Source organism: Watersipora subatra, chromosome 6 (genome assembly GCF_963576615.1).
Source record: "Watersipora subatra chromosome 6, tzWatSuba1.1, whole genome shotgun sequence".
NCBI lineage: Eukaryota > Metazoa > Bryozoa > Gymnolaemata > Cheilostomatida > Watersiporidae > Watersipora > Watersipora subatra.
In genome coordinates this window covers 19979959-20052047 of record NC_088713.1, presented here as the reverse complement: position 1 = coordinate 20052047, position 72089 = coordinate 19979959, and the positions used below count along the sequence as shown (strand labels likewise).

Below are 72089 nucleotides of genomic sequence, written 5' to 3'. Positions count from 1 at the left end.
AAAATTAATTAGCCATAGCAGGACAGCTGATGCATTCATAATTGGATTGGAAAGAGTTGACATTCTGTAAAAATATCAATGGGTTATTGGCCCTTATTGGAGTTATTGGTTATTGCAAAAATGAGTGATAAATAAGTATTTTCCAGGTTCCTAAGGAAAACTTATTTATGTAGAATTTTGAAACTAAGCACTATTTAACAGCTAAAGGAATATTTGGTCATGTTGATGAATCAGAGACAGCTCTTTCAGAAACAGCCTCCAATAAAAACAAGAAAACATTCAAAAGTGATGGCGCCAAAGCACACAGCCTCATTGTACTCTTGGTGAGTGTTGAACTTGCATATCTGATTACGGAGTATGAGACTGCAAAAGACACATGAGAGAAACTGCGATATTATCTCAAAAAAGACAACAGCAAATCAATTTTAAGAAAAACTGTTTTTGAACTGTAATGAATGACGAGGAGCCCGTTGAGAATCATCTAAAACCAGGAGATAAAACATTGTTGCTGAAGGAGATTACCAACAAACTAGAAATGAGTACCAAAGACAAAGAGTACCAAGTTGTGACTCATTTTGGCAGTCTCTTGGAGAGCTACAATACATTTTTCATGGCATTAAAGACTCAAAATGGTAACTTGACTCTTGAGTATGTTTCAAATTATTTACTTAATGTGGAACAGAAACCAAGAACACAGTTGTATGCTAGCGTTTTGAGCAGCAGCAGCCATTGAGCTAATCCTTGTGCCACTCTATTAGTTGAAGTCAAAACTGCTGATAATTTACAGGCTCGCAAATGTTAGTCATGTAGTAGTTTGGCACATTATCAATGGTCTTGTCCTTAGAACGTAACTGATGGTCGAAACTAAGGTAGAGGGTATGAAGGTTAAGGCGGTTAGACTCAACACAATGCATCAGCTGCCTCTAGTTTGGCAGACTGGTGATCAGAAATATGGTTCCAGTAAGCAAATCTACTGACGACAAGGGTACCACATCAAATTTTCTACTGTGAGCTACAAGCAGTTGGGCAATTAGTCACATGTGCATGAGTATGGCATTATTCACAGACTACACAAAGCACAAGAATTTAGAATACTTTACTGTTGTGGATGGAACAAAAACTCGGTCGTTGAATCAGAACAAGCAATAAATTGTAATTCTCAATAATGCACTTTTTTACCTGCTCTAAATGACAACTTTCTCTCAGCCTGAGATGCCACCTAGAGAAGTATATTATTAAGTTTAGTTGCTACAGGTGTTTGCTGAACATCAAAGAAGCTCGGTTGTTGCAAAAAGGTGACCTCATGAATAAACTTTATTTCTTAGACCTGGCTGATGTTAACCATACTGCAAATGTAGTCTCAGGTATAGATATATGGCATAAGAGACTCACTCATGCAGGTAGTAGTACCATGAAGGGTGTTTATAATAAAAGTCTAGCAAATGGCATAGACCTGTCTAATGTGAACTTTGATCTGTGTGATTCATGTGAAAAGAAAGAATATCTAGGTTTCCTTTTTAAGTCTAGTCGTATCAAGCCTTGAAGTTTTAGGGTTAGTACACACAGATGTATGTGGTCCAATCCAGATCAATTCATTGAATGAAAGTAGATAACTTCTCGGTTTCATAAAGGTGTTTTCGAGGCATGCTCAAGTTTGTTTGGTTTTAAACAAAAGAGCTGTGTTTTTAAAGCTAGAACAGAAAACTACACTGGCAAAAAGATAAGGACACTGTGTAATGATCCAAGCGGCGAATACTTCTCAAACCAATTTAGTGACTTTCTTAGAGTGAGCGGTATTGATCACAAAGTAATTCCTCGATTCTCCTCACAACAGAATGGTTGCGTTGAGCGATTCAATTGTATGGCATGAGAGTCAGCCCGAGCCATGATTATACACAAAGGTGTTGGAAAGTCATTATGGACTAAATCACTTATTCCCTGCAACTACGAAACAATATATCACACCCTATGAGCTCCAGTGTGAAATCAACCCATATTTCAGTACAATACGTGTGTTTGGCTTTTAACATATGCACACATCTATAATCAACATCATTGAAATCTGAATGTCAGGGCTGATGCAATGACGTCTGTAGGTTACAGCGACCAGTCTAAAACTTATAAATTGCTTGATTCGTTGAACAAGCCAGTGGCGGTCAGGCGAGACATAATATTTGATAAATACAAACTTGATGTTCTACAGATCGGCAAATTAGAAGCAGTTCCTGACACCTTCGCATTGCAATTATTTGCTCACAGTGATCAAAACTCTGACACATTTGATAAAGAGGCACTGTACTTGCTGTTTCCTAGGTATCCGTGTTGCAGTTAACCATGAAGCCATGAAGATGTATCAGTGTAACTACATCTTCCGCACTCTGAAGAAGCTTGGCATTTGCAACTGTAACCCTATCAGCCCACCCATACCTGCGGACGTGAAACTATGTACCAAAGACGGTAGTAAGACAGCTGAAAAATCTATATCTATATTTCTATACACATATATTTCTTAAAGTTTGTGTGTCATTCCAGCTATAGCTATTAAAGTCTTAGAATAAAGAATCTGTATGGCAGTAAACTTGATCGGGAATCTTTCTGCTTGCCAGTCTGATGCCTTATCAATTCAGCCACACAAGCTGGATGCTATCAGGCATGATATATGTCCCTATATGAGAGAAAATACGCTAGCGCTTTTGGTCACAACACAAAATGATGGCGTAAAGCCATGGGAAGCTGGTAGCTCTTATTAGTAAGCTCACTCAAATTATCCATTAGCAAATGTTTTAGGCTTATAGCAACTGGCAAGCGACTTTTATTATCTCCCATCGCTTATAAGCTGATTTTTAATACTCGGGCTACGCCAGGTAGCACAGCTAGTCTCTTTATATAAGTGGCTCATCAGAAGTTCACTCTGTCTATCTACCAAAACACATCCTGATATTGTGTACTTTGTAGGCGTTTTCAGTCAATTTACAGCTGCTCTGACAGAGAATAACATGACAGCAGCCAAGAGATTTCTCTGCTACTTCAAGGGTAGCGCTGAATTAGGTATATTCTACTCAAAAACAAGCTAGTCACCTGTCAGCTGCTCAAATCCTAGCTGGCGGATGATGACAGCCGCCACATTCTATCAGGTGCTGTATTTATATACGCTGATGGATCTGTGTTGTATGAAGGTAAACGAAAAAATATGGTTGCTCTGTCGTTATCTGAGGCAGTACGTAGCAGTTTTTAATGCCGCAAAAAATATGTTTGACTCAGGTAACTATATGACATTATAAAGAAGCAGTGTAGACCGCAAACATTCTCACAATACCTTTACCACACTCTCGATATAACGAACTCTGCTTATTGTTAGATGTAGCATAGATTGTCAGTTTGGGACTTGGCTACATGTAGCTCAAGACTTTGATTCATTGTTTGTTTTGTCTATAAAACTCTGAAGTTAAAAGGATGTGCTAGAAATGTTCTGTTTAACCTGTCATAGCTTTGGTTTTATGGAAGTTGTCTACTGTTGTATTATTGATTGTATACCCAGCATGCACTGGTGTTGTTTCTTTGCCAATTAGCAGTAATACAGCAATAATTAAAAGTGCACTCACTAAGAAAGCTCAGAAAAAGCATCAACAATGTTCTGTATGGTATTATTTCGCTTTGTAAGATCTATAATATTCATACTTATACTATTTATATAAAGTACATCAACTACTCCAAATCGGAGTTATGAGTAGGGGTTAATTATTTAAGTCATAAATAAGATTTAATTAAAAATTGTTAATGTCATGTTTCTAGTTTTTGATAGAAATAAACAGGTCAGTAGCCATTCCTTACTAAAACACATACATTCGAGTTGTTTTTTTGTAAATCGCTCTAAATCTTTCAAGGCACAGACTGTGCATAGCAACGTAAAGAGATATTCAACACCTCTTAATATGATTTCAAGTTTAAAGGTCCTATGTTCAAAAATTCATTTGTAAAACGCCATATGTGCAGGTAACTCAGTTGCATACCAAACTAACGGCAAAGAACTTCTAGTGCAACTGCAAGTTAACTGCAAGTGCCTTGAACGGGTCTGTCAATTAAACTGGTTTTTAATCCTTTTTGAGTTGCAAAAGTAAAAAAAGAACTTTTGTATCATTTGCGGTTGTTGTTAATGTTTGAGGTGATCTGACTGCTAGGATGTGCTAAGATTAAATTGAAAAGACTTCATCACTGTTAACCTATCAGAGGAAATGTCTATGCCGAAATGGCGAAACAAGTTGCTTTAGCTAGTATTGGCTGTTGCATTTGAATTGAATCATTGATTTTTATTCTGCCAGTCTCTTGCAACTATAGATATTTCAATCTAGGCCCGTATTCCTTGGGATGGCTGGCTGGCTGAGCCGCCCCTAACGTTTTAGGAATTTCTGGTGGCTAAGTACTAAGAATTGCAGTCTAAGCTGATTCACTTGGAATTTTCAACAATTACAGTATATTACGGCAACAAGCTTTCTAGATTTTCTCCGTGATGATTTCGTCAAATGAGTGATCTTGTGAGACTTTGTTAAGACTTAGAAACTGAACTTTATTGCTTATAGTAGAGATGTGAAGAAGCCCCCAAACTTGTATTTTTTTTATCATAACATAATCAATTCAAAACATCGATGAGGAGCACTATCGGGCAGGCTCGTATTAATAATCTTCTAATATTACACAAATATGAAGATGTTGAAATAGATACAGAAAAAGTTGTGAAAAAATCTCTGTCATGGACACATTGACAGAACAAGAGCTATTGCAATAAAAAAAAGTAATTGCTTTTGTTCTGTCAATTCCTTTATTAAATCTTTAGTGTCATGAGTTGCATATCGTAATTTTATTATCGTTTGTTGAATAAAGAGAAACTTTTGCATTCCATTAACCCTAAACAATATATTTATGTAGATTTGCTTACAATTGATTGCATTTATGCATACTTTGAGAGTTTTTGATGCTCAAAAGGTCCCGCTGCCCAAAATCCTGTTGGGGACTTACAACCCCCCCCCCCCCCCAGACACCCAGGTGCTCATAACTAGTTGCCAAACATTTGCCACCCCTGCTTGCAACCGGGAAATACAGGTCTGTTGTGATCACACTTTTATTTGATCTGATTATTATCTGTGTGTTTAACTGGAATCAAATTTTGTTGGTTTTAACTTTAAAATATATTAGCTGTCAGATCACCCCAAACATTAAAAAATAGCAAATGATAAAAATATCGAAAACTTTTGAGAAAAACTGTGTTAATTTCTTTTTTAATCATCTAATATCTGTTTTTTTATCATTTTCGGCATATTCTCTAAAAACTATTAAAATAAAAATTGCTATCACACTTCAACGAAGGTTTACAGTTTAGCAAAATACCTGATAATACTAGTTGTTTACTGTATCCATCATTACTGCAGCCTTCAGCTGTTTCTTCTGTACCCAAAAATCTGCACTGGACACTGAATGCTGTTGGTATGATATCAGGCTCCATATAAACAATTATCTCTACCGAGACTTGTTTTGTCAAGAGATTGTTATAAGAGACTTTTGCGGTAACCAAATAAGGAGCTCGAGTGTCTACAGAAAGTTAAATTCTGTAAAGCTATACTAGCTTCTGCAAGATTATTAATAATAATGATAGTAATAATATGTATTTATATTATTCTTTTTAAAATAATAGTATTTGATTTAATAATTATTGTTAATAAATTGAACATTCTTATTTAATTTCATGATAATAATAATAACTTTGATATTATTATTAATTTAATAATAATAATGTTAATAAATATTATCATCATTATTATGATTTTTGCAGAAACTACGAAACCGATTTTATTAAAAAGATTGATTTTGTTACAAAGGAATTGAATTCTGTAGAGCTATAATAGCTTCTGCAAGATTATTGTAAATAACAATCATATTAAAAATAATTGATTATAATTTAATTATTGATAAATAAATGATTATTACCACTGTAATAATAATTATTTTTTATTACAATGGAAATTTTTACTAAAGGCTCATCATAAGAAATTTTTAAATTATGAAACTCTTATAAAAAAAATTGTATTTTGTTACAAAACTGATAGGCAAAATATATATAAAATATATATAACAACACATATTTTACATATATATTGTTGTATATATTTCAATATATATAAATATACAAAATATAAAAAGGCAAACATGTAAAAATATGTGATGCTAGTTACAGCTTCCAGAGCTCAGCAAATCTAAAAATGTACTAGTAGTAAAAATCTATATGTACTAAAAATTCTATAATTTTGCATCATCCTATGGGGATCACCAAAACTTCGACTTTTTCATAGAGCAATTCAGTAATAGAGCAATTTAGTAATAGAGCAATTTAGTAAAGCATAAAATGTTCATACAGTATTTTACCAGTTATTTTCAGCATTTACTGCAGCTCTATGTATTTATTCCCTCCTATTTACTTTATATGTTAAATGTGTTGTAATTTAATTGTAAAATGTTCTTGTTTTCGGTTCTGATGCGTTTCTGTAATTTATTAAAAAGGAATTTTATGGTTTTGGAACAGATTAGGCACTTATAGTAAAAAAAAGATTTTCCTCGCAAGATCTTTACGCTACAAAACAGTTTATACAACAGACAAATTTTGTGAACCGAGGTTCCACTGCGCTGTATAAATGTCATTGTTTGCCTTTTTTATGGTTACTACTGTGTCCAGGTATAGCGAGTAATATCTAGCAATAAAAAATCTGCTTTGCAGGAGATTTGATCTCAGTACCTCAAGGTCTGAAGACCAGCAGTCTAAACCTTTACCCTCTGAATGGTCAACAGCCGTGATGATGAATGATTGTGATTTTATTAATTGTATTGGTCAAAATGCTCAAACTTTTGGCGTGATATAGTCAATATACAACCAAATATATAGCTCTCTATTATGACTCTTGACAAAAAAATTTAACATGAAAATTAAGTTCTAGAATGTTTGATTTTTTCAATTTATAAAACAAATCTAGCAGCGCAGTTTCAAAGCAATTGTGTAGTAATTTAATGTTATTATTTGTTGACAACATAACCGATGATCTTAAGATTTTAAAGATATAAACCATGCTGTCTGAAAAGTTCTTTATATAATTAGCTTGAAATCATGAAGAAATTTCAATTTTGTTTGGGAAGTTACAATTTGAAAACGAAATTCTTTCTTTCTGGCGTTCGAACTATTTATTGTTATTATGGTTTTCGCAAGTATCTCTAGAGTTAGAAACGGAGAATAACTTATGTTGAAGACATTATAGCCAATTCAAATGTAGATTTGTGTGATTACACAGATAATGAAAGTAGCAGCACTAACTCTGATAGTGGTGAAAGTAATAGTTTTGTCAGAGTAAGGAATATTGTAGAGGACGGTTTTAGCTTTGTAGCGATCATATCTTCACATAACTTTATCAATGCACTAAGTCTAGACACATTGGATTTTTTGCATAGTGTTGTTTGTTGAAATGTTGGCAAAATAAAATATGTAACAAAAATGTTCTAAATATTGTTTGAAGTTAAACAAATTTGTATACATATACATGAAGCAGCATTGGCTTTTTTTGGTAAAATGGCTGGCAGTATGCCAATAGCTAAATCTTTACACAAATGGTAGTGAAAGCGCAAAAGAAATTTAGCAGCAAGAGATATTAAAATTGAATATATATTTTGGACAGTTTGGCTGTATATAGTCAAAAACGCATAGATAACATTGAATTGCTTGGCTTCAGCATGTTTTTACTTGGCTTATTCAGTTAAAACTGTGCTACATTGATTTGTAAAAACAAGCAAAGCAAGACAATTGTTTTCCTTATTGCCGGTTTGCTATAAAATGTGTTTTGAAGGGTTTAAAGATTTAAGCATTCTAAATTTTACTACTCACGCCGAAATGATTCATATCTGAGAAATCTATTATGTGCACAAGTAAAGAGAATTGACAAATCTTTCATCGGACGCCAAGTAGAAATCACAACCTGTAAAAAACAATTCAACTTTTAACATACAGAATAAATTATCTCATCTAACAACTGTTAAATTTAGAATTAATGTGAAAATTGTCATAACAATGAACTTTTAAAAAAACAGATCATTCTATACTTCTCTGAAACAATTATGTACAACATAAGCAATTTTTTAATTTTGATTTCAGTATTTTGTGACCAATGCATAAGAAAGTCAGAGTTCAAACCAAAATTACAAATTTCAACTATTTTTGGTCTCAAGTGCTCAAAAACTCTTTGTTTGCCAATGAAGCACAAAAGCTTAAAAGGCCTTATTTGAACATTGAAATTCTGCTTTAATTTTTAGTTGTGGATCAAGGCAAGAATTAAGTTAAGAGTTTTCATGTTCTAATTAGTATCAAAATGACACAATTTAAAAACTTTATATTTATGTTGTAATATAATTTCGTTTTTTATTTTATTTCAGACATTTAATAATGGTTTTTAAATTAATCCTACAGCATCTTAGAGCGAGTTAAGATCAATTGTTGAAAGTTTATTCTTTGATATGAAATCTAAGAAATTTTACTGTTTTTAAATTTATTGCAGGATATTCTATACTTCATGTAGACTTGTAACAATACGGTTGTAAACACGGTTCACTGCCTATTTGTATAAATAAATGTCAGTGTTCGGTTGTCATATGTCATTTGTGTGGTCAGTGATACCGGATAAAATCTAAAAGTGAAAAATCTACTTCTCTGTTGATTCGAACTTGGAACCACCAGTTCTGCAGACACGTAAGCTATCCACTACACTGTCTTTTCTATACAATAAAACCATATTGCACATACTTATTTACCGCTTGCAAAAACATTATTGGTCACTATTAACATGCTTGAAGATCATGTTTGTGTAAGAGATCATGACATATGATGTACGGCTTGTATGGATTATAAGCACAAATGGAATGTATCTTAATATAGTAAAGATTAGTAAAAGATGATACATGCAGCTGAAGCGGCGCAAAATAATTAAATAAAGAAATTTAGCTAATGTCAACTACATTGCCTGCCATCAGTTATAAGCTGTTTTTATCTCCGTACAACACCAATCATTCAGCTAGTTTTGCATAAAGACTCTAAATAGCTGTGTTTAAATACCATGAATGATAATTCTAAGTTGATGGTTGCAAAAAACGTCAAAAATCTCTACATGCCTGATATAGTAATACAGATGGCAGAACGGAACTTTGCTCTCTCAGCCAAAGTCAAAATGGCAAAGCTAGGTGAACCCCGTCACTACTTAGACTAAGCTGTAGAGAGAGTAGACAGCTCTTTCTTAATTACTTCTTAGCCAGAAGCCATTCAACACCAACAAGTAAGGAGATTTAATATGGAAAAAAAACAATCCTGTATCACCTCTTGCAGTGTGTGATGTCAAATTAAATAACAACAACAAACCTCAATCAATCCATCATAGAAAGCCTCTTGTACATGTATACGACAGTATCTATTCATATTGATATTACAAAAATAGTTTGTTTTGCCAAAGTTCAACTTGTGCCCATCCCAGACTTGCTTGACGGCTATGAAGAGGGCCTTTCAGGATTGTAGATTGAGGACTAGGCAAACCTTTATATATAACTAACCTAATATAACCAGCAAACCTAATATATACATGCATATATACATATATATATCCATGTATGTATATATATATACATGTATATATATACATGTATATATATACATGTATGTATACATATATATATATATATATATATATATTTACAAAAAATGGTTTCCTCACCCCGGATACTCCGCATGGGTGGTAAATTCTGCTCTAACTTGGGTCTTCTACCAGAGACCTGGGAATTTGAGCACTCGCCTCAAGATCTTAGCTGTTCCCAATAGCGCACTTTTCTGCAACTCACCTGAGTTGATTGTTGTTGGTATTTGGGTAAGCCATTATATATATTAATATATAATTATATATTAATAATAATATATATATTATTATTAATATATATATTAGTAATAATATATATATTAATAATAATATATATGCATTATTCTAGAAAAGTCCTAACAGGGAATTTTTGAATGATGGAAAATGATATTTTTTGTTTGACCCATCTCACGTTGAGTAGGTCCACTAGTGTTTTATGATTTTACAAATAAATTTTATGACATATTATGTGATTTTAATTTGCAATGTTTTTTCAAAATTGAATATTACTAGAATTTTTTTTATGAAAAACTTTACACCAGGAAAATGTGAATATGAACTTTCAAGCTTGAAATTTTGTCTCAAATTTTTGAATTTTTTCTCTAAATTGTATGCTATTTCTTTTTGGTGGTGTGGTAGAGTGTGTATGGTTGTGCCAATTAAATAGTAATTAGCTGGCACTACCACTCATATCAACAACCAATTTATTCTCTTAATAACAAACATTGGCAAAACAATTAGCCATACCAAAACACAGATTCAACCTACCACACACTATACATGAGAAACAATTGAGAGAGCTGACTCTGTTCCACAATTATTGTGTAGTTCTGAAAATAAAATAGCTGACATTCTCAGTAAACCGCTGTACTGAATGTAGTGGATTTCTCTAACAGACATGCTAGGGAATGTGAAATGCTGAAATGTTAGATCACATTTCCCTTTGCCGCTGCTACACAACTGATGCCGTGAGCAGACACTTTTGTCTTTGGTCTGACCTTCTGACCTTTGACCTTTGTCCAGCCTCTTCAAAGATAGTGCTAGTCACTACTATAATTTTCTCACACCTTTTACATTCTTTTTGATAGAACACTGATTCACTTTTTTGCAGCTAGCTACCAGCTGCTTTACCTTACCACAGAGTACAGTAGCTTTGCATTGTCGCTATGCATTATTTTGTTTAGTGCTTTTTACCTCCTCACTTCTTGCAATATTTGCAGGATTAGGTATATTGCAGAGTGATCCCTTTGGCATCCACAGAGCAAGCAGAATATGTTTCCATTTTTATGAACCCTTCTAAGAGTAAATTGATATAACAAAGGGCTGTGATATTTGCCTATGCAGGCTATTTGCCTGAACATTATGGCTGAACTGTTATGGCTGAACCGGAAGACAAGAAAGCGTTTTAGGTGTTTTGAAATCGCATACTTCTTGCAATTTTTTCCTCTTACAAAGTTCAGCTGTTAGATGATTTAAAAGCTATAAAAAAAACATTCAAACATGTAAAAGTACTGTTGGAGAAGAGAGTTCCAGAAATGTATCGATGATAGGATGTTTCTGCTCACAAAGTGTTCAAAAAACCACCTTTTAGTTACAAACAATATCTTCAGACAGAATGACAGTCACAAAACAATTTAGCAACATCTAAGATTCTTACACTTGCATCTTATAAACTAAGTCACCACCAGACAAAATGACTTGTTTGAGATTCACAAGACGACAACCGCTAACAAATTCTAACCGCTGAGAAACGCTCTCTTAGATGGTTAGCATTTATTAGCAGCAGAAAAGAAAAAAATAATTGTATCTCGCTAAGGTGATCTATGTTTATAAAGATGTAAGAAAAAATATCACATGGAAAGTAAAACTTATGTGTAAACACTTTGTAGTCTGACACAACTGAGAATTGAAATAAATCCATCTAATTCCAAATATTCTGATTACACTTGATTCAGGGAAAGATTGATGTTCATGACATTTAAAAATGGCAAATCTGAGTCTAACTGACAACAGATATAATGAGTTACAACTAACATGCAAACCTGTTCAGAAGCTTTACTATAAATATTGAATTTTTTTCAAGTTTTTAATAGGTTTAGTGTTGCTTATGTAAATATTGATTAAATGTAGCTACCATTGTTGGAGCATATTTAATTTAATTACAATAAAGTTTTAGTTTTGTTGTTAGTTTAATACACACATAAACCAAGCAATTTTATCGTTTTAACCACCTTAAAAGATGATTAATAAGTATATTATTACGATAAAAATTTATTTTAATTTGTTTGATTTAAAATAGAACTTAAAATTTTAAGACTTTGGTTACCTTGTAACATTTTACTTTTATGCTTATCTTGTGTAAAAGAGTGTTACATTTGCAATTTTAATAATCATAATAAATAACATAACTGTATTTTAAATTTTTGCTGTCACGCATTATTAATTAGCTGATTTTGCTAATGATTAAGCACTCTTACCAAATGTTGGCATGTTAATTGGCTAACAATGAAATGTTAAGCATCTGACAGTAGTGTGTTAGTTTTTTAAAGATGTCCCTAGTTATCTGATAGTGGTGTGTTAGTTGTTTAAAAATAGTGTGCTAAAATCATTCTTACACTGAGTTTCTATTATTGTCTAAACTAAAAAAGCTTTAAATGTATTTTGACTATGACTACGACAATTAAAAAAATTGAACAACAACTTTCACAATGTTTTTTAAAGATTTCATCTGAAAGTTTTGATATTTTTCAATCAAAATAATTTTCAAATTTTTCAGAAATTATTTTAGCCATTGGTTTGGATGTTTAAAAAGATAAAAATTTAGAAATATTTAAAACTGATAAAACTTGCTTGTGAACGAAGCACTTGGAAAAAGAACATGTCCGGAATAACCTCACTAGCCAATATTGTTGCAACAGTTGATATCCGCTATTACATTTAAGTAGGAGCGTTATGCCTCTCTATTCTGTCTTTTTGCAATCATACGCATTATACTCGCACTCTCACTCGATCTGAACGCTTTGATAGCAATCTAGTTTTATTGACTTTAATCTTAAACCATCCTGTCAATTTGATCACTTTTAACAACAAAAGCAACCGCAGCTGATATAAAGTTACTGATGATGTACTTTCTGATAAGATCTACAAATGTTTTGTGTAAGGTCATCTTTGAACACTGTTAAATGACTATTTTCTACATAATATATATACATATATAAATATAAAAATAATATACATAATTATGTAAATATATATACATATAAATATAAATATATTTATATATATATAAATATACATATACATATATATAAACTATAATAGATATAAAAAGTGTGAAAGTTTTATAAAACTGTATTACTCAAAGTTTCATGAAAAGACAATCTTCAGATACAGTATTAACATAGCAGTTAAAATATACTGTTTCACTCACCTAAAATACATGTAGATATAAAAATTGTGAAAGTTTGATAAAACTGTATGACTTAGAGTTTTGTGCTGGTCGTAAAATAACATGCACTCGTCAGACACTGATGATAATTAATGCCTGTTGTTTCCTATATACATGTATTATTATAACCAGATAATCCAAGGTAAGCTAAACAGTTAAAATCATTAAAGATAATTTTTATATCTATTTTAGATCAGCTCAGGAAACTAAGAGTACTTTTATAAACAATGTGACCATAAATACAATTATTTTGTATATATAAACTATATATGTAAACTAGAAATTTCACTGTCATACAGCCCACGACCAAAGTGATATTGAAAAAAAGAAAGGGGACTGATGGTTTAGAAATGCAATTTAGCAGTCAAATGGCACTGCTGTGCAATAGGAGAACTGCAATGGTAGCTGTAATGTACTGGGTGTGGGTGTTATTATATACAACAAACAGCAATAATGAAAGGAAAAGATTATATGTTTATATCTCTCCCCTGCAATAGGAGAAATGCAATATTGGCCAATATTAGAAGTAAAATGGACTGATATTATTAGAATAATCAATATTATTAATATAGTAATAATATAACACCAATGCACAATTTTGTTTACATTTAAAAACGTCATAGTTAGAGATATCAAGAAGTTGTGATATTTATATAGATTTTTAGAAAATCTGTACTACGTAATCATTGTTCTGTAGTCATCCAAACTTATAATTAAATATCGTAATAATCTCATAAGAATCGTTAGAAAAAATATCGCCATTTCCTTTACTTACACTGCGTTGGACATCAGTTAGAATACCAAAGTACTCAAGTGTCTAAAATGTCACGTAGAAATCGGCAAAAATGAAACGATTTCAGTACTCCTACATTAATTACAGAAACCGTCGACAATGCCATAGACTGGTGAAATGTGCATGTTATTTCTTCGCAAAATGCGCACGATTTAATTGTTCTATTTTCTGTCACCCGGCGTTTCAATATTTGGTCTTAACTTTTATTAAACCAAGCTTTTCAAGCGTTTTGTGATGATTTTCGTCCAAATAAATCTGTCTATTTGTGTATAATCTGATCAGATGGGTAAGTTTTAAGATAATAACGACGGTTCACAAAGACTTGGTAACATATTTAAATAGGTTTGTATGTGTTTTGTATCGTTATTATACTTTGACGACTCTACAAAACGATGGCTTAATTTGTTGATGAAATTTTGATACAAGGGTTCATCTCATTGTTGATGAATAATTTTTGTAAGTTGTGTGCACATGCATTTATCATAAAAACTCCCAAACTTCGCAGCCGCTCGTTTGGTCGTGAGACTATATATATTTATAATATATAATTATGTTTCTTATATATATATATATATATGTATATATATAGATATATATATGTATATATATATATGTATGTATATATATGTATATATGTATATGTATATATATATATATATGTATATATATATGCTGTTTTATATGTTGTTTTAGTAAAGATTTGGACTACTAGCTTACAAGGTGAGTTACTCAAATTTATTAGCCACAATATTGTTTTACTCGTTCATCACTGGGTATTCAGCTAGTATTACTGTAAAAAATCTCCAGAATAAACCAATAGTTCATACCTTCCACTGATAAGAACTTGATTGACGTTCTTCAGGGACTGTGAAGAAATCTAAAAACAGTGAATTCCAACAATCTGTCCCACCTGCTCCTCTTCTTATAGTACCATTCTTGTACGGTAACTCCCCCATTGAGCAATAACGATAGCTACAATTCGTTAGTGGTCTATTATGTAGGTAATAGGCTCTGTTTGGAAAATATTCATCAACCCTACAAATATAAAAAAAAACGTTTACATAAATTTTAGATTATCTTCACTAGAATCTCCAGAATTTTTGAAAGCTCAAACGACTCATGCTTATAGCATTTTTGTAGTGCTTTACAGGCTATCATTTCTAAGTTGAATATCAACTAATACATTTTTATAAAATATTATTATATACCAAAATATTAATTATAAAGAAGAAGTGTCAATATATCTGCTCGGAGCTGCGTTTGAAGGCTGTACAAAAGATTGCATCATGTAGATTTTGAACTCTAAAAACTTGTATTATCTGGGCTTCTTTCAGAGTTAATGTAATCTTTATTTACCGGAAAAATAATTATGAAGTTTCTATATATACTATTCTATACAATAGTTTTGCTTTTTAACGCTACACTAAAACAAATCAAAATTATATAGTAACTTTCGAGTACCAAATACTTTTCCACAGACTATAATAAACAGACTTTATTTAGCTACTACTTGCTAATTGTTTCAGATTTACATTTAAACAGCTTTACAGTTATGTTTTTTTTAATTCATTTCAATCAAACACTTTTTTCATGTTGAAAAGTTTAAAAGTTACAGTTGTTTGCAAAAAGTTAGGAGACTTTGACAGTTGCTTTATTTTTTATCCTAATAGACGAGAAAATACTTTTCTCCTGATATGAAGTTTGAAAGTGAGACTGTAACTGCTGTTAAATGTTGAAAAAACAATAAATTTTATGTGCAAAAATGTTTTTGATCACCGGGCAACGCCGAGTATTCAGCTAGTCTTGCTATAACAAAAGCTGCGTGTTTTTGTCCAAAGCTTAGAAGTTTGAAATAAAGGTTGCTGACAACAAGATTTGAACTAGTGACTTTCAGGTTATCATTGTTAGGATGTTTATTAGCTTACATCTTTGCTTAAATCTTAAACCTATAATTAGAGTCGAGTATGTCTATCCACTGATGTGAAGACACACTTATGTCAGGATGAAATAGTGCATCACACAAAGGTTGAGCCCAGATATTCCAGTTGCAAGCATCTGGAACTACCACTTGGCAAATGTATTTGCAATTGCCAGAGCACTTGTTCACATACTTATTACGTATGACAACCTTCCAAGGCGCAAGAAACTGCCAGCGGCTCAATCTATATATATAAGTCTCAATGTTTCTCATTCGGTCTGTTCAGTTATAGCATTTAAATTTAGGAATGAATTATCTGCTTTATGCCGGATTTGATCTCAGAACCCGTTTCCCAAGGTGATTATCTTGCAATTAAGCTACGCCATTCATTAGACCAATGATATACAGCCCAAAAGGATAGCCGACGGCTATCATATGGCGGGGTTTAATGATGGAGCTTTATTAGGATTGTGCTAGCCTGGGTTTCAAAGCAAACACAACTCTCGCGGGGCGGTCGTGTTGCCTTGTTAGGTTTTAGAAAACACGAATCGCTGTTATCGTTTCATTAGCTTATTCAGCCAGTAGACCCCGCGGGTCACAATAGCAAACATTGAATTTCTGCAATGTAGGGGTAATACCTAACCAAAATAATGTATCTATTCAAAATAAAACATTTCAAATTACCTACTTTTAGTAATTTTAAAATTAGTAACGGTCGTAGTATATGCCTAAAGTTGAATATAATTACCCGAACAACGGCATTTTTTTTCTAGTTTTTGATTAATATTTTGCCACTCCTAATATAAAATGACAAAGTCTTTCATCGGTTTCACATTGTTTTACCTTGCCAATAAGATGGGACAGCAGGCAAAGCTGTGCAGTGTAGTTTTCATACTCAAAATCTAAATGCAAAACCGAATTTGAGCTATTTTACAATTGTGACTATTAATATCACGAATGCTTGTGAATGGCAACTGACTGATCATAACGGTGACAATATTGGGATACTATATTTATTTGACAACAAAATGAATTCAACAGATAAGTAAAATAACCACTATAGTTCATAATATTCGTAAATTTACAAGGTGCTTTATTCAGCATATTTGTTTGTTCGGGTGCCGTGTTCGGGTTAATCCCAACAGAGCTTCATCATTAAACCCCGCCCATATGAGCGCAGTCGGCTATCCTTTGGGGCTGTATATCATTGATTAGACCTTATGAGTCATTATGTCGGTTAAAACACTCATAGCAGTAAAGCTTGCTCTCACAGTTTTTATTACTAAGTTTAGCAATACAGACAATAGCTTACTCAAATTGGTCATTGGCAATGTGCCAAGCTAATGACAAAAAGCAGGCAGCAACATTACCTGCCACTGTTTACAAGTTGATTTTAATACACATTTGAAGCCAGGCTTTTTGCTAGTCTCTACTTTTATAAGCGTTGAGTCCATCCTCTGACCAAAGTCTGGCCATATATTCAGATGCACCCATGTTGAGCCAAACACTCTACCACTAAACCATGCAGCTACTTTACCACAGCTTAGAAACATTGTGCTTTTATTTGTTACCTGTCATAAACTCTCACACGATAATAATAATAATATTATTATTAATAAAAATAATAATAATTATTATAATAATGATGATGATCTGCAAGTTTGCTAGTAGTACCCAATAATAAAAGATTGGCAATTGTAATAAATATGTTCAAAGCTATTCTATAGTACACTATATCAGTATATAATATGACATAACTGTGAACTTACTTATCCTACTTGCCAATCTTCATTATTGTTTAGTTAGAATACGAATGGCTCATGCTTCACGTAGTGCGCATGAAATGCTAGAAGAAAGTATTGCTAAGGCTTCTCCAAAATGCTATGAATACGTGTGCAGCATATAACAAACTTAATTGGAAACAGCGCATACAAAAATTAATCAATATACCTTCATTTACCATAAATATACAATAAATGATGTATATATATTCATTAAAAATTAATTTTCTGTCCAAAAACTTTATACAAACGGTGCAGCGCCATTCCTTCCCCTAGTTTTACTATAATAAAAACTGTGTATCTTGGAAGAAAGGAGTGTTCAAGACCAGAGACTCTTACCTAAAGTCAGTGGTAAGGATTGAACCACTAACCTGTCCCTTGGTGCCAATCTGCCAACTGGTACACCTAAGCAATGATTATGTCATGCTAGGCATAACTTTATGTGGCGGTTATATTTGCCATTGTTGAAAAAAATGTTTGATGCATGCTACAATCTGCAACTACTCTGTGCAATAACAATACTCACCAATCAGTGAATTTTTAAGATATCAATTTCTTTCAACTTTGGTTAATTCTAATCTAGCTTTTATATATAAATGCATTCTCCTTATATAACTTTATGTATATACAATATATTTATGTGTTATGCTTATATAACTTTACATGTAACAATATCTCTATATGTGTTATCTGTTATATAAATTTGTCATCTCTTTCTTTGGTATGTGGTGATAAATAGATGTAACTACAGATGCCCTGCACAATTTATATGAACAGTACCTATTAATCAGTTACCTTATGTGATTAAACTCATGCATGTACATATAATATAGTATAATACCACGATATAGGCCAGTATTATAGTAGTACAGTATGTATATGTATATATATATATATATATATATATATATATATATATATATATATATATATATATATATATATATATATATATATAACCAGTTATGCTACCTGGTGTTGCCAGCGTGTTAAAAATCAGCTTATAAAAAATGAAAGGTAATGAGAGTTGCCTGCCACTTGCTATTAGCCTGACACAATGCCAATTGATAATTAGAGTAAGCTTACTAATAAGAGTTACTCCCAGACATTAGGCCATGACTGAAAGTGCTAGCCTATTTGCTCCCATATAGCGAAATATATCGCTTAGCAACTATGTCAAGCTCTGTGGCTTAGTTAGTAAAGCAGTCAAATTGGCGAATTGGAAGTTCTGGGATCAAATTCTCTGTGATACAAGTTCTTCATTTCAAGACTTCATTAGCTATAGTTAGACATAAACAAAGACGGCCAACTTTGAGGAATATATATATAAATATATAGTTACGTATAGTATAATATAATACAGCAAACTTTAGTGTAATATAGCATAAAGTGATATAAAATGGCATCATATAATATGCTATAGTGAGACATTGTATAATTACTTGAAAGAAAGAGGTATCAAAACAAGCTCAGACTACAATACAAAGATGTAGCAAAAAGCTGGTTGACACTATATTGCCATATCTCAGCGTTGAGGTTTTGATATCAAACCCTCTGCGATGCAGATTTTTCATTGCTAGATTTTAATTGCTATAAACGAACACAGGGTTCCACAAAATGATGAGCTTTTATAGTTATATACATGAATAAACAACAGCTTTCGAGGCTGGTTCACACTACATCACCGTGTTTCGGCGTTGATGACACAATACTTTGGTGAATGTCGGCGATAACAATGTTCACACTATTACAAGCCAATCCACATTTGCATCAGCAAATATTCCGTAACGTAATGTTCTCATTTTTCTTTTGAATTTTTCGCGTAGAAACCTCTGTTTTTGCATGCTTGAAAAAATACTAGTTCCGTAGTGGCTATCATAGACGGAAAGTATCAGCAACTGCAAATTACTGTCGCCAAAATTGCTTTCATTGTACAGGAGGTCGTTGACGCCCGGCGTAATATCAGAAAAGTTTAATAGAAGCAAACTTTTGCGACACATTCACATTAATGTTATCGGTCTACGATTCACATAATCGATGATGAACTCCAAAATAAAAGTGCTGACATACAGCGATATAGTGTGAACCAGCCTTGATGGTTTGTTCAACTAACCTTTGAAGGTTTTTTTCTTTTCATCTATTAATAATAATATACTTGTATATAAATCTCAATGTTCATCTTTTCGTAAAACCCTGTGTCGAGTTCTAGCGATTAAAGTCTAGCAATGAAAAATCCGTATTGCAGAGGTTTTGATCTCGGAACCTCAACGCCCTTATATGGAAATATAGTGTGAATCAGCCTTCAGTATAACATTAACTAGAGTACCCTGAACTCAAGCAGATGTCAATGGAAGACGCAAAACAGAGCTGCATGGAAATAAACATCAAAGCGTAAACCATAATCATTGCCAAAACAACAGACCGCAAGAGATATAGAGAGCGGAATGAGAAATAGTGCAAAATAATTGAATGTAATTTATTTACTTACAAAGAGCCAATAGATATTGAACTTGAACAGTTGGAAAAGTAGAATTGCAATATGAGTAAAGCTTGAAACAGCCTCATGGCTTTGCTTGAAAGTTGCCCTGAAGCACGTTCTCAGCAGGATTTCTACAGCAGTAATCATTCCATGCACAAGCTCACTAGTGTAGATTTTAATAAGGCCATATAATCATTCAATTCATATTTGATCGATTAATTAATAAGTCAATTCGTAATTATTTTGTTTCAGAGACAGTGTGAGAACTGATCCAATTTGGTATTTAAGAGCAAAACACACCAATTCAATTCTTTAGATATTTTAGTTTCAATCAATTGGTTCAATTCAATTCAATTTTTCCTGATAGACAAAATCAATTCTCTAACAATTTTTACAAATAAACTGAAATGTGGCAAGTTATCAAGATAACAAATAACTACAATAACTAACTTAACTACTCGTCCATACCTCAGCCTCTCCACTGGTTGAATAGCAAATATTAACTCATTCCATACAAATTGTATTGCTTGTTCCGACGGAACTCATACCTTAAATCTTTTGCTGATGTAAACTTAGTATTTTCATTGCAAAAGTTGAGGCTTTTTATGCAGCTATGATTTTAAGTTTTTTTAGAATCAGCAAAGTATTCTGCACAAGAATCAATTTACTTAAAAAATTTAATACTTAATATTCTTTTAATTTAGTGAAATAGTTGCAAAAGAAAACCACTATCATTTTTGCAGTTTACTAAAACACGGACAGATATTTTCTAATATAAAAATTTAGTTATCAGAAATATCTACATAAACACCTACAGTGTTGAAAGATTTTATTAGCATAAATACGTTTAGGTTTTTGTTTAAAATTTCTTTTTCATCCTTCCTAAACCATATTAAAAAAATTGAAAACTGCGACATTATGCTGTGAATTGTGAACAAAAAACTAATTCATTGTTAGCAAAATGTTAACCCAATATCCTGAACTTTTTGTGGCAGACTTTGGAGTGGGTCTGTTAACTTTGTGACCCGTGATCTATTTTTTGTATAGGTATTATGGCAAACTGTTGTGAAGGCTTTCCATAGCAAAACAGTTGAACACCCACTAACGTTTAATATCTAGAAAACGTTAAAGCTCGAAATTTTGTTTACTTTGGTTTGCGTTCAGTTCATAAATGTAAAATTTTCCCGTTAGCTTTTGTCCCTGACCATCAGAGCATTAAATCATAGTTACTCACAGATTAGTACAAGTAACTTACTGAAGCAGCCCTGTTACTAATAATAGATCATTTGATTCAATTGTCAAATGCAGCCCTGCTGCCGTCAGATCACTGAAAACTTTGAGTTTCTTTTACTTGGAAAACTTCTGTTTGAAGTTTTACTTTTCATAAGAATGCGAGCTATGCAGGTATTTCAGAGATGCTCTGAAAAATCGTATGTCATTAAACCCTGTTGCATAGCATAGTTATATAATGAATTGGGTTTAAACTTTAAGTTATTTAAATTCGATAATTTACAAGTCAAATAGTTTGAATTTAATTATTTTAGGTTAGAATTTAAAATAATTTAGTTTGAATAATTTAACTAGCAATAGATTTGCGAAATTTAAAAAAGATGGTGTCACTTCAAGATTGATCAGTTATGTCATTCCACAAATCCAAATTCCTAGTCAAGAGTTAACCTCTGTTGACCTTAGTTGACCTCTTTTGACCTCTGTGGACTTCTGTTGACCTCTGTGCTTTCTTATGATACGCTTTTTTATAATTTTAATCATTTAATTAGGTATAATTTCTAAACAAAAAGGGTTTTTTAGCTTATTTCTTAAAAATAATAAAAAGTACCAAAGTTATTCAATCAAATTAAATAAATAGATAATAGATGGGGGATTATTAAAAGAAAAGGTGTGCTGGAAGCTAGCCAGATTAGCCAGGCTGAACCCATCAACAATTAACCAGCTGGCTGAGCTACACCCGGGCAGCTGGATGCACGATCAGCCAAGTTTGAGAAGGCAAAGCCTACCACAGAGCCTAAGATAAAAAGGAGCGCACATTAGTCATTGATTTTTAAGTATTAATGCTTGTAACATAAACATGTGCTATGTTATCACATATTTAGTTACAAATATATGTATCGTATTACTGCTACTACTCTTGATTATTGCAAGTACTTTTAGGTTAAAGTTGACGGCAGTTGGGGAAGTACTTAGACTTTCAATCAGATCAAGTTATAAACTAGCCAAGAAGTATGTTCCTTTACATGCAACGATATTTTCAAAATAGTTGTTACAGGTTTTTAAGAAATTGGGTAGCGGTGCATCCTAAGTCGGTACAACGCGCATACAACTCATGCCCAACGCACATACAAGGCACCTGCAATGCACAAACATTCTGGATACAACGCGCATACACTACCATCACACACATACAACAGTCAATAGAAAATGAAAAGAATACTTTGTGCAATGTTTTTGACATGTTTTATTAACAGACTATAAATATAAAGAGAATAGTGAATAATAATATAATATTATTACTATTATTATTATTACACAATAATACTAATAATTTAAAACGCATACAATGCGCATGCGTTGTATGCGCATTGTACCAACCTAAGAAGTACGGCTACCGAATTTTTTTTGTATCAGGTAAATTGAAAGAAGTTGAAAACCTGTAAATGTCATGCAAAGATTTAAAGGACTTAAACTATGAAACATCTTGGAGCCTTTGGATGTGCTAACTAAGTGCATTTATTGTTTGAGAATCAATAATTTACCAGCTTTTTCTTTAGCTTTTGAAAGTTTTACCTTGTACTCTCGAGTGATTAGGCTTTCAAACTGAGATAGTTAGGGCAAAACACCAACAGTTTTAGAGACATTTTTTTAAGACTCCTTAAATGTTTGGCAAAAACTCATTAGTGTTACTTTGTGTATTTGCGCCAAGCAACAACATTGAAGATTTGAGTAAATCTCTTGTTGCACACACACCTAGTCTTATGTAGGCCTTTCTTTATAGAAGTGCATGGTAAAGCAATTCTAGACTCTTTTGATTGTCTTCCAGTCATCCAAGCCAGAACAAAATAATTTTTAATTTGTGATCTGCTTACTATGATAATCATATAATTATCTTTTCACACATCCAGTCATAACTCTTTTAGCTTAAATATTTTTATAAGGCTCTGATCACTGAACCAAATTATTATGTAAGATTTGGCAAAACTTTAGCAATCATCGTATATTGCTGATTTTTTTCCAAATGTTTGTAGTCATGCATTTATACTGGTTTTGTTGCTGACATAATACACCCATTATAAACTGGCATGTTGTTTGTCTGACAATGACATGTTAATCATCTGACAATAGTGTGGTAGTAATCTCACAGTGTAACAACTGATGATGCTAATGCTGCCGCTAAAGTTGATTACAAAAAGAAGTCAAGCAAAGCCCTTTCCCACATGATGCTTTCTGTCAGTGATAGTCTTACTTATCTCACCAGTGAATGTGAAAACCCAGCAGTTGTGTGGAACAAGCTGAGAGCTCACTTGAAATTTGTTACATTGGCGAGTTAATTATTTTTCAAAAAATGGTACTTTAGGATAGTTATGAATGAACTTTCATCAATTGAAGACCACCTATGTCACATATAAGCTATAACGATAAACTTGCAACTATTAATGCTAAGGTTAACAAAAAAGATCAGGTTGTGTCGCCACTTGGAAGCCTCTTGAAAAGCTTCTTGACGGTAGTAAAATACCACTACATTCGGGAGGTGATTGAAGCTGGTGAAGTCTGCATCGAGTTTTGTTTGACAACTGATAATATCGCTGCCACGTGATTAATTTTTTAAACTTAAAGACATGTTGGGTTTAAGCTAGTTAATTGCCTGACCAGTCAAGATTAGTTTTAGTATACACAAAACTATAATTATCATTTTTTTGTTTCTCGTTGATTACGATCATTATAATTTTATGCAACTCAAATTGGTCGTTGGTTCAACCATGTAACTGAGTGGGAGTATTGAAATTATAACAGGTTCATGGTCTTGGTACTGCTTTCTCGTTGTGCTTTCTGGTAGCTTGTTGCTTATCGGTACCCGTAGTTTTTTCATATAAAGCTTTCTCTTTGTCCCCAAATGTCAAGATGAACGCAGCTAATAAAGTTGCTGTCAATAAACTGAATGTTCAAACTTTATAAAAAAAGACACTAAAAACATGATAAATACCATTCCAGAGCAACAGTAGATAAAATGGGAACAGCTTCTGCCCTAAAAAAATATTTGTTTCTGTTTGCGTGGCACTTTTTCAAGATTTCCTTAAATTTGTAAATTATAGGTTATTATTATGTTAATGGTTTTATTTTTTTTCATGTATCAGGAAAAACTATTATTAAGCAATTTCAGTTCTTAATGCAGCAAAAAGAATTAGTGGGCAAATATTTTGTAGCATATCAAAAAATCTAAAGTCAGTGTAACACACCAAAATAATATAGCTTTTGTCAGTTTGCAAGACTACTTCAATATAATAAATGCAACAGTTGTTTCATTGCATAGTTTGGTGATATGCTGCACAACTCTGCACTACCCTGCACAACAATTCACTACCCTGCACAACTATGCACTACCCTGTACAACTCTGCACTACCCTGCACAACTCTCCCCTACCCTGAACAACTTTTCACTACACTGCACAACTTTTTACTACCCTGCACAGATATGCACTACACTGCAAAACTCTTTACTACCCTGCGTAGTTTTGCGATACCCTACACAGCTTTACACTACCTTGCATAATGCTGCACTACTCTGAACAGCTTTGCGCTACCCTGCGCAAATCTGCATTATCATGCGCAATTCTGCACTACTCTGCACAGCTCTGCATTATTCTGCACAACTCTGCACTGCCCTGCTGCAGCACTGCTCTGTACCACCATGAACAACTCTGAACTACTCTGCACAGCTCTGCATTATTCTGCACAGCTCTGCACTACCCTGCACAGCTCTGTACTACCCTGCACAACTCTGAACTAATCTGCACAGCGCTGCATTAATCTGCACAACTCTGCACTACCCTGCACTGCTCTGCATTATTCTGCACAAATCTGCACTACCCTGCACTGCTCTGTACTACCCTGCACAACTCTGAACTACTCTGCACTGCTCTGTACCACCCTGCACAACTCTGAACTACTCTGCACAGCTCTGTATTATTATGCACAACTCTGCACTACCCTGCACTGCTCTGTACTACCATGAACAGCTCTGCACTACCCTGCACAGCTTTGCACTACCCTGCAAAGCTCTGCACTACCCTGAAAAACTCTGAACAACCCTGTACAACACTGCATTACTCTACGCAAGTCTGCCCAACTCTGCACAATTTTGCATTTTTGTGCAACGATCTTGCACAACCTACATATATGTCAATTCTGCCCTGCTAGCACAACTCTGTGCCCTTTTTGCACAGCTTCTGCACTACCCTGCTCAACTTTGCACAATCCTGTATAACTCTGCACTACCCTGCACAACTCTGCACTACCCTGCACAATTCTGCACTACCCTGCTCAAATTTGCACAATCCTGTATAACTCTGCAATACTTTGTGCAACAATGGTTTAAAGTTGTATGATGTTACACAGCTATGCACTTTATTTAGCAGTTTTGCATCATATTTTGCAAGCTATTACAACATTCCTCACTCTACACAACTCTACACTTTGCACAAATGGCTTGCACAAGCCTTTGTACATTGACCTTACTTGATAACCACCAAACCCTTACAGCTGACATGGTGTCAGCTGTAAGGGTTCGATGATAAAAACTAATAGGTGGGAAAGCCACCAATTGCAAATACATGTAATTGTTTCGCTCGCTAATTTGCAAAGAATTTTTTGTAGAAATACAATGTATGAGCAGGCTGCTTGACTGAATTATAGTACAGGTGCGAGTAGTTGTGTTGAAGCAGTTACAGTGCAATGTCATGCTATCAGATTGTGTTACAACATTTAGCCAAAGCCATTGTTCAAATCTATGATGTAAAATTGTAGGTAAAATTCTCAACGAATAACTTTTGTGCGAGCAATAGTGCAAAATAAATAGACATTCTTATGATAGAAAGCTAGAATGAGAAGTCATAGTGCAGGATTGTAAAGCTGGTCTAACATGCTTTTGAAGGTTTGGTTCATACTGCAAATGTGCCGGGTAGTTGTACAAGAGGTTATTTTCATGTAATGCATATGGATATCAAGTAAGAACAACATACAGGGACTTGTGCAGGTTGTTTGTGCAAAGTGTAGAGCTGTGTTATAAAATGGCAGATGTCTCAACCTCACATTTACATATTTAGAATGAAACAAAAATGGCACTAAGTTTACTGAAAAGCAGGGATGTATAGAATATATAAAAAAAGTTATTGGAAGGTCGTTCTAAGAAGAGTCTAATGTTTTTACATGGCAGCAACATGTAAAAAAAGACTCACTTCATGATCTTTGATGTTTTTCCTGCCTCTTTTCCGCTACTTTGGTGGGTAAGTGAAATGAGCAAATGTTCTTTTAGATAAATGGCATTACAATATGTATTTTATGCAAAAGTGAAAGGAAATGCAAATGAGTTGTTACAAATAGAACAAGAGCTTTTGATGCTATAATGCAGGGGCGTCCTTAGGGCATCCTTGTCCCTGTTTTATAGACAAGCGAAAACAATATTAACTCTAGTATTTCTGGCCTAGTAGTATTTGTCCTGAAATGCCCAAGCAGTATTACAACTAATTTTAGAGATGAAATTTCCAAACTTTTGAAAACCATGGAAATTTTGTAACTTTGTAAAACTAGTCAAAGTTGCTCTGCAGTTTCATTGTTAAGCATCGCTTTTGTAAAAGCTTGTTTAGATATCTAAATCACTACACGGCGAAGGTTAATATCAACCATTTGACAATATGACATAAATAGCTCTACTGGCTCAGAAAACTTTTGTTGATTTTATTAGAAAATATTGGTATTTTTTATCATTGTTTTTGATGTTTGAGTTGATCTGACGGTCAGGATGCTTCAAGACTAAAATCGACCAAACTTGATTACAGTTAAAACAATCAAATCAAACGAAAGTGTGATTATGACGTATATAATCATGCAAAGAGATTGACAAAATAGAAACTCGTAGCGCTGTAGCTTTACTGCAATAACCTATATAAATAATGCAATGATAACAACTAATAAAATAAATTTCCATGTTTTTTTAGCATTTTCAATGCGATCAAGTTTTGCTGATTTCAATCATAAAAACATTTTGGTAGTCACACCAACTCAAACATGCAAACATAAAAAAATGCAAATGGTAGGAAAATAACGATACTTCATGATAAAATTCACTAAACTTTGTGCCAGTTGATCTGTTGGATTTAAATAGCATTTTTCTCAACATAGTTATATAACAGTAGTGAAAGCTGACAAGCGAGACTTTTCAAACCATTGTCTCAAAACAACATAGCGGTATTACAAATTATGTAAGAACAGTTTCGTCAGCATGTTGAAGTTTTATCAAAACTCCCATAACAAAATATTTAACGAAATTTTTGCTAATGGCTTCCAGCTTTTTCTTGTCAACTGTAATCATAATTTTATAAGATTGAAGATTGCGATGTGATTCTCTGAGCATCTCACTTTTCAGATAAGAATTAAAACTATGCACTGTCTGCGTGAGAAGGTAAAATGACAATATATTAGTTCCTCGATTGTCTCAAATGGTCAGAACTGTGCAAATCTATCACAATGGCAAGAAACAAAAGGAGCACAACTAGCAAAATATTGTTCACAGCTGGCTGACTACCACAGATTTCTAAAGGGAATGTCACCATTAGCTATAAAGCTAAAATTCTGGAATAAAAATAAATAAACATTTTGGAATGAAATAAGATTAAGAAAAATAATCACGTTGACATGTAAGCAGCAACTAATCATTTATTTTGTAATCAATACTGTGTAAACAGGAAGTGTTTGTAAAGGTTCGGGTGTATTACTTTGGCAGGACGTTGCAGGTGAAGTTGCCGATGTAATTTCCAGCCGGCTTGTAATTGGCTACGACATATACCCTTCCTTTGGTATCTGCTGCTTTGCCGATACCCAGTTCTTTGCTGTCCTTCCAGACAACTTGAGTAAAGTGGCCTGAAGTGGAAAAAGAGAAAAAATCAGAAATACGTATGGAAGCGAGGTAAATTTGCTGGTTATTTTTAACTTTGTAAAATTTAGTAATAATAGCTGATTTGTTCAAATTTTTTGGCAAGCAAATGCCGTTCAGCTTTAAAAGGGGAATAAACTGTTTATGATCTACTACAAAGTAAGATAACTCCAATATTTTTAGGATTAAAGCCTTATGGCCTATAACTATGGTTTTGAACCTAAAATTGGATTTGTGCAAAATTTTAGCAGATTTCATCAAAACTTACTAGTATTTTTCTATCATTTGCGATTGTTTTTGATGTTTGATGTGATCTGACTGCCAGGATGTTTAAAGATTAAAATTAACAATATTTTATTAAAAAGCTTAGATCAAGTGAATGTGGGATTATGATCTTTAGCAGGAAGGAGACTGACAGAATAGAGACGTACAGGGCTGCAACTTGAACACAATTGCGAAGCAAAGTTTCAGTCATGAAAACTACATGTAAAAGTAAGTTATTTTAAAATTTATATTAACAGCACTGATTTTTGCTGTCAAATTTCAATTAGTATTTGTTTGCAACTACAGTTGATGCCGCTAAAACGCAAATAGTCTGTTACGACAGCGTTCATGTTATAATGTAGCTATTTTATGTTACAGAAACGGTAAAATACATGTAAATTGCCTAATCAGTAACAAGATTTTCGCAAACGCAGCCCTTTGGCTCTTCAGAATTTAATGAAAGTCTAGTAACTGCAAGATTATTGGATTGTATTGACAACTTCCTTTATTCATATCTATTATCACTTGGCTTAAGGTGCATGATTATGGTAATTATACCTTAAGAGAAATGCAAACCTTCAATGTCAGTTTAAATCAATTGTGTTTCAATACAGCCAAGTTATGGCGGAAAGAAAAACAATATGTATTTTGTTGTGTGACAGTCACTACTTACGAAAGTCAGCATATGTGACAATCAGTACTTGCGACAGTCAGTACTTGTGACAGCCAGTACTTGTGACAGTCAGTACTTGTGACAGTCAGTACTTGCGACAGTCAGTACTTGTGACAGCCAGCACTTGTGACAGTCAGCACCTGTGACATTCAGTACTTGTGACAGCCAGCACTTGTGACAGTCAGCACTTGTGACAGTCAGCACCTGTGACAGCCAGCACTTGTGACAGTCAGTACTTGTGACAGTCAGTACTTGCGACAGTCAGTACTTGTGACAGCCAGCACTTGTGACAGTCAGCACTTGTGACAGTCAGCACCTGTGACAGCCAGCACTTGTGACAGTCAGCACCTGTGACAGCCAGCACTTGTGACAGTTAGTACTTGTGACAGCCAGTACTTGTGACGGTCAGTACTTGTGACAGCCAGTACTTGCGACAGCCAGCACTTGTGACAGTCAGCACCTGTGACATTCAGTACTTGTGACAGCCAGCACTTGTGACAGTCAGTACTTGTGACAGTCAGCACTTGTGACAGTCAGCACCTGTGATAGCCAGCACTTGTGACAGTCAGCACTTGTGACAGTCAGCACCTGTGACATTCAGTACTTGTGACAGCCAGCACTTGTGACAGTCAGTACTTGTGACAGTCAGCACTTGTGACAGTCAGCACCTGTGACAGCCAGCACTTGTGACAGTCAGCACCTGTGACAGCCAGCACTTGTGACAATCAGTACTTGTGACAGCCAGCACTTGTGACAGTCAGCACTTGTGACAGTCAGCACCTGTGACAGCCAGCACTTGTGACAGTCAGTACTTGTGACAGTCAGTACTTGCGACAGTCAGTACTTGTGACAGCCAGCACTTGTGACAGTCAGCACTTGTGACAGTCAGCACCTGTGACAGCCAGCACTTGTGACAGTCAGCACCTGTGACAGCCAGCACTTGTGACAGTCAGTACTTGTGACAGCCAGCACATGTGACAGTCAGTACTTGTGACAGTCAGCATTTGTGACAGTCCGCACCTGTGACAGCCAGCACTTGTGACAGTCAGCACCTGTGACAGCCAGCACTTGTGACAGTCAGTACTTGTGACAGCCAGTACTTGTGACGGTCAGTACTTGCGACAGTCAGTACTTGCGACAGCCAGCTCTTGTGACAGTCAGCACCTGTGACATTCAGTACTTGTGACAGCCAGCACTTGTGACAGTCAGTACTTGTGACAGTCAGCACTTGTGACAGTCAGCACCTGTGACATTCAGTACTTGTGACAGCCAGCACTTGTGACAGTCAGTACTTGTGACAGTCAGCACTTGTGACAGTCAGCACCTGTGACAGCCAGCACTTGTGACAGTCAGCACCTGTGACAGCCAGCACTTGTGACAGTCAGTACTTGTGACAGCCAGCACTTGTGACAGTCAGTACTTGTGACAGCCAGCACTTGTGACAGTCAGCACCTGTGACAGCCAGCACTTGTGACAGTCAGTACTTGTGACAGCCAGCACATGTGACAGTCAGAATCATTGACAATTTATGTATATACATGTACGTAATATATATCATTATTTCTATGCATCTAGAATTATGCTCTCCTGATTTTAACTAAATCATTGAGTTGCGCTTTCATGCTCTGTTTTGAGATGAACTTTACTACAGCAAACATGTTTACTAGTTTGAGCAGCTTATGCTTAAAAGTTCCAAGAAACCCGTTTGTTGCGAGTAGTCAGAAAATACAAAGCGCAGAATATACAATCTATATACGATATATATACTATATATATATTTCTATATATATACTATATATATATATAAGTATGCCCGTATGTATGCATTCTGGCTATAGATCTTAAATTTTTGGAATAAAGAATTTGCACCGAAGAAGATTTGATCCTTGACACTCCCGTTCACAAATCCAGCCCCATACCCATACCTTTTAGGCCACAAAGATTGATTTCTTTGCTAACTGATATATGTCGGTATATGGGAGCAAATACCCAACGGCTTTGTGTAGGACACAGAGTAATGGCATAACGTCACGCGAAGATGTTTGCTCTCATTATTTCCACTGGCAATCTGCTAGGCTAATAGCAAGTGGCACACAACTCTCATTACTTTTCATTGTTTATAAATTGATTTTTATTACCCGGGCAACACCGGCTAGCACAGCTTGTGCTAAATACAAAAGAAATTACCAGTTTTTCCAGCATGGTTTTTCCCTCCATAATCATAAGCAGACTCCTCACTGTACCATTGTTGGGTAACTTCTTCTCCTGTAAAGAGTATCACAACAGAGAATGGCAGGAAGTGACCCAAAAACACACCAAAGATGAAATATTTTTACAAACAGATTTTAATAAAAAAGAAAAAGGAATTAGACCAATACTAAAAACTTGATTTTCATAACTAAAATAAATTAGCGTTAGGGAGAGTTTCATTTTTTTAAACTTGAAACAAATAATTGTTTATAATGTGGTTATTTCAACGGTTTGAGATACTGAGTCTTTCCAGTGTTTGAAAAACAGTAGTAGTTTATTCGTAACTTGAGATCAGACTGATGAGTACAGAATATGATTTTATTTATATAGCAATTGGTTAGCTTTATAGCTAGAAAAAGCATAAGTGTCAAAAAGCTTTAATGAATGATACAAATATAACCATTAGCTTTTCAATAATAGAATAGTTGATATTTTTGTATCAAAATATCTCAACACAAAGGTAGTATTATAACTTTGTTTTTATTTTTTATTTAACGTATTCAGTTTCATTCACATTTATTTGAGCTCTTTTAAAGCAACAAAATAGTGTTGAAATCATGCAGCCAATAGAGTGCAAACAATAAATGTAGTCATAGAGGTACTACTCCGACGTTTAAGCTCAATGCATTCTATGACTGAGCTCGTATGTTAAATTTCTTGTATCTCAAAGCAACATTTCTTATTTAAAACAACTACAAACATGTTAATTGGTTCCCATTTTCTAAAAAGCCACCTAAAACAGAAGATTATGACAGGAAAATGTGTTTTTAGTTGCTGCGATTCACTGCCTACACTCACAAAGTATATATTCCTTGGTCATGATCTGAAATAAATTATCATTATTATGCACAGTCCTGCTTGAAGTTCTTACCTTTGAAACAGTTGTAGTGGCAAACAGTGGCGTTAGAGAGACTTGTTGACAACACGTTTGATACACTATATTATTGTGATGCTATGTAATATAACATAAATTGTAATTTAACTTAAATGAATTTAGCTTACTAAATACAAAATTAATGATAATTTTTAATTGTGCATTAATTTTAATTTTAACTTTGTCTTCATTTTCACCTTTTTTATCTTTTTTCTGGCTTGGCTGGCGCTTTTTGCATTGTCTTTTCTATTACATTTTGTCAGCTTTATCAAAACTTTTTTTTAAACTGATCCAACGAGAAAAACCAAGTGATGATGTTCTCAATAGCGGCCTTCTGCATGCTTAACCACCTAATGGCCGCATCGAAAACTGTTTCGTCTGTTCGCATCTTAAATTAATCTTTTATCCCAAGTCGAAAACTGCTTAAATTACAAGCGCATCTCAAAATTCTCATTTTTTGACATACTCGTATGTTGAGGTTTGACTGTAACTAGATTGTTAAAAGCAGTCTGTACATACCAGTGGTTCCTTTAGAGTCAACTACGCTGATATGTACAGCAAAAACTGTAAGACAGAGACCTCATAACTTGAGGGTTCCCTGTATTTCAAATTTATTGTTTGTTCGCGCGTGCGAACATTGAGGTTTTACTGTAACTAGATTGTTAAAAGCAGTCTGTACATACCAGTGTAGTCAGCTCCTCTAGAGCCCCAGCGAGATGCGATGTTCTCTCCGAGTTGTGTGCCCATGTGCGAGCCGTTACTGTGCTGCAGAGAGCCAATGGTAGCGAGGTGGTCAGCCCATTTTTGAGCTACATCACAGAGCTGATAGTTGAGCTCGAGGTTTGGAACGTGGTGGAGAGCTCTAAAAGTGTGACACGTTTCAGCTGTTATCAACTTCCTATTTAATTTATTCAAAGAACTTATTGGATGTGGTTAAACTAAGCATGTTTCTATCAGACTTGATCATACAAATTTATCTTAACTTTGAAAACTTTACAATTTAAAAGAAAAACTGTTGTTAAATTTTTGCTAGACAGAATAATAAATTATAATAAATAAAGTTAAACTTTTGTGATAACCTAAATACTAACTTTGGGTTTTAGCTGAATAATATTTACTGATAAGCAAATGAAATTTGTTTATAAGGTTTTCAAATGTCCAAGTTTTGAAGAATTTAAATGTATTAAAAGTGGATTTATTTTAGCTGAAGTGTCTGACTACTGCCTTTAGCCTAAGCTATTGCCATGGTTTCAGAATAAAAAAACAAAAATGGCAAACGGGTGTTATGAACAATTATAACCCATATTTATTTGGTGTCTTTTTTAAAGTTGTTGGTTTATATTTTATATTTTATATTTATCAACCAATGAAAACTCACCTAAGGTTATTGTGCGCTCGGAGAGCATCTTTCTTGAACTCCTCTCCTGACTGCTTGAAAGTACACTTGATCTCAGGCTAAAGTTATAAGTATTGAAAGTGCATATGATCTCAGGCTAAAGTGCTAATTATTAAAAGTACATAGGATCTCAGGCTAAAGAGATAAGTATTGAGAGAGCATATGATCTCAGGCTAAAGTGGTAAATATTAAAAGTACATGTGATATCAGACTAAAATGATAAATATCCAATATAGATAAAAATGAGAATAAAACAGAAAATAACATGAAAATGAAAATCTAGAATAAAGTTACTATTAGAATTTTTTAGTAGTATATGCATCTAAACAAAGAATCTTTTATAGAGAAAAAATATTTTGACTTGATATAAAATGTATATGACAGTGTGTTAGTTATAATAGAATAAAACCTGTTATGAAATAGTAATAATATAACATGATTATAATATAACAGTAGTAGTAATATAATACAATCTTCACCATAATAACAACAGTGTCATCTATCTGTCTATAGTTATGCTAAGAGCATTAGGCAAAAAAAACTGCTTCATTCAAGAATCAAACTCAGGGTGTCAGGAAAAAAAGGCAAGCACACTACCACTACACCTTTGAGGCAACACACTGATGAACTGGATAATTCTCCATATACTGGATACGCATGATGATCTCTCACAGCGCACTGAGCTGGTGAACATGTTAGTTTGATGATTATGAGCTAGATCGTTATATAGCATAATATACCTTAATAAAACAAAGTTTAGTTTTTACTATAATAAAGGCTACATGTACATGTATGTTTAGTCATTCAACGCCATGCTAAGAGTGTTAGAAAGAGAATTGCATAGTTTGAGAATCAAGCCCTGATATTCAGCTCCCCACCAGGCACACTACCATCTGCACCACTAAACAACCTTTCCACATCTAAGAATAATTGTGCATATACTTATTACACCTGATGATCCCTTACGAGGCATGGAACTGTCAGCATATTAATATGATATAATATAGTAGAGTTTAATGCAATATGATATCAGACAAAATAATACAGTGCAATGATATATTATATAGAGTAATGTAATATAATATAGTATATAAGGTAATATAATTTAATTTAATATAGTATTATATCATATCTTTGGATATTACATATTTAGTGCATTATTAAACAATATAGTTTACTATTGTATAACAACACAGTAAAATATGGTTAAATAATTTTAAAGCTGAAATAACTTTGAATAAGAGTCCACGTTTAATTTCATTTTCATTGATCAAAGTAAATGTTTTCATATTTTTATTTGCTTGCGAATAAAGTTTCTTTAAAAAAGCTAGTTTTTTACCAAAGGTGTGGATTTTTACTTTGGAAAAAATGCAAACATTTCTTACAATTGCTCCAATAAATTTAAGCCAATAAATTAAAAATAATATTAGTAATTATAAGAACCTGGTTTGGATCAGAAAGCAAGTTCTTGGGAGATACATTCTCTTCAATTCGTTCTTCTGTAATCGTCTCCACAGTTCCATCGGGATGAGTAATTGTCTTTGTCACCGTAACCTTTGAAGCACAGGGATAAATGTTTAAACATTTATTTAGTGTTTCTGTAGAAATGGCTTCGTAGCTTATAAGCTCACTAGCAATCAGATAGCATAACCACTAAGCAGAGCTGTGATACAGCAGTACACATGCCCCTAAAATAGATCATATTAAAATGTTTGAAACATTCCCGAACCTTCCTTGTTGATTTTTAACAATTGTGCTCCCAAAAAGTTGTTAATTTTAGTAGTAAGTAAGTCAATACAATTTATTTATAAAAATACTTTATTTGGTTTTACTTGACAGACTTTCTAAAAGTGATACAAATCATTTTGAGGTTCAAGTCTTATTGAAGTTTTTGTTAACGTAATCTAAAAGCAAAAATTTATTTGATCATTTCAGATAAGATTTTAAAAAATATGCTTCAGAAGTTATTGTTTAGTTAGCAAGTAGTATGCAAAAGCTGAAGCAGTTTTTACTATCATTTCATTTGTTGTGACATTTTTTTCATTTTCGCGACTAGACAATATACATATTAAATAATTCTTCAAAAGATTTTCTATTCTTTATAAACATTTATCTGAAGCAAACGCTGTCCCAGCAGTCTCTGGAGACATGTAAACCTGACAAATATTTGTGTAAAGTTTAGAGTCAATCTCTGAGGCTCCAATTTCTCAGTGAAAATGATTTTATTGTTAGAGGTTTTGACGTCATTAGAGAGATTTGCTTCTCAGCTTTCCAATGTTGTAAAACATGCATAGCTTAAATAGTTTATGCAGTAAGTAAATTATATTCAAAGTTAGTTTAAGTTTTTGCTAAATGTAATAGGCAACAAAGGCAAAGGTTTTTTTTTAATTTTTGCCTAATTATACACGGCAAGCTTGCTCAGAACTCACTATTTCACCGAGAGTTATGACCTCAACGCATTACTACTTTTACTGATTCAGCAATTGAAGTTTTTTTTCCAAAAGGGAGTTAACTTTAATTTTATGCTGGTTTTATTGTTTAATGTTTTACATAGTGTTCCAATGTTACACATAAATTGAAAAAACAGTCAAATTACTTTTGTTCCTAAATTTAAAAAAATCATTAAGTTGTGAATAGATCACATTTTTTGCATTTTGTCCCAAAAAAAGGAAATGTGTAAGTTTTTTTTATTCTAAGTTTTTTGTTTCTTTCCAAGAGTTAAAAAGTAAAAAAACTATTTAGATAGAGTACATAAAATGTATATGATGGACTCAGATTTTAACAAAGTTTACCAAACTTTTCCGCGTTCTATGAACAGAGCACAATCTTATTTTGTCGGGGTTAGCGTAAAAGAGCCAAATCAATTTCTTATCATTAGCTTAGACTTGAAATAAAGAGGTAAAACTTATGTCTCTTTGTCTTTATTCAATTTTATGAATTTTAATTAACACATTAACACATGCTAACATATTACCATATTAATATGTTAGCATCTTATAATGTTAACATTATAACATACTAATATGTGAATAAATCACCATATTATAATGTTAACATTCTAACATATATCCATGTTAATATGTTAGCATGTTAATGTGTTAACATGTAAATATGTTAACATGTTAATATGTTAACATGTTAATATGTTAACATGTTAATATGTTAACATGTTAATATGTTAACATTTTAATATAGTAACATGTTTATATGTTAACATGTTAATATGTTAACAATATAGAGTAGCTTATAGTGTAATTGTACCTTGCTTGTGCCAAACTTTGCTCTGTCTATACTTGCAGCTTTCGCCACGGCATCGGGTTGAGGACGGGATTGGGCTATAAAAACAATTATTAATACAATCAGCATTTGTATACAAAGGTTAGAATCAGTAGGCTGACTTGATCAAATTGGTTTCGAGGAGACATATACATGTAAGAAAACAAAGTAATTTTTTTAATTAGTAGTATTAGTCAATCAATTAATAACAGTAATTAATTTACTTTTGTAATTTAGTTGGGCACCTGCAAAGTAGTTAAATAAATTCTTTAACCAAAATTTTATTTAAATGTTGAGATTTAAAGTACTAGTGATGTATCAGAAACAGCATTAGATTTACTTGTGTACATAACATAGACATATAATAAATAAGATAATAATAAATTAATAATAATATAGAAACTATGTATAGTAGTATATATTTTCTAATAATATAACAATAATATAATAATAAAATAACAGCAAAATAAAATATTTAACAATATTAATAATAATAAAACAGATAAAATTACTTGCTAGCACTAATATTGATTTAATATCGCAACTAATTGTTTTGAAATTTTAAAAGAATTAGTTGTGAACCCAGTTTGAAGGTGTAGCTAACATTCATTAAATAGAAATTCAAAATGCTTCTCATTAATTAATTAAGAGTGCTACACAAGTTTGCATGTATAACTTTTTATTAAAATTGATAATCAATATTGATAATCAATATTGATAATCAATATTGATAATCAATATTGATAATCATCAGCAAAATAGTGTTTTTATTACAAAAAAAATGTAAAGACACAAATCAAGAATTATTGAGTGAGTTGAAAAGAGGTGATTCAAAAGTTGGTAATTTATTAGTATTGCAAAGGAGTTGGGATAGTGAATCGAAAGTTGCAGTAACAAAAAATTCATAAACTGAAATATACGATGGTGGATGTACTATGTTGGGGTCACAAAATAAAAACGATGTTTGTCAGGTGAGAAAAACAAATACAAATATTCTGGCCATAGTTCACCCAGAATTTTTAAACCTGTGACACAAATCTAGGAATGAGCATGTTTGGGTTAAAGCAAAATGTTTAAAGACTGTGATAGTTGAATAGTCAATTTGGAGTTATCCTCTTAATTAGCTTTTTCTATTCTCTATTACAACTGTGTTGAAAAATACTTTTAATTACACCTAAAACAGTATATTGCTGTTAGCCAGTTTATAAAATTTATACCTATTTAAATTTGAATAAACTTGATAATATACCTAAAGCCTTTTTATTGCTGCAACTGGATTTGCGTAAACCTGCATATTTTCTTATATAAAAACAACACTTGTTTGTTCAGACTTATGCAGACTGGACCATGTCCAGACATTGAACATTGAGTACGGTAACGGTACACTAAACTGCTTATATTGTCTCAAACACATACTCCTAGGCTACATCATGGTAAACTAAGGCAAGTATACATGAAAGGGTAAAATATGGTTATACTTACAATAGGGTACAGTATTGCATTAATAACATTGACAATAACAAAAGGACATTACAGTACAACGCTCTGACAGGAAACATCACTTGCGTGGTCTGTAGGAAGAGCAAACTATTAGTATTATAGCATAATTATAATATAGTACAATATGCATATACATTACACATGAGAAAGTAATATATGGTAATACCTGCAAAATGTTTCAGTATACGTAATATTAATACCAATAATAATAGCAAACGGAAATTACAGGACACTTTCGAAAAACTAGCAAGCACGCGTTGCTTGTGTCATCTGTTACAAGATTCACCTATCGGTCAGAGTTGTTATTCTTCCAATGAACACAGCTGCATCGGACATCTTTCTGGACTTTGAACGTTATCCGGACAATCAAAAGTTTGTGAAAATGAGGATTCACAATTCGGGGGTTGACTGCATTTTGAAACATTGCCAACCTTTGTTTTGCTGTACCATAATAGTTAGTGTCATAACAAGAGAAAACAAGATAGACTATGTGCAGTAGGCAGCATCATGCTTATTATTATTCAGATCTTCTTTTGTTATATAGAGGCTAATTTTTTGCTCTGACATTCCTATATATAAGTAAAAATAATCAATAATCACCATTGAATCACCATAATAATGATTCCAGCTGAAAAAATCAAAACTATTTCCAATCTTTAAATATTCTTAAATTCAATTCTTTACATATTTTTGGAATTGTGTGCTCATGCTCACCATGAATGTCAATGCTGCATAGTTTTAACTTTATTAATTATCAAGGTGGCTAACAACGATGTGACGAGACTTATTTTCTTATTTATTATCATTTTAGTTTATTAGAGACTGACAGCTTTCTATTAATCTTTTACTAAAAGCCTAATATTTATTAATTGTATCTAATTAATGAGTATTATGCTGATCAACATCTTTTCCATTGCAGTTTAAATACTTCATGTTCTCTGAGTCAAATACATGTATGAAATTGTCTTATAAAGAGTTGTCTTCACCTGAGTTTAGCTTGACAAAATTTTAGCTTAAACCAACATAAACTCAGGTTTACTTTTTGAATTACTAAACAATTATGTTGAAATTAAGATAAAAAATATTATTGGTTTCTACCTTTTGATTGGTTATCAAAATTAAACTCTCAAATTAAATCAAAACTAAATCCAAACACAATAACACAACTATATTAATCATGACTTTTACCAAAAGAAAGATTAAACTTGTTTTATTTGACACGCAATTGTGTAGAACAGGCTAAAAATAAGCAACATTTTTTTATCCAGAATATTATTAGCAAACCAAGGAAAAGAAATATTTACTTCAACTTGTTTTTCACGCATGGTAGCACAACTCCAATGCAGCTATAGTTGTTTTTTATGTAAAAAAAGTCAATGTGATTAGCTACATTGACTACATTGACTACATTGACATACTTAATAATTGAATAGTTAATAGTTCTATAGATTAGCTATCATAGTTTACTTGTAATTTCTTACTTGAAAAACCTATTCTACCTGCTTTAGTTTGCTGAAAATTCATGGCTTGGTTTTGTTGAGATTTCCACTGCGGGAAGCTGAATTTCTGTCATGGCAGAAAACCAATCTCTTATCATTTGAAAAAAATGTTTTGACCTGTTTCCTACCTCCACCTTCCTCATCGCTAGAGGATGAAGAGCTGTTCTCTTTACGTCCGCCAACGACTACAGACTTGACAGTCGACTTCATTGGAAACACATTTTCTTTGTACTTTCCTACGTAGTTCCCGGCTGGATGGTAGTTGGCGACGACTATGCACTTTCCTCCCTTTGAGACCATGGCAACTCCAAGCTCCTTTGAGTCTTTCCAAACCACTTGGCTAAAATGACCTGCAAAATATGACTTGCAAGTGACTTTTGATTAGTTGTTCAATTTTTTTCAGGCTATGTGGTTTTTTAAAGTCATTTTCCCAAACAGACTCTGTAACAGTTTTATCTCTTCTAAAAACTGTAAACAGTTAGAAAACATTTTATTTTTTAATAAATCAATTAAACGTGTATTTTAAATTTAATAAACAATTTAATATAATAAAGTTCAACGTAATAAATTCGATAATTTTTCATATAAGAAATTTTGAAATTTAATATAATTCAACTGTTTTAAGGTTCTTTATGCCAACTCTAAAGCAGGGGTTTTTAGCTGGGGTTTAGATTGAACCCTATGGGTTCAGTGAGTCGGTGTCAGGGGTTGGGTGAATGTCAAGCTACATAAGTGATGGGCTGAGTGAAGATTTCATGTATCTTTGCAAGACATGGAATAGACTTGGCTTTGAAAAAAGACATGAGTGTGGCACTTGCCAAGTGAGGCCAAGCGTTTCTGAACTGATCTTTCAGAGGCGCCAGCAGAAGTGAGACTGATTTGCAAGGTCATGTTTTTATGTAAATAGATGTATTTTGTGGGAATTTCATGAAATATATTGGTTTTGTTCTTTGAACATAGTGATGCTAATGCACAGTTTATTTTCTGAACCTTAAAACATATAATTGTTGTGAGTGTAAAAATTCACAACTTACTTTTCAAATATATAAAGGTTGGTGAAAGCGCATATGAAATTGGTAGGACTCAGGACGTCTAATAAGGTTGAGAACCAATGATTTAGAAATATCTGGTACAAAAATGCTCACAGGGCAAAGAGGATACAACAGGAATACCTGTACTAATAAACTTGGAGTTATTTTCTAAATGCTATTACCGTAGGGGACAAATTTAATCACAATATTTTAGCTTTTCAAACAGTGCACAACACACTAATGAGAGAAAAAAGCAAAGCTAAATTTGGAGTTGCTACCTCTTAAATTGTCAGTTTAGAAAAACAGCATTGAATAAGCCACTACCAATCCTTTTTCACTTTTAGCTAATTTTTTCAATTTCTATGAATTAACAATGTTGAAATTGTTGCTTTTTTAAATTATTTGACTGTCAGTCTAAATATTTCAAAGTTTCCCTTGAAACCTTTATGTAAACGAGGATCATTATTTTGGAAAGATCCCTACTTACCGGTTTTTATTCCGGTGGAGTGGCCGGAAAAGTCATAATCTTTGATCTCGCTGTACCACTGGTCAACCGCCTCGTGAGCTATAATTATAAATTATAGCATAATAAATTATAATAAATAATTATATATTGATTCAAACTATACTCATAGTAGCGACATAACATGTGTGAATAATGATAAAATATGTGTGAATAATGTCTAGCTCCCTTGCACTAAAATTTATAGCAATATGTTTTGGGGAATTTCTAAATATTTGATAATCAATCAACTGGTATAATTTTAGTGGTGCAGCTCACTTGGTTTATTGTTTTATTCTTAGACCTAATTTTACAGTAATTTTTAAAGAAATGAAAGTAAATACTATAATTTTTGGTTAATGGTTATAATTGAATCTCATATTCAACTAACTGTAATTTTGATATACTCTATAAATTTGTTCTAGTCCAATAAATCACTAAACCAACTGGTATGAGTTTTAATAGCTATAGAGTTGACCTATATTTGATTCTTCTGTGAAAAGTTTCTTTATTTTGAACTCTGGTTTGTCACACATAGTTTTTATTACAGATCTGTATTATTTTCATTATTATTGACCATTTTTCATCTTTCTGTATGTATAACTTTTTATACGTATTTGTACTCATCAACAAAATGAGGGTTTTCATTACTTACCAAAACACATGAACAAACAGAAATAAAAAAACATCAAGTGAGTTGTTTGCTACTTTTGTTACAAAGCAATTTTGATTCTTTGATGATACAATTATTCTGAAACTGAATAATTTGGCTTATTAGCCGAACTGGTTGAAGTGTCAGTGTAATAAGCTCAAATTCGTGGGTTTGAGCCCCATACAGGCCAACATTTTAGTCATGTCTTCAATAGCATGGCCAGGATTTTGTCAATATTGAAACACGAATATTGAGGTTGACTAAAAGTTGGCATATTTAAAACAACTGCAATTGCAAAACAAAAATAAAAGGCTTTGACATTTACACCAAAAATCTTCGACTTTGACATCAAAGATTCATTTAAAAGTCACATTGTATTAGCGACAAAACAGTGAGTCCTTGAATCTCAAATGAAACTGATTTCAGATTGGAGTTGCAATGAAAATTTTTAAGCTGTCCAATCAGGACCACTCATTTAAACTAAATATACATAAATTATTTCTCATTCGTTCATTACAAAAACATCAGATTGGATGTTACAACACTATAACGTTAACGTTTTATTTCAACGAACATTGTGAGTTAATTTCAAATAGTCCGTTACAGTGGTTATCTGTGTAAAGAAGACCAATCATTCACAAATCAAATATACATGAACTATTTATCATTTTATAATTATGAAAGCTTATGAACCTAGAGACTAGTAGCTATTATTCAACTTGTAACATCAGCAAATGTGGTGCCAACAATTAAATGTGGAAAAGTGAGGATTTCTTGCAAAAACAAGAAAATACTTCAAGATTTTTCTTTAGCTACCAGCTGAGTACAAAGATTTCACAAAAAGTTTAAATTTCTTTTGAAATCCATCAAATATAACATATTTGTGAGAGATATTGCAAAACATTAAAACATTAAAATATCAGTTATTTTGTAAGATGTGTCCTAGCAACAGTGTAATTTGTCAAAATAGGTGAAAGCTCCAACCGTTCCGCTCCAGGCAACATCAGCTCCCAGTCACTTACAGTACTACACACCAGGTTTGTGTGTTCTGTTTATGCTTGTTTGCTAACCTTAATATTCACTGACTAATAAAATATTTGAATTATGAATACTAGTATGTTTGGCAGCCCCATGCACCATGAGAGATCGTCATGAGTAATCAGTAAGTGCATAAATATTATGTGAAGCTCGAGTAGTGCAGTGGTTAGCACGCAGGTGTATAAAATGGAGTGCCCAAGTTTAATTCCCATGAAACACAATTTTTTTGACTAAAATTTTTGCTGTGGCTTTAGACGGACAGACAGACAGACATACAAACAAGCACGGCTTTTATTATAGTAAAAATTTGAACAGGCAAGAACAAACTTTTTACCAAAGTAACTAATAATCACATTTTCAACTATACTGATCAAAGTTTTACAGAAGCTTTAAGTTGGTAGAGGTAGACACATGCTGTCAGTACCATATTTAATATAATATAAAATTTTGCCTCATGTACTCAGGCAAGCATGTACTCTACATACCAGTATACTCGCAGTGAGTTCCCGTTGAAGTCTTAGCCGCAATATTCTCACCAAGTGGACTGCCATTATGTTCAGCATTGCTATGCTTTAGGTTTCCAGAGCTACAAGTAAATTATGTTATACTTGTTTAATTATATAACTTTTTACAATGTATATTATAATATACCTTCTCATAATATGTTATATTGTGGTATATTATAATGTCTTGCACTATGTTCTGTAGCTTAAGCTTTTATAGCCTATAGCTCTCCAGTTTTAACTGTATGTGCAATACTATGAGATTTTAAACTAAAAAACTTTTGAAGCTGTCAATAAAACAGTGAAAACATTTTTTGAGTGCATCAAAATAATTTTCAATTAAAATGTATATATGTTTGTAAGTTTTTTTGTTGGTCAATCATCCCTGTGTTTATTTATAGTCATTAACTTCTAGTAAGGAATGATCCATTTTGCAGAGGGTTTTATTTCAGAACCTCCAGGTCTAAAGACCAGCGATCTACCCCACCACACTATAAATTCCTATTGCCTACCACTACATTATGGACTCATCCCGACTATAGCATTAAATTATTGTAATGAAGTTCTTTACATTGGTTAAAATACTTATGCTTAAAGTTTTTAAGGTTTTTAACTAGGACAGTTGATCGCTACGCGTAACGTAATGATTATTACGCTGGCTTCAAACGTGTCTTTTGTTTAAGTAAGTATTTAGACTAGTAAACTATGAGGTAAATTACTCAAAATCATTTGGTAATTGTTTTATTACCCATGCAAAGCTGGTCATATGGTTAGCAATTCAAAGTATATTTTCAAATATTTTCAAAAGCTACATAATTAGGTTTTTGCTAAAAATTTGGAATCAAATTTTGATCAAAATTTTATAAAATTTTTGAGAATTTAAATACAAAAATATTTGCAAACATTATTGTAAATTTATTGATAAAAAACAATCTCCTTCGCAAGATTAATTTATTTGCCATGTCCGCTGGAAATATTTATCTTGATTTTATCGTAAATGAATTTCGCAAATTACACTATGTATATTTAGAATCCGCTGGCTTCAAATCTGCAACACTATAACATAGATTAACAAAAGCTGAATAGTTCTTAAGGAATTAATTAGAAGCTTCAAAAGATGTAACCGAGAGACACCATGATGAATTTATACTGCGCTGACACTGTAAACTGAAAACTCTAAATGTTACCTTTTATGAGTTATTGCAGTGAAATCACCTAAAAGTATTGTGTGTCTATAATTCTTGAAAAATAAACTAATGTTTGCTGCATAAAGTATATGCGCGCATAATTTTAAGGAATGTTTGTATGTCATCCAGAGAGCTCCACATAATAAATATCAAAAATATCTTTATCATCGAATAGAATTATCGTTTAAATGCAGCAAAGTATTGTGTATGTTTTTAGAAGAAGGTACTAGTGTCCATGGCAGACTTTGAATCACAAATGGTTGATACATCAGAAGAGACAAAAGTGACAGCAAAAAAGTGAATTTTAGAAGTTAGTTGCAAAAGGTTCTCTGAAAAAAATGCATGTATTGTGTCAAAAATATCGCTCGTAGTAAGAAATTAGACCTAAAAGAGTTGGTTGGTTGCAATTAGGAAGTAGTTGGTGTATTACAAAACCACAAATATGACAATTATATAAAATTTCCATTTAAAAGCATCTCATATGAACAAATGAAACTAAAATTTTATTGAAAGCATACTTTCAATAAATTCCTTGACTTGTTCTACTCACCTTAATACAGCTCTTCTTGGCTGCTATAATTGCTATCATAACTTACAGAAACACTTAGAGTAATACACTGCGCTGCGAGCTGACCAACAAAGGTCAATCCTATGAGCTGACACACAAATCACTCTATCTTGTCTTCATGCATGATCCTGCCAAAATGCTTGACCATATTTTACTCATCAAAAGTCGCTAAATGTTGGTTCAAATTTGAAATTTATTTTAGGTAAATCTAGTTCTCAAAACATTCAATATTTCTAATCATTGAACATTGCTGAATGTGTCTACCAGCTGAGCTTTGATGATGTAAGAAAGTCTACAATTTCTTTCAGATCAATAAGGTTACTGGGAGACATCAGACTGGATTCAATGAAACCTGCGTAGTAATTATTAAAATGGTATAGCCAGAGAACTGTTATATGCTGTCGTTTTATGCTGTCGTTCATGCCGTCTGCGCTATGTTACTTTGTCAGAGCTACCACTTAATTAGTTCATTGAAGGTTTAAAATATTGCGTTCTTCAAACCATCTGCATATAATGAAAAGTTTTCATTTTACCATTCCTGCTGAAAATCAGAGAACGTCAAATACACCGACAATAAAAGCCTCATTAAATGAAATGTAAAGGTCATTATCTTTTTACAATTTTCGGCAACACTTGCTTGTCAAATAATATATATTCAATGTTGATCTACTATATTATAAATATCTGGTCTTTTAATCTTAAAACCATTGCACAGAATAACAAAATTAGGCAGTTATGCAAATGCTCCATAAAAGTTTGCCTTTGACAAGAATCGAGCTCCAACACCTTAGCACTACACCAAATGACCACAAACAAGACCGGAAAGTATTGTTAGTATCATAAAAGTGATGTTCCACGACATTAACAAATTCTTGTGATGGAAAACTTATACATGTAAGATTAGATGCACTATGGCTTATTTAATGTGTAAAAGTAGGTCAACTTCTAGCAATGCCAGATACAGTTAAAAATCTTAGAACTTTTTTCCATAAAAATGCGCCACGATCCGTCTGATTAAAAACTCAAAAATCTGTCTTCACGTGGAATAAAGATAATTGTCCTCCATGAACGTGTTCATGGAGGACAATTATCCTAGACTGCGTTCATGGAGGACAATTGTCCTTGACTGCGTTCATGAAGGACAATTGTCTTAGATTGCGCTCATGGAGGACAATTATCCTAAACTGCGTTCATGGAGGACAATTGTCCTAGACCGCGTTCATGGAGGACAATTGTCCTTGACTGCGTTCATGGAGGACAATTGTCCTTGACTGCGTTCATGGAGGACAATTATCCTAGACTGCGTTCATGGAGGACAATTGTCCTAGACTGCGTTCATGGAGGACAATTGTCCTAGACTGCGTTCATGGAGGACAATTATCCTAGACTGCGTTCATGGAGGACAATTGTCCTAGACTGCGTTCATGGAGGACAATTGTCCTAGACTGCGTTCATGGAGGACAATTATCCTAGACTGCGTTCATGGAGGACAATTGTCCTTGACTGCGTTCATGAAGGACAATTGTCTTAGATTGCGCTCATGGAGGACAATTATCCTAGACTGCGTTCATGGAGGACAATTGTCCTAGACCGCGTTCATGGAGGACAATTGTCCTTGACTGCGTTCATGGAGGACAATTGTCCTTGACTGCGTTCATGGAGGACAATTATCCTAGACTGCGTTCATGGAGGACAATTGTCCTAGACTGCGTTCATGGAGGACAATTGTCCTTGACTGCGTTCATGGAGGACAATTGTCCTTCACTGCGTTCATGGAGGACAATTGTCCTAGACTGCGTTCATGGAGGACAATTGTCCTTGACTGCGTTCATGGAGGACAATTGTCCTTCACTGCGTTCATGGAGGACAATTATCCTAGACTGCCCTCATGGAAGACAATTGTCCTAGACTGCGTTCATGGATTTTTGTCATAAAGCAACTTGCATTAAAAAGGAAAGCATTTTTGAGCATTGACGGCTTAATGCTAGTATGTACCTAAAAGTTAAAATGATGTCATTCTTTGATATTCATTTTGTACAGTTGGCATGTTTACAAACTAGGGGGTTACCTGAGAAGGACCTTGGCCCAGTTCTCAGCTAGCAGGCAAAGTGTTTGGTTCAACTTCAGCTTAGAAACTCCATGCTTCTTTCTTTTCTCATTGTGTGCAGCCAGGCAATCTTTTGCAAACTTTTTACTGTCAGACATGCTTTCGTTGTACCAATTAGGCTGCTACAGAAGAGGTTTCTGCAACAAAAATGTGATAAGTTAACCATAATACAGTGGACCCTCACTATACGACAATAATTCGGTTTTGTGTTGAGATAGTAAAGCAAAAATGTTGTATAGAGAAGTGTACAAGTCTATAGTAATTATATCCAATGCAAGCACCCCCCCCCCCTTTCCTAGTAAAATAGCATCAAAATTCTATGTACGTATGGCGCATACTAAAAACTAGTAACAGACAAAGTTTATTAACCTCAATAACCATAGTTACCTATTTAGTGATTATACTCAGCAATAAAATGTAACGTTACTATATACATGTCATTTTATTTTCCTTTTCACACTATTATCAATGTTAGGCTGATGGCTAAAAAATTAAAGTTATATAGTTGCAAAAAATTAATTGGAGTTTATAGTAAATATTATTTAAAACACTAAAATACACAACAAGTTTGATATCGCTTTACTCACGCAAGATCAAGTTTTTTATAGAACACAAAGAATGCCGAACTGGAGAGAAAAAGAGAGATAGGGGGATGAAGGTAGAGGGAGAGGAGGAAGGAGAGGGAGAGACAGAAGGAGTGGAAAAAAGAGAGGGAGATGGAGACGGAAACGGAGAGGGAGAGGGATAGGGAGAGGGAGAGTTGGAGGGAGAGTTGGAGGGAGAAGGAGAGAAAGAGGGAGAGAGAGAGGGAGAGGGAGAGGGAGAGGGAGAGGGAGAGAGAGAGGGAGAGGGAGAGAGAGGGAGAGAGAGGAAAAGGGAGAGGGAGAGGGAGGGAGAGGGAGAGAAAGGGAGAGAGAGGGAGAGAGAGGGAGAGAGAGGGATAGAGAGGGAGAGAGAGGGAGAGAGGAAGAGGGAGGGAGAGAGAGGGAGAGGGAGAGAAAGGGAGAGTGAGGGAGAGAGAGGGAGAGAGAGGGAGAGAGAGGGAGAGAGAGGGAAAGAGAGGGAGAGAGAGGGAGAGAGAGGGAAAAAAAGGGAGAGAGAGGGAGCGAGAGGGAGAGAGGGAGAGAGAGAGGGAGAGAGAGGGTGAGAGAGGGAGAGAGAGGGAGAGAGAGGGAGAGAGAGGGAGAGAAAGGGAGAGAGAGGGATAGAGAGGGAGAGAGGGAGGGAGAGGGAGAGAGGGAAAGAGGGAAAGAGGGAGAGAGGGAAAGAGGGAAAGAGGGAAAGAGGGAGAGAGGGAAAGAGGGAAAGAGGGAGAGAGGGAGAGAGGGAGAGAGGGAGAGAGGGAGAGAGGGAGAGAGGGAGAGAGGGAGAGAGGGAGAGAGGGAGAGAGAGTGAGAGAGGGAGAGAGATGGAGAGAGAGGGAGAGAAAGGGAGAGAGAGGGATAGAGAGGGAGAGAGGGAGAGAAGGAGAGAGGGAGAGAGGGAAAGAGGGAGAGAGGGAGAGAGGGAAAGAGGGAAAGAGGGAGAGAGGGAGAGAGGGAGAGAGGGAAAGAGGGAAAGAGGGAAAGAGGGAGAGAGGGAGAGAGGGAGAGAGGGAGAGAGGGAGAGAGGAAGAGAGGGAGAGAGGGAAAGAGGGAGAGAGGGAAAGATGGAGAGAGGGAGAGAGGGAGAGAGGAAGAGAGGGAGAGAGGGAAAGAGGGAGAGAGGGAAAGATGGAGAGAGGGAGAGAGGGAGAGAGAGAGGGAGAGGGGGAGGGAGAGGGAGAGAGAGGGAGAGAGAGGGAGAAACACCCTCGCAGTGAGATCCCTTAAACATAAAAGAAAATGGCAAATGAGAGAAAAATAAAGATAAATGTTTATAAAATGTACTAAAATTATTTGTAAGAGCATCTTCATCCATAGCTCTATTGTATATAGAATTTAAGAAGTATGAGTACACAAAGGTTTTGCGCCTAAGCTTAATCTGCAAATTTTCAGTTGTAGATTTTCTGCCATTATCACGTCGTGTAATGCTGTTTTCTCTTACTCATGTTTTATGTATCACACTAGTCTTTTTCATATTTAGTTTTTACCAGTATTGTGTTTAAAGATTACAAAATTAAAGAAACCTTTACTTCTTACTAATTGCCTCATGCATTTGAAGACACCCAAAAAATGCCACCTGCTACAATGTGGGATGGATGTAAGATGACAAACAAAGATAATGTTTTGTTTGGGAAATGAGAAATGTTTTGACTAATCAAGATTGCTGTATGCTAAAACTAGTGCTTTATTGCAGCTTACATCATGATAAAAATTAATAGATAACAACATAATGACCTTTCTTCTTCCGGAACCTTCTATTCTACACTTGTTCATTTTTGTAGAAAATTTGATGCTAAAAGGTAATCTAAAAATTAAACCTTCCTTATTTTTTCTCGAACATAATTTTCTGTTTTTGCTCAAACTACGTGGCTTGAAATAAAATCACCATTAATTTGAATAGTGTGTTCATCAGGGTAAGTGTTAGAAAGCATCACAGATGTATAAGGACAGAGCTAACAAGAAAACATCCAGTTATGGAGATGCAATGCAGTTGAGAACTGTTCAGTTTGAGAAAAATTGTATCACAAGATGCGCTCTCACATAACTTTTGCATTTGGTTTAAAATTATTTGGTTTCAAAGTTTTTTAAACTTCTATTTTTACTACAATTTTGAATGCAGAGCTTATACCTACACATCTAGTACTTGAGAAAATCAGAGACCAGGTCAGTCTAAGATAATTTAAAGATAGTCTCAAATAAAGATAATCCTCGTTTGTTTGGACGAATACTGCCTGGGCCATGTCCGGACATAGAAAATTAAGTACTGCACAGTGCTGTCTATGAAACAGCCAATACTGTCGCACATACATGTACTTACTTCTAGGCTACTATATGGTACAATATGTGTCTACAGTATGAACATTGAGTACTTTACTGTACATTAAACAGCCTATATTGTTTCAGACACATATTCCTAGGCCACAATATGGTAAACTATTCTTATACATTGTACAGGAGAGAATAAAATATGGTTTTACCGGCAATGGGTTTAGTATAATATAAATAGCAGTAATAATAATCAACTAAAACTACAATACAGCACTCTGACAAGAAACTTAAACACACGCATCGCTTGCGTCGTCTGTTGTGAGAGCCACCTAATGGTCAAAGCTGTCATTTTTTTGGACAAACATGGCCGCATTAGACAGCTATAAAGACCCTAAACAATTCCGGATGATTGAAGGTTAGAGAAAGTGAAATCTAAAGAAACAGAGGCCGACTGTAGAAATAATGGTGCCTTTGATCTGTTTTAAAAAGTGTTCCTTCTAGGACAATATATCGCTAAACCCTTGTTAGTTTTACATCTCAAAACCTCCATTTAGAACATAGCAAAGACATAAAGGCAAATAAAAATCATTTTAAAAGCGAAACCCGCTATGAGTTGAAATGATATACTAAACTTAGCTACTTAAAAAGCATTTGCGCAGTTCTGTGCTTGGTTAGCAGGTAAATGACAGCCTGTTCTTAAGCGACAAGTTTATTTACAATAGGCTGAAGCAGGAATAAAAGATAAAGGTGTAAAAGGTAAGATTACATTATAGACTAAAGCTATGTTACTGCAGTTCTTCAAAGTTATCAGCAAATTTGTGTAGTTAGGTTATCATCGAGGTGAGGGCTAACTATACTTTGAATGTTTACTTACTTTGATCTCAAGCTTTATAGCTAGATAGCTAGCCAACCAGACCAACTGCCCTATATATTACTTTTCTCAATTATGCTATTAGAAACAAGCGTGGCTTATGTAATTAAAACTGATGAGTTTTTAATTATTTTTCAGAGAGCACTTGTTCATGAGTGGAATAAATTTAAAATTACAGAAAGTGATGCAGATTTTAAGCAAAAGAAAATGGCCCGAGTCCATGGAATTCTTTGTGAAAGGGAAAACCAACTCTAAACGAGTTTTGCCAATTTTTTTATTTATGCTTTCAATAGAATCTACATTAATAAATTCAGCTTTATCATTGCGTGTGCTCGCGCATACGTGAATGAGTGGATGTCTGTGTGTGTGTGCGTGTCTGAGTGGGTGTGTCTGTGTGGGTGGTTCAGAGTGGGTGTGTGTGTGCATGTGTGCATGTTTGTGTGTGTGTCTGTGAATGTGTCTGTGTGTGCGTGTTTGCGTGTGCATGTGTGCGTGGGTGTGCGTGTTTGCGTGTGTTTGTGTGTGTGTGCGTGTGTGCGTGTGTGTGTGCATATGTGCGTGTGTGCATGTGTGTTTGTCTGCGTGTAGTGCGCTCTCGAGTGTGAGTGCATATCTGTGTGTGCTTGTCAGTTTGGATGTCTATGTGCGTGTGTATGCCTGTGTGTGCATATCTGTGGGTGCTTGTCAGTTTGTGTGTGTCTGTGTGTGTCTGTGCGTGCATGCCTATGTGTGTGGTGGCAGCTTTGATCCATGTGTGTATGTGGAGACTGCATGAACGCTATGCGTTTCCACAATTTTGACCGATTTTATACAAACTTCACACGCATGTTCTATGTGTCCTCTACTAGGCCAAAAATATTTGGTTACAAAACTCTGTCTGGGACCTGAGAACCAGCTTCCTAAACACCACTTGAGAGCTATTTGATTAAGAGTGAAAGAAACTCTGCACGTCGCCGGACAAACTGCTATGTATCGTCCTATTATGCTGCATATCATAACTCTACATATAATATATCATACATTATATATCATAACATATTCATATCACAACATATCATAACATGTCAAAACATATAACTGTTAGGTGACAAGCTTTCTCAAATAGTCTTTTATGTACATTGAGCAAAATCTGAGGCAAGCTTAAAAACTTTGTTTCAAAAAGTGCCATTGTAATATGCTGGCAGAATTTGAATGGTTTATTGTGATGGCTGATCCATCAGCTAAGTAAGTTTTCAGCATTCATTTAAATGTACCAAATACCGTATTAAATTATCAAGAACACATAATAATGAAAAATAATTGAACTTCATATTGTGTGCGGTTGACTGCTTTGAGATGCCAGTTAGACAGGCAGCACATATTTTATGTATCTACACCCTTTGAAAGCCTTATGATTAATTCAGGATTCATATTACACAATTGTCACCATATTGTTTAATTGTAAGATATTAAATACAAGTGAAGCTTCCTTTTTTATTTCAGTTTTATATGTGTCAAAAATAAACCTTCACAAAATTTTAACGGATTGTGTGAAAAAAGTATCAGTATTTTTTTATAATTGGAAATGGTTTGTGATGTGATCTGACTGTCAGGATGTTTTAAAATTAAAATTGAAAACACTTAAATCATGGTTGAAACGATTGGATCGCAAAGACCAACGGAATAAAGACGCCTAACGCTGCAACTTCAGTGCAACAGTCGGTATTAACTTAGCAATGATAGCAACTAGTGATGTCATTTCGACACATCTTTCTTCTAAATGTTTTACCCGCGATCAAGTTTTGTCAATTTTAAACTTGAAACATCTTTGCAATCAGATCACCACAAACATTAAAAACAATCACGAAAGATAGAAAAATACAAATACTTTTTGATAAAGTTTACTAAAATTTTCTCTGTAAAGGCAAGCGAGGATTCTCTAGTTGTGTTACAGTAGTACGAATGCACATTGTAGCCTAAATATCCGTTACATCGTACCAACCACTGCAAATTCCAAATTTGAAAATAAAATTATCCACCTATTGATATATTACGATTGTGAGATATTCTTTAGAACTTCAATAAAATGGATGTTAAAAATAATTCACTAATAAACACTCAGTGGGTTGCCTGCATGATTAGCTAATTACATGTAGACATTTTGCTCAGAGCGCTATGATGATGACAGAGTTTATGGTCACAAAGTACGTATCTCAAAGGAGATCTTTAAATCCCATCAATGTTATTGCTGAGTGAGTCATGCACTCATGTTTTGATGAGATGTAAGTTCATTGTGACAGATGGATGCTATTAGCTTGATTTGTAAGCTCACAGCAAAGCTTATTGAGTCACCAGCTCACAAATATGGCCATTTAGACACGATCTGTTATCTTAGCCGTGATTGGATGACTTTGTAGGCTGACTAATTGCTGATAAGCTTATGAATACACAAACAAGTATGTCAGTTTATCTAGTAGGTTAAAATAGTTCCTTTAATTTAGAACTGCCTACGTGTTAGCTATCGCTTTTAACCTAAAAATGTACTTACGCAAGATTTTAGTAATTTTTTCAAAAAATATCAGTATTTTTTATCCTTTGCAACTGCTTTTGAGGTTTGAGGTGGTTTGACTGCCAAGGTGTTTCACGATTAAAATCAACAAAATGTGATCGTGGTTAAAACATTTAGAAGAAAGATGTGTCAAAATGACGTCACTTCATTGCTAAGCGGATAACAGCTATTGTGTTCACGTTACAGTGTTACACGTCTCTGTTCTGTTGGTCTCTTTGCAACTATAGAGGTCATAATCACACTTTCGTTTGGTCCGAGCGCTTTAACCACGATCAAGTTTTGTCAATTTCAATCTTTAAACATTTTGGCAGTCACACTACCTCAAACATCTAAAAAAATAGCAAATGGTAGAAAAATGCTGATAATTTATGATGAAATCTACTAAAATGTTGTGGAAGTTCATTTTTAACTATTCAAACCCTATAAGTAATACTCACAGTTTTTGAACCCAAAAGGTTACTTTGCTTCAAAAACTAGTGCTGTTTCCTATCACTAGTAATAGTAAAATAGTTTGTGTTATAACGGCATCGGCAGCGGATATAATTAGGCTGTAATCTACTCACCATCATTAGATTTATAGAGATATAATCTAAACCAAAGTACAGTGATGTCTAGTGGCTCATGACTAATGCAATACCAGCTGTCTCACGTGTTCTCCTCTGAGCTGCTTGCATGTTTAGTAATATGATTTAAGTCGTGTATTCACGTAATGCAAGTCGCAACGGCATTTGTCAATATGGATAAACAGAGACGCTGTTTGTAGTCTATTGTATTCTTTGTGCCAAAGAATTTTTCATTAGGCAAGCGTGAAAATCGAAGTCAAACCAGCTTTGTTTATCTATGCTGTAAATTTTGTTCTCAAGTTCCAGCCGTGTTAATTTGAGCTCACACAGGTCTATTGAGTGCAAACTTATGAACGGAAAGATTGCTCTGTTGAGATGCAAACAGATTTTGTAAGTTCATTCTGTGTAAACCTGAATGTTTCTAAAACCACTTTTGTATACGTTTAGCTACAGATAAACAGAATGGTTATTTCACAGACTTTAGATAGCTACAGCACTGTAAATAACTCTGTATGTTCCAATTTGCGTAGTAAATTAAAACAAAAAAAGCTGCAGATCTGTCACACATATGTGTGACAGATCTGTGCCGCTAATCTAGATTTTAAAAAAGCTTTAGAATAATATTATGTTTTGGAAACAAAATACAATGAAATTAACATCTTGATTTGTTCAAAAAGGTAAGTGCCAAAACTTTTGGCAGAAAACAGCAGAAAACGCCAAAACTTTTGGCGTTTTCTGCTGTTTCAGCTAGTCTTTCAGCATGCGGTGTTTTTGTATTTTTTTTTTGAAGGTTTTAAGATCTTTAATGATCAAGCCTTATTTAATTATTTTATTATTTTTTATTATTTAAAAATTTGTATAATTCATGCATTTTTAACTTATACATTTATATGTATAACTTATGTATACAAATAATATGTATAATTTATGTATAAATACAATCTGAAAACATGTGTTTAACGCAAGTCACCTTCTCTAAGGTCACGACAAGTCTGTTTCGTGTCTATAACAAGAAACAGACCTGTTGTGACCCCAAAGAAAAACACCAATCTGGAAAAAAGTAACCTTAACCTATTCCAACACTCTGGTTAGTTATAACACTTCACACTTTTAGAGTGTAGAGGGCTGTTAGCAGAAGGCCTGACCACTTATCTGTTATAACTTATATATATGCGCAGGTTATCTATTTATATGATATAACTTATACTAGCTGTGCCTCCCGGCATTGCCCGATTATTAAAAATCAGCTTATAAACAATGACAAGTGGTGAGAGTTGCCTACCACTTGCTATTAGCCTGATACATTTCCAATGAAAAAAGGTATTAAAAATCAGCTTATAAACAATGAGAAGTAATGAGAGTCGCCAACCACTTGCTCACTTGCTCACCTGCCACTATTAGCCTGACACATTGCCAATGGAAAATTATAGTGAGCTAGTTAATAGGTGTTAGGCTTCTAATGACGGGAGGCCATGAAGTTGCATAAGCATTGTCCAGCTAAGCTTTTCTATTAATAGCAATAGCTGGACGGACACACATACACACATACGTTGAGAAACATATGTATAGGTGTGTAACTTAGACAGTCAGCTCTGATGTTTTTAAGCATGCCCAAAAGAAGGAAGTATAAAGGCTGGTAGACATTATTTTTTTTGTCCAAAGATTGAAACACACATGCATGCATGTATCAAAAATTACAATATGAGTTTGAAATCACAAACAGCAACAAAGTCAGTAACAAAGTTTACTCTAGTAACTCGATGTAAGTCTTTTTTAACAATGTTTGTTTGAATTTTTTTTCTTTTTTTCCAAATCTGATAGCCAATCATAGTTTTGCTTCAAAAAGTTTGTTGACTATTCAAGTTAAACTACGGTTTAAGTAGCTTACCTAGCCCTTTTACTAGCGAGTCACTAGCTCAGTGCAGACTCAGAGCACCAACATATGAATATTAACATGTTTGAGAAAGTCTAGAGATCAAAACATGATTAAACAGATGACTTGCATGTGGTCAGTGACTTTGCTCATAGCTGAGACAATGTAATGCAATTGAAAATGCTCACAGCTTTCAATCGTGTAGATTCCATTTGCAAAGCATTGATGTGTATCTGCTATAATTCTAGTTATCTTTTATGTTTGACAAACTCAGCATTATACTACAACTAACAGACTTCAAAAATGTTGTTCACTCAATTTGATATATTGCTTAAATACACAAAAAACTGAATAATTGTAACATTGTATTTAATTATGGCGGCATTTTAAAAGGAACTGCGCACTGGAAAAGCATCTTCATGTTTAGTCTGCCATACAAATAATATTTTTTCATTGTCAGCCATCTTGCACTTTATTGTTGAGAGTTATCCTCTCAATTACAGCTGTTAAATTTTACTGTAGACTCGTGTTGACACAATTGCCCAATCAGTGTCTAGCTGTAACTTTGTGTTTGTACAATGCTATTTAAATACCATGCACACTACAGTGAAAGATGCAAACTATTACAATGGTAAAAACACTTGTTTTCATTCATTAATGGATCAGCTCAAAGAATATACATGTAGATATATAAATATCAGTGTTTGTCTGTTTTTGTTCTGTCATTCACACATCCAGTTTTAGTGATAAAGTTTAAAAAACAAATAATGCTCTGAGTAAGGGGTTTGAACTCAAACCCTGCAGATCCACAAGCAGACATGCTAAACCAGTAGCCCATGCAGTCACATTGCTGGCCTGCCACATCATACTTATGACACCTGCCAATCTTTAAAACCGATTGGTTAAAACACTCATGCATCAACTAGCCCGCTTAAAGAGCATGACGCTATGTTTTTACCTAACGCTGGCTCAAGTTTAATAACGGCACTTATTTAAGCGCTTAAATAAGTGCTTCAAGTTACTCAAATTCATCGGGTAAAGAAAATCAGCCAATTAAATATCAACTTTCTATGCAAACAACTTTATATCACTCAATCAATGCCGGGCATTCAGTTACTGTATATATTGTACAATTTGTTTTCGAATGTGTGTTCATTTAGTTGTCGTCTATGTATTCTGGAACTAAACTGTAGTATACAAACCTGGGCTACACTTTTGCTGGGCTACTTCTATGAGTCTAAAGATAGTTTTAGGCTATATTCACGTAGTTGTTTTAAGGGAATGGTGCTAAAAGCCTCCTACGAGCCAAAAACAACATGATTATAAAATATATTTCATTGGTACCCCTATAACATAAACTATTGTTGTCAGATAGAAAGAAATGTTTTGCAGCTAAACTTCTGTGGGTTTAAATATAGTTTCATGATGTTGATGTCCTCAGGAACTGGCTTGAAAGCCCTTAAGTGGCTAAACCTTATTAACTCAAAGTCACGACTATAACTTAAGCCACAGTTGTAGAATTTAAATCAAGTCTTTTAAAGGAAACTTTTATATGCGAAAGAAAGGTTGCGGTCTAGGACGATTATTTCGAAATATTATTTCAAAAATTATGTCATTAAAAATTATGATTTTATAGTCAGATGAGACTGTTGATTGCACTGTAGAATATAGAGTGATTGATGAAGTGAGTTGAAAATAAATCACATGCGAATTTCATTTCAATAGAAGTGACTTGAGCAACGTCACTTATCTTTGCTAGTATATATAAAAGATCTTTTAGATGCTGGCAATTTACTGTTTTTATCTACATGGTGAAACAAAAATCACTCTCATGTTCTCATGGGGGGTAAAAGCTTTACCAATGTGCTGACAAACTATGTTCCTGAAAACTCCTAACATCACTTACTATCAGTTAATCTAGTAATATCACCTAAAGGTATTGTGTGCATGTGCGTGCGTGAGTGCGTGCGTGCGTATGTGTGCATGTTGGCGTACGTGAGTGCGTGCATGTGTATGTATACATGCGTGTGTGCATGTGTGTGTGTGCGTGCGTGCATGTGTGTGTATGTGTACATGTGTACATGTGTACATGTGTACATGTGTACATGTGTACATGTGTACATGTGTACATGTGTACATGTGTGCCTATGCGTGTGCATGTGTGTACATATGTGTGCGTATTTGTGCATGTATGTGTGCGTGTGCATGAACCTAAGAATTAAATGTTTCCTCTGACTATTGTTGGCGAAAAAAGTTCAAGGAAGCATTTTGTGAATTATAATAATAACCTCTAACCTACAATTGATGCTTCAGACAGATGGACAGACAGATAGACGCTGCTCTTATTATGGTAAAGAGTAGTACGCTAGCAGTTTCGTGCGCCATGAGAAATCATGACGAGTAATCAGTATGCGCACAATTATTCCATGGTACTGCAAGATTGTTTAAATGGGGCAGTGGTTAGGGAGCTTGTCCACCAGACCGAATGTCCGTGTTTAATTTCTGGCTGATGCATTTTTCCAACAGTTCAAGCATTCAAATAAAGAAAAATAAAAAATTTTATTGAGAACTTGAACAACTAATAACATCCTTCAATAAACCTTTGGAACATGAAGTAAAACAAAGGATTAAAAATAAAACTGTGGATAAATGTTCATCTTCTCTAGACCACAAAAATTGGGAGTGATGCTTGGTGTAAAAGTCACTTCTTTTATTTTTTAACCATTTAAATTAAAAACACATCACTTTCGAATCCCCCAACTACTGAAACGCGATATGCAAGGACTGGCAAAGAGTGTCTAATGGGTCACATTCTATTTTTCTTTATTTGACAACAGCTCAAGGATTCGGACAGACGGAAGGACAAAAAGACAGAAGGACATACACAGCTCCTAATATAGTAAAAGTATAGTAAATATTATGTAGCAATATATGTAGTTAAAAGAGAGAAGATGTTATTGGTAATTTTAAAGCATATTTATATTGATGTCAGAGGTCAGAGATCGTACTTGAGTAAATATACATAATTGGTATATTATGTCAATTATGGTTTATTAAGGTCACAAATTAGTCCTTCCTTGTAGGTCATTGCTAAGATATGACATATGAAGTAGTTTGTAAAATCATGGCAGCTTTCAATCAGTACTTTATATGCCAATACCAATAACAACTGCCTTTAGTCTCTAGAGAGATAAAAACCACAACATGTAACTAAATTAATGTACTGAGCTTCTGGCATTTAGTTACTTGTAGCATACTTTGCCTAGGGATGGAGCAACTATACGCAGGCACTTTTGATTTTCATGTATGTAAAGCCAATGAAATATATACCACAATTGATCAACTGCAAAAATAAAATCCGTGACCTTATTAAAAACTTTGCTGCAAGAGTTTGAAAGAAGTTATTGCTTTTACTGCATTAAAACTTATTGGTATTTATCTATTATTTATAATACAATATGTTTTTGATTTGTAATATTACAGTGTCTCATGAGTTAGATCATTATTAGGTCAACCAATTTTGCCTTGATTGCTGAACTGCCTCATTATAACACACAAAATCACTTTTATCTGTGGAGTCTTCGAAAAAAACTTTTAGTAAGCTCTTATAGAAAAGCACACTCAACAAAAAGTTACTATCTACATTAATCTGTGTTTCTAGTTTTTAATTGTCAGTTAAAACTGAAATATTTGACATATTAGTTCCAAAATGGAAAAGCTTGATTTCAAATTAGGAGTCTTTGAACTCGCTAGTAAAATTTTCAAAGGGAAACTTCACACTTAGGTGAAATACAATCAGTTAGTAAGCCCTTTTGTATACTCAAATATATTAAGTTATGATATGAAAGCCTGCGAATGTAAACAGGTCGGCTCTGTGAATCATCAACATCACCTCTGAACTGAGACGTTAACTTCTATATTAGTGTGATATCTTTATTTACGTATTACAGCAAAGATGGCTGCATTGTCCATCTGTTTAAATAACTTCAAATCTGATTTAAAGGTTCTAATTAGATTCTCCAAGGTACAATGAGGGCTTGAAAGTGTTACTAACGTCACTCAGAACACTAGTCTTGCTACGTTAGTCAACTAGTCTATGTTTATGTTTTATTTGGTAGAAAGAAGTGTTTTAACCAACCAATAAAATGTAATTTAAAAGCTAAACCACTAGAGTCAAATTTTTCAATTTTCGGTAAAGTAACTGTTTTAATGCCATTAAAAGAGATAGACAGACAGACAGACATACACTTCCTCATAATATATGTTTCAAGTCAGCCTAATATTATAGCCATCAGCAATGGCCAACTTTGATTAGCTCAGTGTCATGTCATGAAGTGACCAATTAATAAATTTATGGAACCACTACAGCCCATCGTACAACAAAAAGAGCTGGTTGTTTTCTGTTTTTCAAATAAACTGTGTTACCAGAAATTATATCTTCAGCAAACAGATGATTATACCAACAATTTAAATTTTTGAGCACAACGTTTACAAAAAATAAATTCGGTTTCAGTTTATGTTTAGCTATATTTACATTTATTCTCTAAGATGCCCGTAATTTTGTTAAACTACAATTTCAAAAATAACAAATTAACCAGACAGTGTATCTTAAAACCATGCTGTTGTTCTACCTATTATAAATGCTGACAGAACAGAAAAATTTAGTTCCAATTATCACAGTTTAGTAAATAAAAGACCACATAGGTAGTTATTTTGTACACTGCTGTAGTTAGAGTGTAAAAAGACCTGAGTTAGCCAATAAAAGTGTTCAATAAAACAAAGGGATGAATAGAGCATTACGTAGATAACCATTCATCAAAAAGCTATTGTCACTGCATGTCAGTAGGCCTATGCTTAAAGTTTGCATTTTGCATACACAAATCAATATTGGGAGCACAGGATCCAGAAGGAGATAAGGTGAAAAACCAACACTTAATGCGCAATGTCAGCACGCAAATCTTTGCGATTATGATAAAAGTCGAGTTTTTTGTCTACACAGCTGCTGAAGCAACGCTAAGGAGCTCGATTTGGATAGGACTTTGGGTGAGAACTAGGGTAGCCAGAAGAAACATTTTTAAAATTATAATAATAGCCTCTAACCTCATATTGAGGCTTTACACAAATGGGCGAAAAAATATTGCATCAAATGGGAATTGAACCCAAGTACTCAGACATCCAGCCAGGCACACTACCACCTGCTCTACCCATCACCTATTCGCATATGAGAATATTTGCGCCCATTGTTATTACACTTCATGATTCCTGCCAATGAACAGCCAATGTACTAATAATAATCACGCAGGCTCATCTTTGTCCTGTTCATCACAGTACTTATAAAATGTTAGTCAATTCTATATTCAGATATTTATGTCTTATAAATTATTGACATGAGAAAAACAAAATGTCTCATTTTGTGTGTTTTAGACATCTAACTTTGTGGGATGATTCATTGTACTTCTTGTAAACAGATTATAGTAACTAGTAATTGTTTCATTTGCTATTGTATAGCTCAGCAACATCTTCGAGAGCTTTTATCTGGTAAAAAGATAGAAAGTTTTGTAAAAAAAAGTTATGGCTCCATAACCACTGAATAGATGACAAAGGCAATGTCTAACAAATTAATACAGATTGGTAAAAGAAACAATTTAATATTATATCTTGTATAAGCCGGAAAGGAAGTTTGTTTTCAGTCAGTTTGTTTGCTCACAGCATGCATTTAGGTTGATCGATACATTGAATTGATACACTGCTTTCATGACAATAATCCAAGGATGCATTCATTGATGGCAATTGTCCTTAATATATGCAAAGGTGCATTCTTGTGTTTCCACTCATATGGGTGTTTAGGAGGCTGGTTCCTGAGAACCATCTGGTTCTCATAAAGCAGACGAAGTTTTAAACCTACTAAACACCTTAGATGACTTGGCAGCACATACAAGTTTGAGCGAAATCAGCAACAAAATTGTATAAATGCAATTTTGTTGCATGATTTTGCATGATTGTTGCAATCACAGCCTTTGCATATACATTAATGAACAGACGCTCGAGCGCACGGGCGCACGGACGCACAGGTGAACGGGCGTGCAGAAGCACAGACACATATATGCCCGAATAGTGGCAAAGCAAGCTTTATTATTACAAATAATAACACAATGATCAAATGACATCAACATTTCAAAAAAATTTGTTTACTATAAACTTTCGAAAACATGATTTTAAATGGATTTAATTGTTATTATGCTTTCATATCACAGCATGAAGTATACAGATTTTAAGTTTCTACTATAATATGATTATGTCTGTCTGTCTCTCTGTTCAAAGCCATGCTTGAAATGTTAGGAAAAAGAAATGCATCATACAGGATTCAAACTCAAGTAGCCTGCTTGAGACCAGGCACACTAAACACTGCACTACACACCAACCACTGCGCTGGAATAATATTCAGATGTTTATGTTGCATGACCATCTCTCACGTTATGTGAGACTTTTAGCGTACTAGCAATTTATAATCTTGGAAAATGGCTTTGAAGTTGCTTTTGGTAAAATCAAAGCAAAATTAAAAGATATATGTCTTTGACTACAAAAGCAGATTTAACTCGAGTATTTATTATTTATTATTATTTATTTATGTCATTTCATTGAAAAGAGAGCTCAAAACTTGCCCTTATTAATAAAATGCAAAAAATCACAAATGTGAAAAAATGAACAGAGATCATCAAAATTATTGCGCTGGCAAGTTTAGGAAACCAAACTATGCCCCTAATCAGTCTACAAACAGAATCAGTGTGTTATTTCTAGCTTAATGTTAATTATTCCCCAAATGTATGATACTACATAACAATATATAATAACTATATAATTTTACTCCTATTAGCCTCTTTAATTTGATATAAAATAAACCATTTTGATATCAACTTTACCTAAGTAAACTCGAGTCTGTAGTTTTAATTACAAGCTTGCGTTCACAACAAATAAGTAGTATTATTAACTGTTAGGCAAAATTTAAGACAAAATAGTAAATTGCTTGTATCCCATCAGCCACTCCTAAACTTTATTCCGACTTTTTAACTGAAATCGAGCTATTTTTGCTGTAACCTTGAGCACTGCGTGTAAGCTATGCTTTATTACATTTTCATCACAATAAATTTGTTACTTCGGCAATGAATATTTTTTATCAACCTCATTACTGTTGTAAAACAGCACAATAATGTTAAAAATGACTTTATAGCCTGAAAAGCACATAACTTGTCATTTTTTTGGAATGAACAACGTACGATGCCCCATCCTGGCTTGAGCCAAACATGAACTAAAATTCTTTTCTGCTTCATGTGGTAATTTCAGTGACATGAAATTACTACACAGAACAATGTCCCCCAGTGCCTTAATGCAGTTTATACACCAAATATCGTGTTGGTGGAAGCTCTAGAAGCTGCTAGCATGAAGTTTACTTGATAAAACATGTGAGTTCAGAACGCAGAGTTTATAAGAGCTACTCTTAAACTATGTGAGAGAGGGAAACTTACTGCCTGCTGCTGCTCTGTCTGTAGTCACAAGTGATGATAGGTTTGACAGCTATGGGTGTATCATTATTTGAGTACTAGCCCCTTGTGTACATAGTGATAGACAGATAAGGAGAGCTAATTTAGATCCTTCCTAGAGTAATAAAGTTTATCAGTAAAACTTACTCTCTGGTCTGAGCAACTAGAGGGTGAGAGCTATTGTTATATTTGAATGAGCTGTCACATACTCATGATTTGCCCATCCTTGCTAGTGAAATTTGCGGGGTTGTAGGAGTATACATGGGTAATCAAGAAGAGCATTCTATTGTAAACTTTGATCTTACTCCGAGACCGAAAATAAGCTGTTTTTATGCCGGCAACTGCCGAATTTAATATACTAAAATGAACGATGTTTACATCAATAAATATATTACTGTATATAATGTATAAGTATATTATATACAATATATCCTATGCATTGTGAATATATCATATATTTAATATATTATATATATTATGCATAATATAAGTCATAATATACGTACATGTGTATAATATATATTGTACTTATTATATAAATATAATGCATATATAATATACATTATATAGCATGTATATTATATATAATACATCTAATGTATTACATGTATTATATAATACGTATAATATATACTATGTATGTAATGTATATTACACATTATATATAATATATGTAATTTATTACATATATTATTTTTAATATATGTAATATATGTTATATATAATAAACTTATTACATTTATATATTTTATATATAATGCATATTAGATATATTAAATAATATGTATCATATATATTATATATCGAATATTTACATATAAGATATACATTAAAAATAACATATATACATGAAAGGAAGAAGTAGAGGAGAGGAACAGTAAAGAAGAGAAAGGGAGATGGGAAGGTATATCAAAGGTATTGTACAATCTACTGCGTACGTACAAAAACTGCACTCCTTTTAGTTATAACAATTAAATAATTAAGTTTTGCATTAAATATATTTTTGTCCACTAAGCTTCTTTATTTCAATAGCCGGATTAATGTCCTTAACACAATCAAGAGAATATTTGTTTATTTATATATTTTATACCTAATATGTTATATTTCATATGTTTGAAAACTGTTTTTAGACATTTTTCACATAACCATAAAATCTTCATGATTCAGTTTCTCCTAACTTTGCTAACGGAGCGATTCTGGAACCAACTTTAAAATGACGTGTAATAACCATCCAATTCCTTGGTGCCACCCAGTGCATTGTAGACCACTCATAGTGGCCCTCTAGTGATAAGGCAATGTAAACTATTCACTAAGGAGTGAGCATACAAACACTCGCCCACACAGGTTGATAAATAAAGAGTTTGCAGCTTTGGAACCGGCTTTCGATCACGAAGATAACGCTTCAATAATTCTTTACTCTCAGACTATGTGGCAGGATGTTTGCACAGCCATCTAACAGTTACTTTGTAGTCAGCAAATAAAAAATTGTTGAGCTGAAGATATTCTGCATTGAGTCTAACGGTGTCCTATTGCAATAGCAACTCTATATCTTCTGCCACAGTTTAAATAAATTTAGTTATATTCCAACGAGCAATCAGCGTTGTCAATCACATCGGCCTAGCAAAAATGGGTGTAGTACTTCATAAACAAAGCTTTTAATTTGGCGATTCCATTTCAACTTGACTTGTTTATGTAATATTTTTTGTGTGTAAGCTTCGAGAAACGTATCAAATTCAAAATTAAAGTTATTTTAATTCAGCCAACATCTTGCAACAGACCTTAATGTGACTGATAATCACCAGGTGTATTGTCACATATGCTGCCCAGCGTGTTACAGTTTTCATTTGATAGTAAAAAAGCTGGATTATAGGGTCTTCAGGTGTCTGTACTCAGGGTTTAGCTGTGACAAGGCAACTCCTAATTTTTCAATACTTTTACATTTTTAGTTTTACATTTGTATGTGGTCCTTTTAAACACTACTTTAGTATAGTTCCAGTTACACTCTACATAATTGCATTGTTTTTAATATTTATTATATAATATAATATATGTTATATGTAATATATAATATATAATATTTTCAATATTTGCTATAATAAGCTCAGTGTCTGTCTGCCCATCTTTCCAAAGCCACTCTAACAGCACTAGGAAAGAAGAATGCACACACCAGAACTAAACCCAGATATTGAAATTTAAAACTAAGCACTCTATCACTGTGTCACTTGATCTTTGTTACACATCTATGAATATTTGTGCGTGTAGTTATTACACATTGCGATCTCTTACAGCACATGCGACTGTCAGCGTACTAGTAGTAATAGCAATAGTAATAAAAATATTATCAAAAATTAGTAATAGGAATAGCAATGGGGACACAATAGTAATACCATTAATATTAATAGTGATAGTCTAACATTCTCTTACATAAATTATGTTTCAACCATTTGGCTTTTAAAAAAGTGAAATTTTTAAAGTATTTCTTTGAAGTAAGCAGTTCTTTTTATTTCATGTTTCAATGGCAGTTTCAGTAGCCCTCCTTTTGTGTTTATCATTCAGTATAATTTTGTATAATATAGGATGACAATATATAAAACTTATCTATGGCTATTTTTATTTTTGTCAATGTGTATTTATTGTTTAGAGTTAAAATTTTGGTTTGCGCTATAATAAGCCAGTGTTGATAGTACCGGTGTTGATAGTACCGGTGTTGATAGTACCGGTGTTGATAGTACCGGTGTTGATAGTACCGGTGTTGATAGTACCGGTGTTGATAGTACCAGTGTTGATACTACCGATGTTGATAGGACCGGTGTTGATGGTACCAGTGTTGATAGTACCGGTGTTGATAGTACCGGTGTTGATGGTGGCAAAATAGTGACTTGTATTTTTCAATGCCACAATGTTGCATGTAGATTATAAACTTTTTTGAACATGACCAGCTTCTTTGTCAAATGATTCACTTTTCAAAGAAGATTTTTTTTTTAATGTTTTTTGTAATCGAACTGGTTGATTGATAACATGAAGATTCTAAAAGCTAGGAGAGCAAAACTCCGAGCGCTACCTTTTGTGATTCTCATACCTGGCCAGTCCAGTTACGCCTGTTTTAATATTTGCTCCGCTTGACTTCTATAGTCTGTTAGACAGCAAAGTTTAAGATCACAGTCTATGTGAAAATTTATTCATTAGGTTAAGCATCATTTTTCTTTGAATTCTGATAATTGTTTAAATATTTAAAATATTAATTGCATAATTTCAATAAAATGTTTTCAAATACCATTGCTTTAATGTTAAAGTATGATAGCATGGGTTTTTTCAGCAAGTAAAAAGTTTTACGGGATTAATTTATTTACAGCCACAGCTAAAATGAACTTTCATAAAAATTTAAAATGCTTTAAAAAACTTGATTATCATTTTGACTGAAATAACTAACTTGTTGCTATTATTTCACAAATTGGTTTTTGTTAATTAAATTTTGGAAACTTTTCTTTAAGTAAGTTCTAAGTGAGTTTCATAATGAACTATTTAAATTGATGCAAAATTTTTTACTCAGCTAAAAATATATATTCTACCATTATCTAGCCTTTAATTATAAATATAGCAAGTCATTGTGACATACCTGTAATCCAAAATGTATTAATAACAATGACTCAGTTTTAAGACTATCAACTGTAAATCATTTGGAAAAATTTGCTCTAATTCCCCATAGTTGACCCCAATAACTTACATATGCAATAATAATATTTTTAGCAATAATTTTATAAAAAGTTAAACTCTAATAATGTTAAATTTATCTGTTAGAAATTTAATAAATTTATCTTTCATTCAACAGAAACTAAGTGCTAAAAAAAGCTGAACTCAGTCTTTCTTGATTAATTAAAAATTTCCACTGAAGAGTGGAAAAGAATGTGTAAGAATATTGCAGCTTTGCAACAAACTTTTAGCTATAAGTTTAAACTATTCAAGTGACAATGGTATTATTATTTTTTTAAAAAGAGCTAAACCTTCTATAAACTTGAAATACTCTGTGACTGTCAAAGCTAATATCATTATTTTTACTTATTCACTATTTTTACATTATTCATAGGAATGCCTAAAAAATTAAGAAAAATTGAATTAATAAAAAATGAATAATTTCCTGATTCTTAAATTAATAATCATGTTATTTATGAATCAATGAGCTAACTCTTATATTTAAAATTATATACACTTTAAAATAAAAAATCTCAAAAAAATAAAAAAGTTAGAAAAAAAGAGCAATGACCTGTTTATGCCTGCTATAAAGCTTCTACAACTAATGACTGTCTTAGTCTACAAAATGACAAGATCTTCAACATCTGAATGCCTGACACAAATAATTGGGAACATCAAATGAACTTTTGGAAAATTCTGAATTCTGTAGAAGTTGTTTTCTTATTATCAACTATAACAAGTCTGTTGATTTGGTGCTTCAATCTAATATAAAAGTTGTCAAGTTCCTAGTAGTTAGTTATAAAGGACATAAGTTATAGAAGCCTAAACAGCAGGTAGCACGTTTTCCATTAGATAAGTCATTGGTCTTTACAACAACTCAGTGTGATTGCTTCTCTGCATAACGCAACATTTTTTATAATATTTGCTTATAATTGAATAACAAAAATATGGCAATATATTTCTAGTTTTTAAAATAAACTTTATGCACACAATAAAAATGTTGTACCAATCTAAAAGCCCGATATCTAAAAAATTCATAAATATAATTTGTCTAACTGCTCATTACTTCATGCTATACAGTGTTTGTGGTTAGCAGTTATCTTTCTCCTATTGGAGTGCACAACTCTTACAAAGGTTGTGCTACTTTTTACACTAGAGTATCTTGTTCTGCAGTTTTCTCAAAGCTGGTTGTCGCCAGATTTTATGACCAGACTACCAACAACCATGACATGGTTGTTGACTCGTCATCAGATACTCTGAGCAAACTACCTAGCAGTCAAGTTGTAACACAACTAACCACCAGTTACTATGGCCAGATACTATGGCTGAATGATCACATAGCTTGACCCCCGGTAGAGGGCTTCACAGTCGTAAGGCATTTTCAAATACAATTCATAAGTCCAGTCACAGAGAGCCAAGAGCATGTTTGTATATTAATATTGGAATGCATTTAAAACATGGCACTCTGTGGCCAGTCTTTACTATAATCTTAATATATATAATATATATATTAAGATTATAGTAAATACTGAGATTTATATTATAAATCTCAGTGCATGTTTGTTTGTCCTTTGTTTATCTGTTGCCACTATGTTCAGTTATAGTGATTTAATTTGTGGGATGAAAAATCTATATCATACTGGATTTAAACTCTGCGCCTTCAGTTCTACAGGCTGCGTTCTTACTCACATGCTGCGCATCCAACTGAGCATGGTGATTAATAACAGTTAAGATATTTATTACATTGGTTGAAAATAATCATAACTAGATTACGTCACACATAATGATTACCAACTGGCCTTACGGCTGAGTAACCGGTGTTGCATGACTTATAAAAACTGCTTATAATCAAGTGCAGGTAATTTAGTGTAAAGGTAATGTAATAGATAAGGTAATGTAGGTAATTTAATGTTTGTAAGCTATTTCTTTATTATCCGTGCAACACAGGTCATTCATCTAATAAATGTTAAAATTGTTGCTATAATGTCTGTCAGTCTGAAATCATGGTTAAAGATTGAGATAAAAAATAACTTATGGGATTTAAACTCCTGACATTCAAATTTGTAACCTGACACTAACATCACTAACATCATGGCTAATCATCTCTTTTCCAGCTTTTAGAATAGTTGTACACATGTTTATTCTTTGTGTTTTGCGATAAAAAAGCAAGCATAAATAATAACACCGATAAAGTTCAAAAAGTTGATAATTTCCCTTGGCAAACTAGAGTTTCTAGTTTGATACTAGTATAGATAATAAGAATGTTGTGAAAACAACTATAAAGTAATTATGCCACAAAATATATCATTTAAAACATAAGAATATCGTATAAAATAAGGTAAAAATATATAATCCAGCAAAAAATATATCATAAAATTTAAAAGATAAATAAAATAAACATGTCACAGTAGGATAATTTCAAAAATTGCAGTGGCAACCATCACAACAGCTGAAACTAATCTACTTCCTTCTGATTGGTTCTGTCTCCATATGCTCCGTGCTTATGAACCTCTAGCCTACTTTCATAGTAATACCAAAATAACTCTATCAGAAAGTAACCGCAGCTTTGGTTGTACTACTTATAATATTAGCGTGAGCTTTGGTTGTACTACTTATAATATTAGTGTGAGCTTTGGTTGTACTACTTATACTATTAGCGTGAGCTTTGGTTGTACTACTTATACTATTAGAATTAGAAAGGAGAATTAATAGAGAGAGAAGCCTGATAATGAATTCAATAACACGATTCTAATAAAATGTGATTTCTTACACTAAGCCGCTTTTCATAATAGTAAATGTTGCATTTATATTATTAACATCATCTAAACACACCTAAACTATTATATGTTGTGCTATATATAATATATGTTAATCTTTCTCTTTCTAAAAGTATGTGCTTGACTGAAGCCAAGCTCCTAGGCGATCTTTCTCTCTTTCTCTCTCTCTCTTTCTCTTTCTCTCTTTCTCTCTCTCTCTTTCTCTTTCTCTTTCTCTCTCTCTCTCTCTCTCTCTCTCTCCTCTCTCTTTCTCTCTCTCTCGCTCTCTCTCTCTCTCTTTCTCTCTCTCTCTCTCTCTCTCTCTCTCTCTCTCTCTCTCTCTCTCTCTTTCTCTCTCTCTCTCTCTCTTTCTCTCTCTCTCTTTCTCCCTCTTTCTCTCTCTTTCTCTCTTTCTCTCACAGCCAGTTGAGGCAAATAAAACTGTTGCGATAGCAGATCTCCACTCTGCGCGATTACAAGCATTTGCATGCATTTATAAAACTGAAAGCAAAATTTGAAGTGATTTCTGTCTTTGCCAGACCAGCTTCAGTTGCACAACAGGAAAGATGTGGTACACAGTAGCAATAATTGGTCAAAAATGCTAGTATTTCTGATACATAGTACAGACACAAGTAAGCTCATAGTACAGACACAAGTAAGCCAATTCTGTCAATTAATGAACCAGAGCTTCAGAGTAGATATAAAACTCAAACAAGCTTTTGGTAAATTAGGAGTTATTTTCTTACGGTATAGACAACTCAGCTAAAGCAAACAGTTCGCTTCTAGAATTATCTAGCAGCTTAATAGACTAGAACCATTATGATTCAGGACTGAGTCTTCCGAATTTGGGCTGAATTGGTTTCTAAAGCCATGATATTTAGAACGAGTTCTCAAAAATCATGAGAGATGAGATATCGCGAGTGTGGAATACTATGTGAACATCTGAGGCTTTCCTGTGATTGGCTGGTAATGTAGGGGCTAGCTTTCACTTGTGTTACATGCTACAAAATTATGTCATATTTTTTATTTTTGTAGAAAGTAAATGGTTTAAAACTTTATATCTTTAATTTTTCAAAGCGATTCAAACTTCCCTTTCAAGGGGGCATATTTTTGAAAGCATCGTATCAACAACGAAGAACTGTTTATAATGCAAACATTCGTATTATTGCACAAAATCTTTGCGATCGGAGGTTGGATTTTCATTGTTTTTATTAGTGACGTCCTAACAGCATCCCTACGCAGCTCTGTTTTTAATGCAAGAGTTTTAAAAGTATATCGAAATAAAACATATTAACTCAGAGTTTAAAAGCAAAATGTCTTACACGCTTTGACAGTGGCATTATATCTTATACACATTTTAGGAGTATCAACTGCAATATAAAGTATACACCCCGCTGTAGCTAAAAGTGCAACGGACTAACACACTAAACGTGGAGTTGTGCGACAATTTCTTCGTAGCACATAAACTCGTCAGCTACAAATAATTGGGAGTTGTACGACCACTCTTGCGCATTATGTAAATACGTCCTCTTCATTCCTACAATCAAAACCACAACTTCAAAGCTTAAAAACTTGTAGCATGTAACACTAATGTTTCATGGAAAACTAGGGCTTTTGAAAAACTGGTTTTGCACAGAAAAGCTGTGGGATTATCTAACAGGTCTCGCTTTATAAATGGGAGTGAAAAATATGAAAAGGAAGAAGCTGTAGTGAGGAGAACAATTGAGTTGATCTACTGAGTTGCCGCTCCTTTGCTGACATGAAATCTACATGTGGTGGTCTGGTAACAAGAGT

The 72089-nt window shown here is 33.7% G+C and overlaps 1 protein-coding gene across 3 annotated transcripts; it reads right to left on the bottom strand.

The window, feature by feature from the left end:
- Window positions 1-27806: 27806 nt before the first annotated feature.
- On the bottom strand, window positions 27807-63858 carry LOC137398562 (uncharacterized). Of its 3 annotated transcripts, none has more exons than XM_068084697.1 (11): window positions 63835-63858; window positions 47566-47741; window positions 43725-43825; window positions 41535-41612; window positions 40145-40366; window positions 37003-37076; window positions 35185-35295; window positions 33724-33800; window positions 33029-33207; window positions 31409-31486; window positions 27807-28271 (listed from the first exon to the last, which is right to left on the bottom strand). In XM_068084697.1, exons 2-11 carry the CDS (start codon window positions 47700-47702, stop codon window positions 28123-28125), a joined length of 1206 nt encoding a protein of 401 aa, XP_067940798.1. In that variant the 5' UTR covers window positions 47703-47741; window positions 63835-63858; the 3' UTR covers window positions 27807-28122. The 3 variants fall into 3 exon arrangements, with proteins under 3 accessions (XP_067940798.1, XP_067940800.1, XP_067940801.1); XM_068084699.1 differs by lacking the exon at window positions 63835-63858 and adding an exon at window positions 54439-54540; XM_068084700.1 differs by lacking the exon at window positions 63835-63858 and adding an exon at window positions 54313-54330.
- Window positions 63859-72089: the final 8231 nt, after the last annotated feature.

Bases quoted from the DNA above. Each gene is read 5' to 3' on its own strand.
- LOC137398562 (XM_068084697.1), bottom strand. From the start codon at position 47,702: ATGTCTGACAGTAAAAAGTTTGCAAAAGATTGCCTGGCTGCACACAAT. The intron at 33,208-33,723 runs GTGAGTTTTCAT...TCACACTTTTAG, and splicing joins CGAGCGCACAATAACCTTAG to AGCTCTCCACCACGTTCCAA. The intron at 28,272-31,408 runs GTAATTTCTTTT...TTTCCACTTCAG, and splicing joins AAACCATGCTGGAAAAACTG to GCCACTTTACTCAAGTTGTC.